This window comes from Juglans microcarpa x Juglans regia, chromosome 4S, assembly GCF_004785595.1.
Source record: "Juglans microcarpa x Juglans regia isolate MS1-56 chromosome 4S, Jm3101_v1.0, whole genome shotgun sequence".
Taxonomy (NCBI): Eukaryota; Viridiplantae; Streptophyta; class Magnoliopsida; order Fagales; family Juglandaceae; genus Juglans; species Juglans microcarpa x Juglans regia.
In genome coordinates this window covers 25,282,509-25,343,456 of record NC_054601.1, presented here as the reverse complement: position 1 = coordinate 25,343,456, position 60,948 = coordinate 25,282,509, and the positions used below count along the sequence as shown (strand labels likewise).

Below are 60,948 nucleotides of genomic sequence, written 5' to 3'. Positions count from 1 at the left end.
AATTCCTTTTTATTTTATATAAGTTTATATATATATATATACACACATACATATATACATCATATATTTTTCAAATTAAGTTCCTTTTAAGTTTCATAGAGTAACTCATGCGGTGATTTTTCTTTTTAAATCCCAATTATGGTTGCCAAAATTGATAGTATAGATTTCTATTTATTCATGTAATATCCTAATTATGGTTTTATCCGATCGAGTATAATAAGTTAGTGAATGGAATCTTACATTGATTGGAAAAGATAATTCCATAAATAAATTCGAGATGGTCTAATTGTGACATTGACTAATCATTTTAAAGTATGGGTTGGAATATAAGTTACCCTTTTTTGATTCGTCCAACCATAGTTGCCCATGGTCAAAGAAAGCACATAAGAGTATAATAGGGGCTCGTTTGGTTCATTGACTACACTCAACTCAGCTGAACTCAATTCAAATTTAGATCTCTTCTAATATCTTAACACTTTAACTCTCAAATCACTATACTCACCTCAACTCAAAACCTATTTATATATGACTTATAACTTTTTTCAACTTCTTATAAATACATCTAAACTCATCTTAACATCTAAACACAACTAAACTCATCTTAGATGAGCCACACAAAACTCATTTCACCATCTAAACTCATCTTAAGTAAACCTTACAGAAGTCATTCTACTATCTCAACTAACTACTATTTATAGAGAACTCAACTCAGCTTAATATTCAAACGCAGCCTAACTGTTGATTTGAAGAATCATCTAATTTTCAGAGTAAGCAAACGAAAATAAAAAATATTTCGAAGTTGGAAAGATGAGAGTCGGAAGAGTGAAACTGAAGTTAATACAGAGGTACATGATATGATAACAGCCTAGAAAGCGAAGCAAAAATCAGTACAAGATATACATGCACAGTACTTGTTTATAAAGTAAAGCCGCATTATTTTTTTCTTTACATTTAGGAGCTACTCATTACGATGAGAACTCCATCAAGTTTGCTGCTCCAGTCTCCACACCAGAGTTAGATGACCATATTACAGCTCCAATTTTCAAAGCCATTTGAAGATTATGCCACCATGAGTGGCAAAGAATGGAGCAAACACCAAGGATTCTACTGCCATGAGCTTGATCAGGATGTTGAGTGAAGGACCAGAGGTGTCCTTGAGAGGATCTCCAATCGTGTCGCCTATGACGGCTGCCTTGTGAGGGTCTGACCCCTTAGGACCAAGTGATTTAGCATGTTCACTAACACCGGCCTGTGAGTATTGCATTGAATTAGTGAATCAAAATCCTAAACTTTGGTGCCAAGAGATCTCATCTCCTTACAAAGATGAGTGCAGAATGAAATCTGATGATGAAGTATTATAGACTAGAAAGAAATATCAAACAAAAACTGGAAGAGCAAACAACTTACCTCTATGTATTTCTTTGCATTATCCCATGCACCACCTGTGTTGGAAGCTGAGATGGCAACCTATGAAGAAAAATATAAAATAGAAAACTCAGTTAAATACTGAGAATTCATTTGATGGTGATTGAAAATGACAACATATCCAATACATACTTGGGGATGGATTGACCATCATGACAAACTCAAATTTCAATTACCAGACAAAAAACAAAAGAGTATGTGAAGTAAACAAATTCGTGAACTTGAAAAATATGAGCAATCAGAATAGAAACTGAGATATTTCTGTGGTAGCCAAAGTAAGAGCAGTTGCAAAACTATACCTAAAGACAAACATGTATTGGTCTACAAGCGAATGCCACTCTTGTGAAGAACCAAAAAAAAAAAATGGTATACCTGCACACCAGAAACAAGAGAACCAGCAAGAACCCCAGCAAGAGTCTCCACTCCAAAGAAGGTGCCAGCAATTAGAGGCGTGAGCATCACCAAAGCGCCAGGTGGGATCATTTCCCTTAGTGAAGCATCAGTTGAGATCTTGACACAAGTTGCGTAGTCTGGTTTTGCTGTTCCTTCCATGAGGCCAGGAATAGTATTGAACTGCCGGCGGACCTCTTCAACCATTTTGAGAGCTGCACTTCCCACACTCTTCATTGTCATGGCTGAAAACCAGTATGGGAGCATGGCTCCCACAATCAACCCAATGAAGACTTTCGGAGTCAACACATCCACGGTCTTAATGCCTGCCCTGCTCACGAAGGCACCAAACAAAGCTAGGGAAACAAGAGCCGCTGATCCAATTGCAAAACCCTGAAACATAAGGCATAACATGTCAAAAATTTCAGAGGTTGACTTGCAATCTCAAAATGGAGTCAGGTCTTATGGAAACCTGGCATAGGGGCATATACCATGACGATTAACTTTATTAGTACTGGAAATACAATTTATTAGACGCTTTTCATCACCTTTTATTAAAATAAAAAAGAAAATGATAAGAGATGAACAGAGTGTCAATGTAAACTCCTTTGCTCCATGGTTATGGGAAATATTTCCAAAGACCGATGGAAAGAAACAGCGTTATTTTATTCAACAACGTTTCCATTGCCACTAAGCAGTTTAGGCCATCACTTTCCCCAGGATTAATTTTTGTGATATATCCTCTCCATTCTTTTAGTTATCATTAATTGGTTTTCAAAGTTAACAGAAAGTTAACAGAAGTTTTTCAATATAAGCTAGTTCTCGGGATAATGTGATTCAAGTTACTCTTCTTGGTTAGCAACTAGTGCCAATATTCACCACTGTAGCAAGGTAACAAAAAACAATGACCTCATACAGAGTTCAGTAACTAATTATGTATAGCAGCATCTTTAAGATTGTGCTCAAGTATAGTCATGAAATGCTACTCTTAACTAAATCAGAAAGTATAAAACCGGAAAAAGGATAAAACACCTTGCCAATTGCAGCAGTAGTATTGCCAGCAGCATCTAAAGCATCTGTTCTTTCACGTATCTCATGGCTCATACCCGCCATTTCTGCAATTCCACCAGCATTGTCACTTATGGGGCCGTAAGCATCAATTGCTAGACCAGTGGCGATTGTGCTGAGCATTCCTAAAGCAGCCACAGAAACTCCATACATTGCAGCCAAGCTAAAGCTCACATAAATGGCAATGGCAATTGAGAAGATGGGAATGATGACAGATTTGTATCCAAGAGCCAATCCAAAAATCACGTTTGTAGCAGCACCTGTCCTGCAAGAATCTGCCACATCGCGCACTGGACTGTTGAACATAGTAATAAACATCACATTCGTAAGTTGATGGATACGATGCATTCAAATATAATCAAAATCATTTATTTTGGAGATGCTATAAAGCGAATAGTGTCAAATTCCTTGGATTGAAAGAGTTCATTTGAACGTGTTAAATGCTGTATTTTGCAGAAGTAGGAATCAGAGTTATCAACATGTTATAAAATTATTTTCTAATAAAAAGTTTTTCTACAAATTTAACACTTGACATTTCATTTCGATTCTGACCCTCTATTGGTTAACCTCTAACCATGCGGAAATTCTATGGACAGCAATGACATTTTAATTAGGTCTTAAGCATAAAAATGCGTGATATCATTTCTGGAACCAAAATTTGTAAGGTTCCAAAAATTTAAAAGTCTGAAGGCTGGGCGCAAGTAGCAAATGCCATGTGTTTGCAGCAGAGGCAGGAAGACTTGATCCAATTATCACTATATGGCAATGGATTAATTTAAGATCATAACAAGCAGTGCAGAAGACCAGAAGAAACCAAGCACTAAATTATAATCTGAAGAAGATTATTCACCTGTAGGCATTGCTGGTATAATATTCTGTAATGTACCCAATAGCAAGTCCAGCCCACAAGCCAATGGCAACACAGAAGAAAAGGTGCCTGAAGTCACATATAATTTAATAAATAAAAAAATCCTTTTGAGTTACAAACCAATCATGCCAAGTACAGAAGAAGGGGTGCAGCTGGGGGAGGCATACCAGTTCTTTACAACCTTGTCAGTCCCAAAATTAAAGAGAGTAAATTCTGATGGCAAAGCAAAGAAGGTGACCGTGGCAATACCAGCAGTCATCAAGACAGTTGAGATAAGAAGTTGCCTCTTCAAGGATGGTTCAATATCACTCACATTCTTAACCTCAAATATATCAGTTGCAAAAAGTGTTGTTATTAAGCAAACCACAATCCCCATTGAGCTTATAATCAGAGGGTAAGACATGGCCGTGTAGTTATGGCTGACACCAAAAGATGATATTGAAGCAACAAAGAGTGCTGCACAAGATGATTCGGCATAAGATCCGAACAGGTCAGAACCCATTCCAGCAATGTCTCCTACATTGTCACCCACATTGTCCGCAATTACCTAAAAGAAGCAACATAACATTCATTCAAACTAACGAATATTGAGTTATTGACTGTACAGAGTAAATCTGAATTTTGAAATTGGATGGCAAACAAAAACCATGCATTTACAAATCACATGATATGTGTTCAGAAATATATGAAGAAATTCATAGAGATTTAGAATCTTGTCAATTTCAGTCAAACTAAAAGAGGAGAAAAAATAGAAAATTACAGCTGGGTTACGTGGATCATCTTCGGGGATATTCTTCTCAACTTTTCCAACAAGGTCAGCACCAACATCAGCTGCTTTTGTATATATACCTCCACCAACTCTTCCAAAAAGTGCCATTGAAGAACCTCCAAGTCCATAACCAGTGATAGATTCATAAAGTCCCTCCCAGTCATCCCCATAATACAACTTGAATAGATTGATCGAGACCCACAGCACCAAAAGGCCATTGGCAGCAAGAAGGAAACCCATCACAGCACCAGATCGAAAAGCTGTAATGAATGCCTTACCAACACCATACCTTGCTTGTAGAGTGGTTCTGGCATTGGCATAGGTAGCAATCTTCATCCCAAGGAAACCAGAAAGAACGGAGGTAATAGCCCCAAGCAAGAATGCAATGGTGCTAAAGAGGGCATTAGCCAAAGCTGGTTTACAAATATTCCCTGTGTTGTAAGTGCAAGGCTCACTTTTGGTGCTGAAACCCTTAACTGAACCAAGGAAGAGGAAAATGATGACACTGAATACGCCCGTGAAGATACTAAGATATCTGTACTCTGTAAACAGGAATGAGGTCGCCCCTGGGAACATGAAATAGATCAAATCAAGGTCAGATAATATTCGGATATGGTGACATTATCCCTGTCCAACAAAATGCAGCCAAATTTCATTCTTTTACAACAAATTGAAAATTCAAGATTTGTACCACATTCTACATTTTCGATCGAGTAATGCTCAAGTCACAAAAAGATTATACAAAAGTAATCGTACAAACTGATATGACTTCATGTGATTTGTTAGATTTACTTTACAAAAAAAGTAATTTACAATCTGATGAACCACATCAAATCACATCAGTTTGTCGGATTACTTTTATGTAATCCATTTATTTGTGGCTAGAGTATTTTCCTTTTCGATTATAATGGCATGTTGTTCAAGTGGATTAAGTCCAAACTCCAAAGTACAGTATAATGTTAGGGAGAATATAAACAACATGTCTCATATCATAAAATTACAGAACTTCCATGCGTGCGTTTATCTTTTTAGGTTTACTCAAACATACAACTATTCAGCTTGCCCATAAAGCACCCACAGATAGTAGACCATATTAAGAAGACCCATCTAGCAGCCCTGAATAAACGAGTAAAAATATCATAATATACAAGTTGAAAACACCGAATAACGGATTCAACCCAGAACAGCAGTGAGAAATGGATCATAAGCACGCTAATGGTAAAATACTACGAAAAAAAAAAACACTACGGTTGGAAGTTGTCTTCGAACTCTCTAGTTTCCAAATTTTCCTTTCTTTGCTTCTTGTCGGCTGTAATGGTGGCATGTATTTGTTTGATGAATTCACTTCTCAAAGATAAGCCGACAAAAGTCGCAAATATATATGTGATTAAAGGGATAAAAATTAGTTACTAGCTCTTGAAACTTGAATGAACAACTGAAAAATCCCAGAGGCTATAAGCTGGAAGAACACATTTTGTGTACAGACAAAAAAAAGGTAAATCTATTTATACAAAATTCAGACAGCTATCTGGAAAGGGTAAAGAAGAAGAAGAAGAAGAAGAAGGCTATGAACGGAGAGTGAAAAGATAAAATTACTCCGATCGAGTTAAAAAATAACAAATAGTGATAATTGCAATAACAACAAGAAGAAAAGTGTCTGAATATAAAATTAATATGTCAATCGCAAAGGGAAAAAATAAAAAAAGAAAAAAAAATGCAAAAAACTATATCCTGAGAACAGCCAAAAAATGAAAACAGAGATGACAAACAAGAAGAGAGAATAAAAAAAACTAGGAGTTCACAGATTTAACAATCTATGAAATCTTTCTCCTATTTTGGTCCCGGCTGACATAATGAAACTCATCATCCCAATTTAAATAACAAAATGACACCAAAAAACAAATTACAACACGAGGATATCCTTGATCCATAGAATACAGCACAAAGGATAACAAACAATAGACAACCAGAGATCTCAATCATCAGGAGCTAAACCAAAATATGACGCAAATACACCCAGAAAAAGTAAATACATACTTTAGAGAGAGAGAGAGAGAGAGAGAGCTCACCAACAGATATGGCATGCTGAATTTCAGCACACTTGATGGAAACCTCAAGAGCGTCAACACCCTCCTCAAACTCTGCTTCAATCAGCCTGTCCTTATACCCATTATGACCACCAGAGTCGCCAGAAACCTTGATCTTTGAGACCAAGTACCACTGAAGCAAAGCAAACGCAAGCCCGATCAAGGCAGCCACAGGTATCAGAACCTGTGTAAGGCCCTCACTCAGCACAGCCATGACAAAAAAATCAACCCTTTTTAGATGATTCCTGAGTTGCCTTGCAAATAGAGCAAAAACCCGTTCTGGGTTCCGAAATTCAGCCTCTAAAGCTCCAACCTACAAATCCAGAAAGTACATTATCCAAAAAACATCCGAGTGGCCTGCTTTTCTCTGAGCATATCCCGCTGTCCTTGCATGGCCTTCAGAATGTATGAACCATATGGCTTGGAATGGCTGTTGGGAATCAGGAAAGAGTCTTCCAAAGCTTGGATTTTGTAAACTGGTTGTTTTGATCAACCGGTATGGGTTCTGTCACTGCAATCTTTATCCGATGAGCATATTTATTTTGTCAAAGATGGATACAGTTGGATGGGTCAGCATCCGAGAGACGAGATAAGGACAACGCAAATAATTGCTTCTCGATTAATGATGGGACACGTTATCAGGATTTGCACTCAATTTTAAGAACGAATAAGGTACCACTTCGTGTTTTCAATGAGGGAGGTGCTACTTTTGTGATTAGGTGAAATATTAATGGCACGTCGAGTCATGAGATGCGTAATTATTATATAATTATTTTTAAAAAATTATAATTTATTATTAAAATTTTTTTTATACAAATGTTATATTTATTTATTTTTTTAAAATAATTATACTTTGTTTATATACTCACGATTTAATTATCATTAATAATTATTTTTAAAAAATTATAATTTATTATTAAAATTTTTTTTATACAAATGTTATATTTATTTATTTTTTTAAAATAATTATACCTTGCTTATATACTCACGATTTAATTATCATTACTCAAGTCTAATACTATAGTTTATACCTTTTAATCCTAACGCTCCCCATTTTAATATTTTGATAATTATTTCGAATTAACTTTTTTGAAAAAATAATCTAAAACTATAAAATATAATTTAGATCCTAAGACTCGTTATTTTTAAGACAATAGGAGACATCATTTCGGCCACCATCTTGAAAAACGGCCGGAATAATCATAAAAGAAATTAATCAAACCCAGCCATGGTTGCTTAAGTTCGATTTCTCCTGAGATCAAACTGAGAGGTTATAGCGGTGGGCTCTTCGAAGATTAGACTCCATGGATGAATACTAAGAGGTTTCTCGTCAATAATAATAATAATAATAATAATAATAATAATCAAGCTGGTATTATAAGCAATATTTTGAATACAGTACCAGACGTCGTACTAGTCAAGACACTGGAATGAAATATTTCGATACCAGTACCGTTTCGAGATAACGTTTCGGGATAGTCGATATATAAATAAATTATATATATAAATATATATAAAAATTATATTCTAAAATAATAGTCTATGTATAAATACATATATATATAAATTATAAATAGTCTAGTCTGAATTGGGAGTTAAAAAATAAGCTTGTAGTTTGAAAAAATGAAAAAAAAAAAAAAAAAAACACATAGGCCGAAATATCGGCCGGTACCGGCCGAAATATAGATCGGTACAGGCTGAAATTGAGGCCGGTTATTTTAGTCAGTACGGAACAGGTATAGTACATGTACCGACCGAACGGCCGAAATGAAAAATTTCGACCGTACCGACTGGTACGGTACGAAATTTAAAACATTGATTATGGGGGATAGTTACTAGTTAGAGCTTGTCAGAAAAACTCTGCAACAAATTCGTTTGCATCATAAACTCATATTAATTTATTATTATAATTTTTTTAAATTTTAATAAAAAATATAATAAATAATTCAATTTTTTTAAATCTTAAAATAATAATAATATTTTATTATCTTAATTCAACTCAATTTAATATTTAAATATAGTATTGTTAAATTATCATATTCGATTAGATCTTACACCTCGACAAATTTAAGCATTTCAATTATTTCTAACTAGTAAGGTGTCGAATTGGGATGGTTTGCCACCACCTTAGGGTCAAAGGTGGTGGCAATCCACCAGCCAATTTTTATTTTATTTGAATTGAATTATTTGAAATTAATAAGATTTTAATCCTATAGAAGTGAATCTATTTTAGAGAATTGATTTGAATCGACTTATTTCACTATTATTTATAAATTTTGTCTCATAAATTTTATTATTATTTATAAATTATCTCAATTCATCTTATCTTAACCGTTAAACTTACTGATGGAGGATACGAAGGACTTCATTTAAACCAAATCCTTATTTTAGATGTTCTCATTCCATTATCCTCGAGTTCATGATTAATGATTTCACATTTGAAGATTACAAAAGAGGTCGATCTCTGGCCAATTCTTACGTGGCACGTGGAAATTCGTCTTCATTGCATAAGAAATATCCTCCATCGAGTTCCAAAAGTTAATAGTTGTAATTTTAAGTACGTAAATATCATATAATTATTTAAAAATAAATAAATAAATATGAGATTTATATAAAAAAATTAATTTTTTAATAATAAATTCTATTCTTTTTTAAAGCAACTATATAACATTTACGTATTCTATGATTACATATAACATTATTCATAACTTATTTTGTATGTCTAGATTTTTTTATAAAAAATAAAAAATAAATTACGGATTAATGCTCATTTGTCATTATTAATATTTCTGCTGTAACGTATGACTCATTCACTTTTCTTGGTTTTTACTGGCACCATGGCTTCTCTATGGGAAATTAGTCTTTTTTTATTTTATTAAAAAATATCGGCCTTCAAGTTTAATGTATGTACAGTTCATACGGCATATAAAATTATAAATAATGTTAGATAAAGTCTTTAGATTTTGGAGTCTCACGCAATAGTTTTGAAAAAAAGTAGAGTCTATTATTAAGAAAAGAAATTTATGATATAAATCTTAAATTTATCTATTTTAAAAAAAAAATAAATACGTGATACTTACATACCTTAAAACTGTAAATATTATTTCTTTCAAATTATTTAAAATTAGTCACATTAAATTGTGAGAAGAAATAGAAAATCTAAGATTTATTTATTTATTTTCTTTAATAGTGTTCTTTTTGAAAAGTCCTCAAATTTATATTAAATTTATATCTTGTTCTTAGGGAAAAAATATAAGATCAAGACTTTAGAGAGAACATAATAAAAAAAATAAAATATATATGTGGGTGGAGTCAGTCAATAGTACTACACACGTTTTCATGGGATAATCCTATAAAAATGTAACTTGTTGAATTTATTTAAAGAGTAATTCTATATATAATTATAAAGTGCATAAACGTCGCGTAATTGTTTTGAAAAAGAGTGAAATTTACTATTAAAAAATTAATTTTTTTTCATGTGAATTTCATATTTTATTTATTTTTTTCAAAATAATTATGTGATAGTTGCATAATTCATAATTATAAATATTTTTTTGTTATTTAAAAGGCAACCTGTTTACAAGGTCAATTGACTCTAAAACCACCACTATTCAAGGACGATTAAGAAGGAAAAGAAGACAACTTTTCTTTTGCAAGTTATTAGGCTTGAGTGGTCCTTAGGCTTAGCTCACTTTACTTCGTCCTTAAGTTCTTACTTATATTATTCGGTTAATTGAATTCTGGCCGAGAGCTCTTTTTATAATAGAAAAAAATATTATGAGAGAAATACTTCTGTGGGTTTTTTTTTTAATGTAATCTTTTTATATTTATAACAGTTCTATTATTTATCATATTCTTGTTATTATTAATCTCGTTATCATATTCTTAATATTATTTATCATCTTCTTAATAAGTGTTATTTATTAATCTCGTTATTTCCTTAAAGGTGACATTAAAAGTAAATTGCACGACGAAAAAGCCTCTTTCCTTCTCTTCCAACCAAGAAAATAAACAAATTAGGTCAACCTGATTTTATTTTCTAATATTTTTTTTTTCCATTCTATAACAATGAGGATTTTGATTAAAAAATAAACAAAATGATTAGCTTAATTAATTAAGAGTAATGTTACATATAATCATGACATGCACAAACGATACCCAGTCATTTTGAAAAAGAGTAGAATCTACTATTAAATTTTTTTTTTCATGTGGATCATTTATTTATTTATTTTTTTTTAAAATAAATTACACGATACTTGTACACTCACAATTATAACTATTATTTCTCATTAATTAAAGGGCTTTCTTTTTTCCTCCATAGCTTCCAAGATAGTCAAGGAAACGCAAATTGGGTTAGATTGAACGAATGCATGAAGTTCTCTGAATGATTCTTGTCCACTTTGAATATCTCAACTTGCAAGAAAAATAAAATAAAAGAACAAAATGTCTTCTATTGTGTATTAATTGATACGTAAAAAAAAGTTCATTCAAATTCAATTTTCAAAACCATCACGTTAATTTACTGCATTTTATTATTCTGGTATAAGCTCATGATCATGTCAAAGTCCTTGTTTTTTAATTTTAGTATCTTTTTCTCCAATGCCAAGCATTATATATATTGAGACAAAAAAAAAAAAAAAAAAAGAAAAAGGGATATTATAAAATATGTCACCAAGATGAGCTTGCCACGGTATTCTATCTTTTCCCACCTACGCGCCTACACTTTTTCTTGGAGTAGTTCAAGTACTGCCTCCACAATATACGTCTAATAAGAAATAAAACTTGATAATATAAAGCCAATCAAGCCTTAGTTAGAATAATGTTTACATATAGTCATAAAGTGTACAACGTCGTATAGTTATTTTAAAAAAGAATGAGATTTACTATTAAAAAATTAATTAATTTTTCCTGTAAGTTCTGTATATATATATTTTTCTAAAGTGATTATGCGGTACTTGTGCACTCATGACTGTAACTATCATTTTTCTTAGTTTATATATCTACACTTTTTTTTTTTTTAATAGAATCGAATGGGTAAGTTAAACAAATTGGGATAAGCCAAAATACACATATAGATGCATCGACTCATAATTAAGCATCCCCTCCCTCCAAAAAGCCTAATATTGTAGCAAAGTCATGATCGGGGTTAAGTGTTTATTAAGCTAAACTCTCTTTGCTTGGTCGCCAATCAATTATATGTTGCACAGCCTGCTGAAAAGGTTGACATTTTAAAGTAAGCGCTCGAACCCAATCAAACACATGTTTTGACATGGCATTTTGTGCCTTCTTAGTTCAAATCCTAGATCAGTTTCAAAGGATGTCAATTCGAGTTAAAGATTTACGTCTATGTCGTGTCAATACATATATATTATATTATATGTGTCAATTCGAACACGACCCGTTAAGCTTATCGTGTCAAAATCTCAAATCCTAACACGACCCATTAATAAAACAGGTTGACACGATTCGACTTGTTTTAACCTATTTATGTAAATGAGTTAAATAGATCCGAAATTAATCCTTTTGACCTGATTCAGTTTAATATAATTTTATATACAGTTCTTCTATATATAGTCGATAGATACAATCGGCGTGCAATTATCCATGCCACATCAGATTTAAAATGAATTTTTTACTCTTTCTCTAAACGTACATGTTCTCGCTCATCATCTCTCTTTCATAAGCTCTCTCATCAACGCTCTCTCTCTCATCAACTTGATCTTTCTCTCTCATCAGCTCCATCAGCTCTGTCTCTCTCTCCTCAGCTCTCTCTCATCAGCTCGATCTCTCTCTCATCAAGTGTTTCCACGTCAGTCCCGTTTGCATGCCGTTTGCACCAGGCGCTTGCAACAAGCATTTTTCTTTTATATAAATGTTAAAATCACAATATCTATAAAAAAATATAAAACTAATAAGTCTAAAATTACAATCTAAATAATAAAAATATCGAAATTAAATTCCCAACAATTTTATTTTTAGGTATAAAGGTATAATTATAACTCTAACTTTCTTATCAGATCATAACGAGTCAAAGCGGGTTAACCCGTTATCAACCCATTAAGCAATCGTGTATTAACAGGTCAATCCATTTTGATCCAAATCCGTTAAGACTAAACTCAAACCCGCTATTATCATATCGTGTTCGTAAAAATAATTATATATGGTCATAGAATGTGTAAGTACCACACATTTTCTTTGAAAAAAAGTTAAGTCTACTATTAAAAAATAATTTTTTCACGTCGGTCTTAGATTTATCCACTTTTTTTAAAGGGCGTGTGAGAGATTTGTACACGCTAAAACTGCAAATATCATTTCTCTTTGTGATATGAGTACCACATCAGGGATTGTTGTGAAACATTTACTGAAAAATGATCAAACCTCATAAACCACTAAAGTAATTTTCCATCAAAATTGGTTCCCCATCTTCACTTTGAGTCTGCATGGAGCTGCCACAAGCAAGTTTCAACATTCAATACGCCAAAAACCCACAGTGCTAAAAGTTGTTTATAGATATCCTCAACGACGGATAAAAAAAATGGATCAGTCCCTTCCACTTTCTACATAACAGAGTGAGAAAATCTTTGCTCATCTGAGAAGATGCAACTTAAACAATTCAGCTCACCCATATCAAACTACTTCAAACAATTTTCCAACTGATCTTTCAAATGAGAAAAGTGACTTCACGACGTTGAGAATCTCATCATGAATGAAGCCATAAAACATTAGTGATTCACAACCTCTTCCAAAGCCATTATTGGGAAACTGAAGATAAAAAATGAAGATGTTTTGCATGCTTTTCTGTGATGGCTGACATGGGGGTAGTGAGGATGAGGAATCAGGATAACTGCAATCGGCTTGACAACTAGATTTTTGCAAATAGCAGCAGACCTTTTACACCGAAAACAATCTGGCACTAACCCCATAAGTACGAATTGGACATCAATGCACAGAATTTTGGGTTTACGCCTCAGAAAAGCAAAATGTCTAAAGATAGTATCATCTCACCATAATTTTGGTAGAATTTTGCAGCGCAATAGGATCATTTTGATAATCATTACTGCAATGCCTGAATGCATGTATTTTTAACGCGCTAAACTAATAATTGAAAATAGAAGTAGAAATGATATCAATCCAAGATATGGAGTGAAACACCTATATTACATGATTGTTAAAAAGGAAAACATACGTACGGTAACAATTTGAACGAAGCAGTATATAGACAAGAGGGGCAATGTCTATATATTACTTCAATGGATGATGCAGAAGCATCTGATGTACTTTCAAAAATCAAGAAAAATGCATATGCAAGAATTATTTAACATATGGTAATACAAGCTTAAATGAACTGATAAAAGAGATTCAAAGGCCACGATACATCTTGAAATTTACGTGATACAAGTAAACAGTCAGGAGAATGAATACTGACTACTCAATTAAATCCCTTAAGCCAACCCATACTCATCCCAGACAGCAACAAGAATGACTTCCACAAATCTGTGTTAGCTAACATGTCCTGATTCCTATAATTTGATACATGAATTTCTAATAAAGCTGACAAACTCTTATCATTTTTGCCTTGTAATGCATCAGCTGAGGGTACAGTGTACATAAACTTACTGATTCAATAGCCTTCAGAGATTAAGGGGCTTCTCTATGTGGAGGAGCTAACAAGAGCTTTCGACCTGCACGTATAACTATTTGATTGCCTTGGTGATAAGTGGAAGCATTCCTTGAATACATCATTGTGGTGGAGCTCAAAATGTCATCTCCAAATCCGCATGCTTTGAAAAACAATCTGACAAAACATTTAGGGAGATCAACAAGACAGGAAATACAAACTCAAGCTTTCAGCTCATCTGTCACACTGGAAAAATATCTGGCCATGGTATACAGAATATGGACATGCATGATTATGTTGCTTGTTAACTTCAAGATGGCCAATCTCCAGTGGTAATACAGGAGCGACCTACAGCCCTGACAAGGGAACTTTCCAAGTTTGGCCTGGGATGACATTCTCACAATTTTTTATGTCAAGTTCAAGTTTTTCAATTTTCTAACAACTTATCTGTATGAATCGTGTCACGACCGATTTGTTCGCATAGATAACTCCATGGTTTCAATCAATGTCAGAATATATGGATTAAGGACGGTGACCTTCAAACTCAGGTCTGTTAGTTTTTTTCCCTCCACCCTCGATGGATAGAGGGGGACAGAAGAGGGTGGAGACTAGACCCCACACAATTTTTTTTATTCAAAATTTAAGAAAGTATTGCTCAATAATGTGCTATGGTCAAGAAAATAAAATTTTGTAGTACTAAAAGAATGTTCATAAAAAAATGCCACTCCATCTTTGGTGAGAATTATTGATATCTACCTCTTCCATTTATGTATGTGTGGATAGGCTGTAGTTTGTTAGAGGTAAAGACTGGTCTGATTTAGTGAATGAAACCAGGATATTCAATCCTGGATAGTGGCAATTTTTATAAAAGAAAAGAAAGTTAGACCATAGAATTGATATTTTAAAGTTCAAGCAAATCAGTAAAAGTACCTCTCATTCTCTGAGCAAACTGCTGATATGTCATAAATGTCAATGCTTGCAAGCATTCTGAAGGAAGCCAAATGTTAGAGAGAGAGAGAGAGAGAGAGAGAGAGAGAGTGTATGAAAGGTACGGAATAATCATGTTTTAAAGATCATATGATTATATGAGTTGATTCCTCCAACAGTTGCCAGTATTCAGAGTAGCAGAAGTGGAAGAACAATATCGATGTCCAAGAACAAGTTAGATGAACTGGATAAAAGTAACTTGAGCAGAATAAAAAAGTTTAAATTTACCAATACTATAGAAAACGATAAGTACTCATGAGAGCTCAAATTACTTTTTTATAACAAAGTACCGACTTACCTTACAATTCTTTTAACAATAATCCTGCCGATTCCCATTCCCCGTAATGAAGGGATAACCTGGGAAGGCACTGGAGCATGATTACAAATATATGTAAATGTTAATATCTAGTTGAAAGTAAAAATGGATGGGCAAATTTTAATCTTGTAAACTTGTATAGAATCTGAAGTAGAAAGCAACCCTTTATTCACCTACAAGATTGGTGCAAGTAAGAATGGAATCCGACCATTTAATCATCATCATGAAAATAAAAGTAGTCAGGGCATACCATGATATCATAAATGGAAGCAGTCAATCCAAAATCAGAAACAGCACGGCCAAAGCCCACCAGCTGACCATTGGATGGTGTTACCGGCAGCACTTTTTGGAACAAATCTCCCAAACCCAATGTCTTTCTTGGTTTTATCAAATCTTCTAGAGAAGAAGATGATGATGACGACGACCACGTTTCAGTAGCACATAAAACATCAGTTGGTTTGCAGAAGACAGAGACGACAACAGAGCTGTGGGAGAGAGCTATGCTGAGCTTGTGAATGTCCATCGGTTCAACTCTGACAGTGCCCTCAGAGTCCACATAGCTGGGGAATCGGTGGCAGGAGTGATTGGAGGCACTGTAGAGGTCTTTGAGCTCCTCAGGATTTATGTGCGATGGGGTTGTGGATATATATAGTGGGACTAATGCCGGTGGTATAAATGGTTTCTTTGGCAGCAGTACTCTCTTGTCCTTGTCAATTATTCTTTTCCTTCTGCTGCTAACCCATCTTAGTTCCATGCACCTGGACGGATAAGCTTTTTGTATTTGTTGCACGCAACCTCCAAAGATAAAATCCATCTCTCTCTCTAGAGAGTCAATTACAGACCATTTGTAACAATCCAAGGAAGGTCATCTACGTACATAACAATTCAAAAATTATGGTACAGATGCTCTATTGACAAAAGCGGGCATGGAAATTATTTGGCTGATATCCACATTCACCGACAAAGACCAACAATGAACCAAATTTAGCATATAATGACATGCATATAGATTAGAGAATCAAAATATAATTGGAAAGACAAAAATGCCAACCACATCCATGGCCAAACTGGCTAAACGCATGCAACACATTCTCAAAAGATACATGCGTGACACGAAGATAGAAAGCGAGTGACCCACACTGGAAACGTTTGAACCCCAACAATGAGAGAGACGCAAATTCGCAAAACCTAGAAAGAGACTATTTTTTCAGAATCGAAAAACCAATTCGAATTTAAAGAGGGAAAAAGGAAAAGAACTCACTTACGCCATTCCCAAGTAAGGTTCTTCCTTTTTTAGTTTTTAAGTATTCCCAAGGAAAGTTTTCACATTTTAAACAGACACGAATTAATCTATGAAAAATAAACTCGAACATTGGTTTGTGGTTGATTCAGGTTCTTCAAACGGTAGGAAATTTTAAATTGGAAATTTTAGAAAAACGAAAAAAATACAATAACCCAACACTAGCTTGTTGCATTACAGTGAGAATTTCATCAAACATTTGGTGTGCTAGACTTCTCTTCAAATCCAAACAATTTTACCACACCTGTCGGCCAGATAACCACATGGACGTGTTACATAGCAGAGAGAAGCTAACCTGGACGAATGGCTGTGGTAAGGTGCTGTCAGTGTTCAGGTCATAGTCCTGAATCCACCGGAGAGATAAGGTTTTCAGGAAATCAGAGATAAACGTGTCTCTATGTCACAGTTTCGAAGTAGTTACTTCGGTGGGGGATATGATGGAGAGAGAGAGAGAGAGAGAGAGAGAGAGAATAGTTTCTGTTTTTTTAATCATCGAAAAATAAGCAGGAGTTCAATGTTTCGTAAGCAATGGAATTTTCGGACTCTTTCAATACTCATCACTCATGTACGAAAGCCACTCGCACTTCTAAAGAAATCTCCGTCTCAGGCTGCTTTTGGTCTCATCCGCTACCATTTAATATTTTATTATCATTATTTATTTATATTTTATCATTTATTTATTATTATTCATTATTATTTAATATTTTATTATTATTTTTTTAAAATCTTCTAAAATTATCTCACTGCCCAAACATAATTTAAGAGTTAGTTTGAATATTACGGTGAGATGAAATAAATTAAGATAATTTATGAATACTAATAATAATAAAATTATTAATTAAAATTAGATAAGACGACATTCTCACCTCGATATCCAAACGGACCTAAGACACATGAAAAATTGTTACCATACGTATGTGTTGGTGTAATTGACGGAAAAGAAATGATAAAAGCTTGAAATACCGTGAGATAATGGATAAGCTTAAGTTTTCTTTTTAAAACATTGTTCTTATGGATGGGAGTCAATGCTTGTAATGGACTAAATGTCCATGATTTTCTCATTTTGATTGTGTACTCACGGAGTAGTTAGCTTTGCCCTACTATAAATAAAACTTGTTTTATTACCTATATATATATATATATATATATATATATATATATATACCATAAATCCTATCCTACCTCCAACCCAACTGCCCAATTCAATTCCCACAAGATAGCCAACCTTCCCAAGTCATTGCTCTCCTAGGAAACCACCAGCACATGTGCCAAACAATGTTCCGGTGCCTCTGAAGAATCCTTCTGTCTGTCATGGTACCACCATAGTATATTGCTTCAAAAAAGTCCCATCCAGAGGAGATAATGGGGCCTATTACGCGTTTGGCTTGCCGGGTCACCAACTTTGCCGCCTTTGCAACTTCTTTCTGTGCTTGTTTGGCAGCATCTTTAGCAGACATTCCCTGCGACAATGCATCAACTAAAAGCAGCCTCAATTGCAGAATGCCTCGCCTTTTCAACATAAGCAGCTCTGATGTTGTAGAAGTACAACTTCACACTCTCCTTCACAGCACAAGCTACAGATCCAGAGCCCATGTCAAAACAGTTCAAGAATGTAAACTTTCCACTCTGAGATGACGCTTCTTCCCTAACCAGCTACCGACATTTTTCAGCTATAAAAAGTAAAAGCAACGTAAACTTTCTATATCTCTATTGGAACAAGATGTATAGAACAGGACAACCAAGTGAAGATATGTAAACATACACAATTAAAAATCACAGAAGCAATTTAAAGATAAAATCAAACAGCATTTCTATATTTTGGTATTGGTAAATATTGTTTAAACACCATTGGGTTGAAAGCTCAGTTCTCTTTTCAAGAAAAAAAAAAAAAAACAAATAGGGAGGCTCAAAAACATCAAATCTTTCTCAAAACGCCCCCAAAGGATTTTACCTTGACAAAAGTGTCACCAAAAAAAAAAAATGTAAGAGCTTATTTTAAAATTTGATCTTACCAAAATCAGAAACTAAACATTATTATCACTAATTTTTACTAAAGGGTTGACAGTATGTGAACAATAAAAAATAATAATTCAGAAACATATGCAAACCAAAACTAGTCAGACCCAAAAGTAGGTATAAAATTGCAATAGCTAATCAAAATTCAAGTCCAGAAAAGTTATAGTAGGAAGGAAGATGAGAAGGCATGGAATAGAAGCAACTCTAAAGTAGATGATCAAGAACAATCAATATAACCCACCCACCAGATTGTTCCACCAAATAAAGGACGAAAACATAAATTAGTTTAATGAATAGTGCCACAACATATCCATTTTACAGAAAAGTCGGAAAAGCACCAGAAGAGTGATGAAATGAGAAAATCAAGTGTGCAGTTATGAGGATGAATGATTAATACCATTCTGCAAACGATAACAGGTACAGGTAATGTTTAAGACCTTATGGGCAAATTGTAATTCCTATCTCAAAAACTTAGCTCCCTACAACCGTTCCATATTCATGAACATAAAATCATTCCAAGCATACCGAGTCAATGCACGGCAATAGAAGCCAGAACCAAACTAACATGAGAAATCAAGATTCAAACATTTTTAACTTCCTTTCACGTATCTTCATCGACCTATATGGCCGTATGTCACCTCTCCCATACTTACCAACAGAAAAAAAGTATTACTTTACAATATTGATTAGGCCATAATCATTGAGGAAAGCTTGAATTATTGGCACACTTTGTGACCCACCTTTGACCATTTCTTTCTGGTATTGTACATATATAAAACGGCCAACATTATTGAGCTCAACGTCCTTCACTCATAATCAACCCTTTTATGTCATTTGCCACAACTTACGACTGATGAAGATAAAACCAACGATGGGTCATAAGCAGCATTAATAACTGAAGCGCGAAGAAAGCTTCAGGAAAAAAGTATGAACCAAAGCAACTTATAAGTGTGAATCTTGGAAAAATTTTGGATTTATAATCCGGAATAGCTTATGATGTCAAATTTTAAATATTATATTAATTAATAATTTTTTTGATAAGTATAATTAATAATAGTACTGATCTCACAATTTTTGTAAAATATCCATGTAACACTAGATTCCAATTTCCTTGAAAATTCAATATGACAATTATTTTCTTTCATTTCCTGAATTTTCGCAGCAACCAAACAGTGCATAACCCGAGACTTCAATAAAACAAAGAAGCAGACACCATATGATCACATGACAGCCAGATACCATAAACCCAATTCAAATTCCATCATATACAAGGGACATATATATATATATATATATTATATTTGAGTACCTGGGATGCTGAGAGTGATGATACAGGTGATGAGGAGCAGAAGCTGACTCCGCTTCTTCTGAAAATCCATGCACTCCAAAGAAAACCCTAACACAAATTCAAAATATATTTTTCACTATACATACATGAATAGTACAGATATAATATACAGATAGATATAATTGGGGACCCTTGGCATGATCAAGATTTCTATACTGAATTTTACTTATCATCCACACTACACAGACATATCCACTAAGAATTCGAAAAAGACAATGCAAGTGAATTGGACAGGGATCACAACTTCTGAATACTTTTAACAGTGAGGAAAGATATACCTTTTAAGGAACATGAAGGATGTGTGCTTGGTCTTGAACTGCAACAATCTAAACATGGCAGCTCCGGTTAGACTTGTGTAACTTGTGAAATGAAGACCCATTCTGCATTTTCTTTTTATCTACTTGTGTCCCATGATACATCGGTGATGGTTATAATGGTTCAGTTCTCATTTCAATGGTCAAGAGCCGATAGAGACATTATACAGATGCCCTTCTATGTCTGGAATAAAACCTTTCTCCATCATTTCCTCTCTTACTATTTCATAAGTAGTCCGATTTGGGATCAAACCCCTTTCCAGCATCTCATTAAGAAGTCCATTTGCATCTTTCAACTTGCCTTTTCTACAAAATCCTTTAATTAGTACATTGTAAGTAACAACATTTGCCCGCCTTCCTTTGTTCTCCATTTGCATCCTCACATTCAGGGCTGCCTTGAGGTTACCTTCCATACAAAAGCCATCCATCAAAGTATTGTATGTCACATGACTTGGGCTCAAACCCACCTTAAACATCACATTCAACAGTTTTGCAGCCTTTCTTGACTCCCCTTCCTGGCATAATGCACCTATCAAAATATTATATGTTATATGATCAGCTCTCAGTCCCTTATCCTCCATTTCAAATATAAGCTTTCTGGCTGCTTTTATATCCCCATTTATACACAAACCTCCAATTAAGCAATTATAGGTTGAAGCGAGTGGGAAAATCCCCTTCTCTAACATGGAACTTTGCAGCACAAATGCTTCCTCCATCATCCCATTCTTGCAATAAGCATCAATCAATGTATTAAATGTTATAGCATTAGGAACCAACCCATGTCCCCTCATATCATCAAACAAGTCTCTAGCTTCCTTTATCATCTTCTTCTGACAAAACCCATTCATAAGCACATTATAAGTAACAACATTTCGGTTCAAACCCAAGCCCAGCATTTCATCCCATAACTCAATGGCCTCATCAAGCTTTCCAGCACAACACAGCCCGTTAATCAGTGAATTACATGTGACCACATTGGGTTTCAAGCCCCGTCTTTGCAATTCTTCAAACAACTTTTTTGCAGCCGATACATTCTCATCTTTACAGAATCCATCAATCAAAATATTATAGGTAACCTCGTTTGGGAAAACTTTATTTGCCACCATCTCCTTCAGAATGGCATCAGCCTTATACATTTTTCCCACCCTACCCATCTTGCAATACCCATCAATAAGAGTATTATATGTAACCACATTTGTCGGAATGCCCCATGCCTTCATGTCCTCAATCACATCCCCAGCCTTGTTCAACTTCCCAACCTTACACAATCCATTAATGACAACATTAAATGTAATCACATTAGGCTCAATCCTCCTTCTCATCATCTCCTTATACACATATTCCACATCCCCAATTGCATTATCCTTGACCAAAGCACTCAATAGCGGATTACACGAAAACATAGATAACCTAAACCCATAATCCCCAGCTCGCTTAAACGCCTCAAAACCCAAACGGGTCCTCAAGTTTCTCACATAGGCTAACACTAACATATCTGCTATTATTGAATTAGCACATAATTTGTTGCTGCAAATTGAAAGTGCATGAAAAATTGAAGAATTCGAGTGCAAGTTCTCATCTTGGACAAATTTATGTAAGAAAGCCCTGATTTTTGAGTACTTTTTGGCAGTGGCTAACGAGTGCAAGAGCCCAAAAGAGAGTTGGAGAGGGTGTGAGACTTTGAGCTCTTTTTGGGACCAGTTGTAGTACCTGAGAATGATCTCTGGATCGGCCTTTGAGCTAAGCAAATGGCAGAGAAGCGCGGTGGGATCTGTTTCTTTGAGATGGGCCTTGACCTCTGACCAGTGTTGCTTTGATATGAGGTCTTTGAGAATTGGGATGGTGAGGGAGCGTGAGGTTAGGGTTGATGTGGTGGAGTCTGAAGAACAGAAAGGTCTCGGGAAAATAATAAGTCTTCCATCAAAAATTTTTCCCCCAAAAACCTTGGAGCTCCGATGCATAAAGATATCCATAAAGATATCCAGAAGCTGTCACACAGAGAGAGAGAGAGAGAGAGAGAGAGAGAGAGAGAGAGAGAGTGAGGTAACCAGAAAACGAAAGCAAGGTTTGAAGATGTGTTTATCCAATATATAATTGGAAAGACACAAATGACAACCACATCCGTATAGATTGTATAATAACATGCATGTAGATTAGTGAATCAAAATATAATTGGAAAGACACAAATGCCAACCACATCTGTGACCAAACTGACTAAATGCATGCAACTCATCCACAAAAGATACATGCGTGAAACGAAGCTAGGCAGCAAGTGACCTAAACTGGAAACGTTTGAACCCCGATAATGAGAGAGCCGCAAATTCACAAAACCCAGAAAGAGACTATTTTTCAGAATCGAAAAACCAAATCGAATTTAAAGAGGAAAAAAGCAAAGAACAAAAACCGATTCAAATTTAAAGAGGAAAAAAGCAAATACATGTACTTCAAATTGCATCTGGTTGCATATGTTTTTCAACAAGTAATTTCGAATCAAGGATTTTTTATTATCTCCCTACTCACATGCGGTGAATGATACAAAATATGTTAAGTTTTACATAACCATGCAGTTTCGATATTTTTCTTATATAGATATAGATAAACATTGACTAGATCATGTTCTTCTCATATTTGAAAAACTGATTAAAAATATAAAGTAATTATATATATTTTTGTCAGCTTATGATGCTTAGGTTTCAGTTCATGACAACCCATCTTGGATTTGGACGTTTGGGGGTGGGGGAGAAAACAGGATTGAGATGAGTTTCAAGAGGACAGTATATGCTACCTAATTTGCAAGGAATTTGGAGTACAAATTTAGTAAGAAGGACATAAAAACAATCTTAAAATATTGGGTGACTAATAATGTCAAGTAAGGTCTGATTGGTACCAACTTTGGTGTTTCTAGTTTGCTTTTATATACACCTCGACCCTCGTAACGATAGACATAGAGAAGAACAGTTTGATATATGATCCGGCCGCCCAAAAAAGGCATAAGATTTTGATAATTTATAAGTTGCAACCACTTTTGTTACTCACCACTCAGAGGAACCATTCCTCCTCTCTTGTACATATCACTGATCTGTAATAAAGCATAAAAAGCTGATGATAAAGTGATTGAGTTCTGTAAATTATAATGTGGGTTTGAGAGTCTGAGTCAGAGTGTTTGGAGAGAGAGAGAGAGTGAGAAAGAGGGGAAGATTCAGTCACCATTTAATTGTCGGGGGAGGCATCCTAAAAATGACAACTGAGAAAGCAAAAATGTAAGAACTTTTTTGTCTCCAATCCTACAAAATTAGCATGGCTTCACTTATTAATACATCTTTTAATTTTTAGATGGCTACCGATGGCGCAAATATGGACAGAAGCCAGTGCCATAATCTTCTATGTATGACCGTGCGAAACGAGAATCATGCGTGAGAGCAGAGCAACGGTTCCTTACCTGGTTGGTGGTGGCGTCGTGATGGGTGGTGCGGAAGCAAAGCTTTGCTCTGGGGCGGATACAGATCTGTTTTGAGAGCACCCAAATGCAGTCTGCTCCGAATGAGAGCTTACTGGCCGACGGTGGTGGAGGAGATTAGTAACTTGGTGCCGGTGGACGGAGCTGCAGGGGGAACTCGACTGGCAGAGGGAAATTTGGGTGGTGCGGGCTGGGCGGAACTCGAATGCCAGAGCTTTGCTTTGGGTCGACGTCTCTTACTGGCCGACGGTGGTGGAGGAGCTGAGCAGGTCGACGCTAGTGGACTGGGCTGTAGAGAGAATTCGAATGGCAGAGAGAAATCAGGGTGGCGCGGGCTGGGCGGAAATCGAAATCGAAATTTGGGTGGCAGCAGCAAAAGGGATCGAAATTGAATCTTGAATGTCCGAAATCTTGAGCAGAGGGTTTTTGGTCATCGTGAGAGCAGAGGGGTTTTTGCCTTGGGAAAATCTGTTTGCAGTCCCCAAACATGGGCCTGCCCTTGCACTCATTATGTGGATGAAACGAGTCGTTTCATTTAAGGCCAGATGGACAAAAGCACGACATCGTTCCCTTATTCCCTTCCTCCTCAGACTGGAACGTTTCCTCTTTCTCCCTTCACTTTTTTCTCTTTTTCTGTCGATGATCGAAATACAATATCTGTGTTGGATTACGAGATTTGAGGTACTGTTTGTGGCTTTTTTTCAACAAAACGTACGTTTTGATTCAAATAAAGATCAGTGGGTATTTTTCTTTCCCATTCAAATTTTCCCTCGTGAAACCCCTCTTCCCTCGATAGCAACCTGCATCGCATCACCATCCTCTGCCCAGTGCCACCTAGCGACGTCATCTCTCCATTCAGCACCACCTAGCGATGCTCCTCCGTTTGTCCAGTGCCGTCACTTCCCGCGAGCTCATTGAACGGAAAAAAACCAAATTTGAATCCTGCGAAGACCCCCCCTCCTCCCTCGCCAAGCAACCCGTGTCGCCCTCCTTCCTCTCCCATTCAAAATCTGCAGTTCCCTATGTAACGCCCCGGTCCCGCACAGGTCGGAGAGTTACTTCCTATCACTTACTCTCACATTTCAATAATATAATTATAGACTCTAAATTCTCAATATTATAAAGAACTTTCGATTCAAACTAATTTCCTCAATATAACCAATTTTTCAAAATGTCAAGTCATCATAACACAATAAACTTTCTTAATAAAAATCACCAATACTCATCGAAAACTTTCTATACTTAATCCACTACTCTTAAATCATCTCACCCAAAGTTTCAAAATCTTGATCCCCAGCTGAAATATCCAAAATCATCTGAAAAATATTGTGGAGATAAAATGTGAGTTATCAACAACTCAGCAAACAAAGAGCATATACTAGCATGTAAACATGAGCATTTATAAAGTTTGGTATGTAGAACAAAACATTTGCTTTTAAAATGCAGAAACAACATATTTACTTTCAGAATGCATTAACAAACTTGGTACAAAATATCAGAGCGAAATTTTCAGAAAAACAAACTTGTTCCCAAAAAGAAAATCCTTTGGCATATCCAAACTGAAATATTATATTCATATCATCTCATAGCATCACATCGGGACAAATACCATGTTTCACACTCGTGGTAGGGTTATAAACCACCATTATACCCGTGGCTGGGCCATATACCATGTTTTACCTCCGTGGTAGGGTTATAAACCACCATTATACCCGTGGCTGGGCCTTAACAAAAACAGAACGGAACATCATCGGAACCAGATCACATTCAGATATAGAATCAGAACTTCATGCCAAGGCTTTCAGATGACACATCATATCAAAACAAAATACTGAATAACTTCAGATCATTTCACATGTTCGAAATAAACAGAATCAAAACATCTTTATTTATTCATAGCAAAAACTTTTAGAATTTCATATACGCTCTTTTTGCATAGTTCAAAAACAGAATGTACAAAATTAGCTCATATCTACACCAGTTATGACAGAAAATATTTTCTCTTATATAGAATTTATGCATATGCAGAATAAACATTTGAGGTCATTTTCAAAGTTCTTTTAAAAAACAAACATGCTTATTTTCAAAGTCAACCTCATTTCATTTCTTTTATGCAAAATTAGTATATGAATCCCTCTTACTTGGACTTCTTAGTCTTTCGAATATTTCCTCAACACTGCGGAACAAATATTAATTATCACCTATAAAATAATCACGTAATACTCAATCGACCATGCATTTCAATATTTAAGCCTAAGCTTCTAAAATAACATATTTTAATTCTTCAAAACTTAAAATTCTCATAATCCCAAAATATATCATTACTTTCTAAAATCATCAATGTCCATTTAATAACTTCGACTAAAATACTAAAAAGCTAACTTATTTACTATTGAAGTGTAACTATAAAATCTGTTACTAGATAATAAAATTAGACCAAAATATTTTAAATTATACATCAACAATATAATAAACTAAATCATAATAAAAATACAACGTTATCAATTATTCTTTCAAAAGAAAATAACAAATTTAAAACACTTTAGAAACATTTTTTACTAATATAAAATAAGACGAAACTCTCATAACATTAACATAAAAAAATTATATGAAATCATACTGAAACCCGTCGTAAAATCAACCCAATGAAAAATATGAACTCAAACCGCTTTATGATTTGGCTTGCACTTAAAGGGCAAACTTGTAATATCATAAAACTAAGTCAGGGGAAATAAACCTACACCAGATCGTTTACTTTTTAAAGAAATCTTTACTTTAAAAACAATTTAAATCACTGTAAACATAAATAAAATAGAGTCCTTTATTACATGTTAAAAGTTTAAAAATAGATTAATATAGTGGTAACTCAAAGGGTAACCAAGTAATTTAGTTACATAAATATATGATCCATGAATAAGTTACGCTAAGCTTCTGTAGAATTCTGTTATAAGAAAACATAATTGTGAAACAACAGCTCGCGAGGTGGAGGCTCACCGAGAGATGGAGAGCATGACGAGTGGCGAGTTGGGAGGTGGACGGTAGCTGTGAGGGCGTTGGCGGGGCACTGAGTGGGAGAGAAAATAATGAGAGAGAGTTAATGTAAAAGAGAGAGAGCACGGCGTGAGGGAGGAGGAACGGAGAAAATAACAGTGGATTATCGTAAGGAAACAAAAATGGAGGAAAGTCAGTGGGCTCACTGATCTGCACGGGGTGACGGGGTGTCACGGCCAGCGATTTCTGTTACTTTTACTGTGGTTTTCGGCGAGAAAAATGGTGGTTTGTGGCACTCGATAGGGATAGAAATTCCTCTATTTTGAGGAGTAAAAACAAGGGTCTTCAGTTGAAGGTGATGTTTTACGGTTGAGGAACAGAGGGGCATACGGGTTTAAGTGTATGGAGACTCTCCTTGATTCTCGGTTTGCGAGGTGGCACGGGGTGGAAGAGACATGGCTTGCCGATGGCTCACAGTGGTGCAAAGGCTGGACTGGATACCCGGTGCTGTGGTGGCTGAGTAGTGGCTAATGTTGCTCTGTTTTTGGGGGCTAACACAGGGGTCTACGTGCGATGGGTGTGGGGATGTCGTGGGTATGGGGGAAAGGTGGTTGGTCGCGGCGCTGGGTTCACTGTGCTGTGGTTGGTGGCACCTAACGTAATAGGTCCTGCTCTTTGTGGACGTGCCATGATGGCTCGCGCTGATTGCTTTCTGGACGGCAAGGGCTTCGTTACACGGTTTGCATGGGAGGAAAAACAATTCTGTTTTTCATGGCAGTGAGACCAACCGAGAAGGGCTTGAGCAGTGATTGGATCGTGGGGTGGCGAGAACTTACGGAGAAAAGAGGAGCGAGAGAGAAAGTCTGGAGGATGATTGATCATTTGATAGTGAATCGAACGAGTGGCGCCGTGGGTGAGTGAGAGTCTAAGTATGTGATGGAAAAGAAAAGGAAAAGAAAAGCAAACTGTAGAGACGTAGGAAAAAAAATGGATTTGAGGTGGAGGAATTTTTGGAAGTGAAGAAACGGTCTGGCAAGAAAACTGCAGTCTGGGAAGTACCAAAACGACATCGTCATGGGCTTGGCCTCCTTCTGGTTTGGGCTTGAGTTTCACGGTGGAACTGGGTGTTACACCCTAGGTTTCATCTCCCCATTCGAAATGTGCTATACAACCTCCTCACCAACCTCTTCGTACGGCTTCGTTGCATAGCCTGTGGTGTTGCTTCTCACCTCTCGACTCCCGAACGGCCCTGTCTGTGGCCACCGACAGTGGTCTATTTCAAAAGAAGGGTTTATGTTTTTCTCTCCATTTTGTTTCCATTTCCTAGCATCCCGTATCTAATATTTTTTGTGTTTTCGTTTCTGTATCCCGTATCTTTAGCTGCTGTAAACTGCTTTCATTAATTTGCTTATCTGGAGGGGGGGCAACGATATTCCAAAAGAGAGAGAGTGCGGCAGAAGATGAATAGGGTGTGGAATTTGCAGTAGCAATATTGCACTTAGCAGAATAGGATGGAGACGGACGGGCCAGGGGCAATGGGTTTATTCCTTGAGACACTTGGGGCAAATCTCAGTTCTAAATCGAACCCTTAATAGATTTGTAAACAGCAGAAGCATTATTTTCAATTCTTGATATTTTTTTGCTTTTTTGCTCAATGAAAGTGATAATTTTTCTTACTGGTCAGGTGTGGGACTGGTTCCCTTAATTCCAAAATCGGCCGATATCTGCCTGGTTCTAGTTCTATGCTTTTTAGGATTAGACTCTTTCGCTATTTTATATATTTTACATTAATTTTTTTAAAATATTATATAATATTTTTTATATTATATATAAGATAATGTTATTATTAATTTATAACATTTTAATTTTAAACATGAAAACTTATTTGATTATATGTTTTAAACATGAAATGTATATATTAATAACATTTTATGGCCTAATAAATTCTTAACATATTTTTTTCCATAAATACATAATACATTAGTAATACTAATATATATTAGTATACTAATTACATCTCGCTTTAATTAATTAGTATACATTAGTATACTAATGTATATTAATATATTAATTACATTTTATGCCCTAATACTAATATTATTATATAGTTATACTAAATTAAAATCACTATAACTAAGTCATTATAATTATATATAGTATTAATATCACTATTAGTATAGTATATAGTATTAATAATAATTTAGTATCAATTTATTATTATATAATATATAATATATATTCTATAATGTATAACATATAGTATTAGTACCACTATATCACTATAAAATATATATATATATATATATATATATATATATACACACACACACACACACACATACACACTATATGTAATAGTAATACTATAATAGTATAATATATAGTATTAGTATATATTAATATATTATAAGAGTTATCGCATAATATATGTATAATAGTATAGTTAACTTAATATGTTAGTATTAATATCACTTTTAGTATAGTATATAGTATTAGTATTTTAGTATTACTATTAGTATTGGTATGGTCTATAGTTATTTAGTATTATAATATTATTAATTTTGATAAATACATTTCTATTAGATAATTTTTTGTAAAATACCTAATACAATTATTTATTAATTATATACAAAATGTAAAAACGAAAAAGCTTAATATATTGACAATTATCATAATACATTGACATACTCTAAGTTAGTAACAAATTAGCAATTAACATTATAAATATAATTATAATTAATTATTTTTTTAATGAGTTAATTAAATAATCCACATTAAACAGTTTACTTAATTTTAATTTTACTAATTTAAATAATTTTTTATTAATTTATGTGCTAAAAAGATAAATTCAAACTAAGTTGAAAAAATACCTCATTTAAGAATCAAGAAACGACACCATTTAGTATAAAATTGGATCTAAACGGTGCCATTTAAGTTCATTGGGGGAGCAAAATTGAAACTGAATTGTGTAAAACGGCGTCGTTTCACGCAACTCAATTTTTATTTTTTTTAAAAATAAACCGTCTGTTGAAACGACGTGGTTTGGGTCCAATTTCAATCCCAAACGGTGCCGTTTCAATATTACTTTTCATTCTCCTCCCTCCCCCGGATCTTCGATCCCCAATTTCATTCCCCCTCCCTTGAATCTCTGAAAACTCTAGTGGCTAGCCCTCCGTCGCATCCCCCCCTCTCCAGCCCCTCCGTCGCTCCTTCATATCCCTTTCCCTCTCTAGCCCCTCCGTCGCACATTCTATCTCTAGTTCTCTCTCACCCTTGCATTGATTGGTAAGCCATTTGTACTCAGAGGAATTGCGTGTGATCATGGTTTATAGCAAGAAGTGTTCGTCTTTTGCTTTATTTTTTCTCGATTTTATTAGATCTGCAGTCAATGTGAAGAATTTTGATGTTTGTGTCATTGTGAATCACTGAATATATATAAAACCATGTTTGTCCTTTTTCCCGTAACTCAGCTATCAAAATACCTTCATAAAATAACAACCCAATGCACCATTTGAATGATGGATGGTTATATATAGAACGATTTCCATTTCAGGACCTCGAACCTCATTAAGGCAGGATCTTCAGATCCACCCTCAAATCTTGAATACACAAACCTGCCTGCTAGAATCGTATATTAAATGATGCACATAGACAACATTAAGTTTCGTTTGATAACTAAACTCCTCTCAATTAATTATTACAATTTTTTCAAATTCTAACACAAAATATAATAAACAATTCAATTTTTTCAAATCTCAAAATAATAATAACATTAAAAAGTAATATTCTAACAATATTTTATTATCTTAACTTAACTCAGTTCAACATCCAAACGCAGCATAAATACAGTAGGATCCATATACTGTGTCTACCAGTCTTCGAATTATAAAATGTGTTAAAGAGCTGAAAAGTGTAAGAAATCTCAATAAATCCACATATTGTACCAAGTTGTTTGAGTTAACATCTCATCCCAAGAATAATTTATATAATTTTTTAAATGCAGAGATATTTCTAGAATTGTTACAGATGAGTAGTTTTGTTCATTTCCTGTTAGTAGTTTTGGCTAATCCACTAACTCGTTGGTTTCTTTCACATTGTCAACCTATATTAGACAGGTTAAGTTCATCTAACCTCTTAGAATTTGAAGTTTTTTTTTTTTACACGCGAATCTTGTCGTTGAAAAATAACTTGTGTTATCCGAGGATTTTGCAATTAGGTTCTCAAGAATTCCCCTAACAAAGTTATAAAACAAAGTATGGATGCTCTACACATTCTAGATTGGATGAATTTCCATTTTATTGCAGATTTTTTGTTTTGAATTGTTGTAGCAGTTATATTTATAGGCTTATAGCAGATTTATGCTTTCAGTTTTTGTTTTATAGCAATTTTTTATAGCAGATTTTTTTTTTTTTTTTTTTTTTTTTTTTTACATAACAGGTTTTTTTTTTATAAAGCAAATTTTTGTAAATAGTAACAAATTTTTAATAAAACAGATTTTTTTGAAGCATTTTTTTTATAAACAGATTTGTTTATGAAAATTTTGTATTTTATTAAAACTGAAAAATCAGACCAAACCGGATCGAAACTGGTAAAACCAGAGGTACTAGTTTAGAAGAGTAACCGGTGCATAATTAGTTTTTAAAAATACAAAATTGGTGCATACCGGTTCAGTCCTAAATTTTTTTCAAAACCAGATCGGACCGGACTAGTTACACCCCTAATTACATAGCAGAGAAAAGCTAATCTGGAAGAATGACTTTGTTAAGGTGTTGTTAGTGTGATCCTCGATGATCCGCTACTTCTAAAATATCGAATGACGTTTAGGTCAAAGCCCTGAATCCACCAAAGAGCTTAGAGGGTTTTAGGAAGAGAGATTAATGTGTCTCTCTCATAGTTTCAAAGTACAATACTTTGGTGGAGGATATGATAGAGAGAGAGAGAGAGAGATAATAGTAAATTACATCTCTTTGTTTTTTAATTCTTCAATTATGGGGTAACTGGTCTAGCTCGATCCAATTTTGAACATTTTATAGAACCGAATCGGTATCTACCGATTTTGAAAATTTAAAAACCGATACCGAACTGATGAACCACCAAAACCGAAACTTCCGATTTTTCCAGTTTTGGTTTGGTCTAGTCCAGTTTTTCCAGCTTTACGGATAGAAAAAATCATACTCCAACAAAACTTTAATAAATGATTGACCCATATCACTTATTTCATAATTTTTGACTAAAAATTTCTAAAATTAAAATTTATATATTAATATCAAAATATATTAAAAATTTAAGATTAATTTATGTTATATCATAAATCAAATATTATATTAAAACTTTTAATGTTAATTTTATATTATATCAAATGTTATATTAATTTTATGTTATAAGATTAATAAACATGAATAATAAGATTACTACTTTATGTTATATTAATTAGCAATTTAGCATATAATATATTTCAAAAAAATTGAACAAAGAATTACAAATATTACAAACTCAAACAAAACCATAAAATAAACTTATAGATCAAACCAAACAAACTTACAAATTAGAAAAATCTAACAACTCGAACAAAAATTGAAATCGAACAACAGATATTCGGGCCACAACTGCAGCCATGGGCTATATAGATCTTTCAAAATCTTTGGGCAAATCTATATGTCCGATGGTCTCCATGGTCGCAGTTGTGGATCATTAAACTCAAAGACCCATGACAGTGTCACCCACGGTTACAACTGCTTGTTGTTACCCACGACAACGAGGTTACGAAGAGAAGTTCTCTCATTTTTGCCGGCTTAGAAGATGAGGAAGAGAAGAATAAGACAAGAGGGAGAAGAATAGAAACGAAGAGAAGTCGAGGATGGTGGACCATGGCCACTGGCACTGAGGCGTAAAAGCCTAATGGATGGGGGAAAAAACTCAAAAGAGAAGAGGAGAGGGAAGGGAGGCGGCTAGGAAATTTGGAATGAGTGGAATGAGAGGAGAGAGAAAATGTGATAATATGTAGGTTTTTGTAACCCTATAATGAAATGATGCGGATATCCTAAACCCTGGCCCCGTCCCCACATGGCTTCACCATGCGGGTGGATGCTCCGAAACTTACAGTTGACGGTTGGGGCCCCTTGCTCCAGCTAGGTGGGGGTCGGACCAAAGGGGGTCTGTCCATAATAATAAAACATTTGTTTTTTGATGTAGATACTAAACTTATCAAATTAGTTTCATTTTTATTTTCATTGTTTTCAAAAATAACCATCCATACATCAAATTACATCCAAAAATTCAGAGAGCATAAAATACATCAAATTAAATAAAATCAACATCCTTGAATTGCATCAAAACACAAATTACATTGTATAAAAATATATCAAATTACATAAAATGAAAAGTAGTAAAACATTATTTTCATCCTATCAACAGCATACACATCAAAATATATCCAAAAAAGGATTCATTTTCGCGACTTTTAGCTACTTATACATCAAATTACCTAAAACTTGCCAATCACAATAACTTAACAAACACACCAGCTACAATATAGAGCAGCAGCTTTAAAAAAAAGATAACCATGCAATAATTCTATACAAAGTTGTTGAACAACTGTAGTCCATATATAGCCAGTATGACTTACCAATGCCTAATCCAATGTAACTGCATTTTCTCTCATATTAGTTATTTTTTTGGCTTGCACTGGCATATAGCTAACATGATGGCAGCTTGATATATGAGAATTTTTTTTCATAATAATTATTATACTTAAATTTAAAAAATAGAAACAAATAGAATCAAGGTCGAGTATGGACACCACCTTTTTAAATAAATAATCACAATTTCTTTTTTATTTGTTCTAAATAAAATTTCATGTGTTTGTAAGTAGCATTGTATTATGATAGTTAATACATAATGAGCTATATTAAACTTTTTACATTTTTTATATGAATCATAAATAATTGAATTATGCATAGGTCCCCATCCATACATGCTTTTATATTTACTTGCAACTTAAGTATTTTACAAAAAATTTATCTAATAACTTTAATTAGATCATAGATGTAGATGTTAATAATTAGTTAATGGTGAATTGGTGATAGGTTAATTGATAATATACGTTAGTTAATTAATAAAATATTAATTTTTAATTATATATTTAAAATTATATATTGTTAATGGTGATAGGTTAGATGAAAATTACATAATTAATTATACAATTATCATATAAAATAATATATATAAAATATATTTAAAAATTAAAAATATATATTTTCCTATTCGGTTGGTCCGGTTTGGAAAAATCTCACTTGGGACCAGTTCGAAATTGAAAAAAATGAAATTTCTTGGACCGAGACCGATCGGTCCCAACTTTGGGCCAATTCCGACCAACCGGCTTACAACCCTATGTTGGTGTAATTGTAAAAATTTAAAAACTAGAAGAGTTAATTACTAAGATTAAAAAATTCAGAGAGCATTTTACAATCGCATGCCAATGGGTTAAGAGAAATGTTTGCTCTACCAAAAAAAAAAAAAAGTCTTATAAAAATATACTTAACAAATTAAATTAATGTGACTAGATGTGCTATGTTAAATTGTAAATCTCCTACATATTATTGTAAAATAGATTTGAAATTTCACATCAAATCAGATCAATTTATAAATTTATTTTTATATGATCATTTTGTATTTACAATACTTTTCATGGATCAATGAGTTAATCATAAAAGGAGTTATGCCAATTCTTGTAAGTGTAGAGTTCTTATATAGATGCATGCATGTATAATACATGTACAATGAGTTAATCAGAATGGGATTGTGTTCAAGTTACATATAGTATAACTTTTTTTTTAGTTTCTTTCCTCCAAATTAATTTCTTAATTTCTATATGAAATGATATATTTGGCGAACCCACGATTAGATTGAGTATTAATTAATCCTCTTTAAGCTAATCAAGCATGCCAAATTTCAGAAAAATTTTGATTTTGTTTACAATAATCCATTAATTAATTGACTAATTTGTTCCGTATATTTCAAGAGTTTGTTTGTAAAAAAAATTAATTTTGATTTCTAAAATATAGTCTGAATACCTTATAAATAATATAATTTGATGAAAAGATGCACACGCAAAAGAGACAGAGATCGATGGCCAAAGTTTAATTGGAGGAATAGACTATATATCAAGGTGGTAGCCCAGTTGATACGAGCTGATATTTTATGGCTTCGAAATCAGGAGTTTGAGTCAAGATATAAGTTAAAATCACTTATGATAATAAAGCCTGATCTTTAGGACATGAGATTAGCTTTGAACTAGTTGGATACTTTGGGAGTACTATGATGACGAGCTCGCCCTTGTGGCAATAGCTATGGTTCAAATCGGACATCTTGCAACAGAAAATGGCTCATATGGTCACGTCTAAAGAGGATTGTTACGTTAACGGCCTCGTCTCCCCTTTTATTTTTTTTAAAAAAAATGGACGAATAGGATCATGAAAGGTACGGTACACCGTACAAGCTAGCTAGCTATCACGGTTTCCATTAAAATCCCCAGCAGTCATCAGCAACTCATGAAAAATAGATATTTCTAAATAAATTGCAACTCAATCTAAATACAAAAAGCGTCCCCTACAATCCATGCAAAGCATGCAAGCCGATCGAAGCTATACATACTTAAGTTGAAGATGTAAAACCTGATCGATCATGCCAACACGACAGCCAAACCAAGATTGCTGGAAGACAATGTTGGGGATTAATGTTCTTCTGCAGCTTGTAGTGAGACTTTGGAGGCAGCTTGCATGCACGCGGCCTTGTTGGGGATTAATGTTGTTGACGTATCAATCTCTCATATTATTCTTTATTAATTATGTTAAAATCTGCAAAATCATCGTCAGTTTCATGCATCCTTTTTCCAGAAAAAGGACTTCTCTAATATGTACCTGTTCTGATCATGATCATCATTGCATTGAAGAAGTTCGACGTCACTCGGATTCAGATCGTATATTTGAGATTCTGAACAAAACCTCCCCACTTCCTCAGCATAATTAGGAGCCCATCCACTGTAGTTTTGATTATAGTTTTGAAAAGGTATGGTTGGCTTCATTTGGATTTCCAAAGGAATATTTCTGTACGGATCTTGAATGATCTGATCTCTCAAATGATCATCTGATGATGTAGCTAATATTGAAAATGGTTCTTGAATCTGATCTCTTCCTAGGATATTTGCCGAATGGATCATTCCTTGACCCCAGATCATTCCCATCATTGGATTTTCTGCTCCTTGGTTTCCAATAATCTCATCTAAATGCGGAGGGAAATTCAAAACCATCCCTTCACAAAACATTTGTAAAAGAAAGTTAAAAGAGCAGTACTATTTTTGGGTGACAAAACCTTGACATGCATAGTTCTGAAAAGGAAGAAAATTACTGCAATTCAATACCTGTTGGATCATTGATATTAAAGCATGGCTGGTAATTGGTTTGTTGATAAGCTTGAACTTGTTGCATGTCAACCATTGATGGAGTAGGGACAATATTCGAGAAAGGCGACTGTAAATAATTACTGGAGCTGATGTTTGGCCTATCTCTATTGAAATCCAAAGAAAATTCTCTTGTTGCATTGTAGAAATGATCTTGATCTGAGTGGAAGAAAGGAGAACTCAGACTTGGGAATGGTCTCATGCTCAACATTAACATCCGGCTGTCGCATTGAAGGAGCTTCTCATAGTGTTTGTCAAGGGCACCTGGTCGAAATTCAAGATAGTGCCTCCTATATATATATATATATATATATATATATATATATATATATATATATAGATAGATAGATAGATAGATAGATAGATAGCGTGTCAGTGAGAAATTAACATTCAATATAAGAGTTGGATGTAAATAACAAATGAATCAAGGAAATTATGTGTATATATAAGCATATTCTTTATTGGAAACGAATAAACCTGTGAATTCGAGCTTCACCATCAGTGAAATCTGAACTATTTTTCCAAAGAGTATGTTTCCTCGGCCTTGGATTAGCTTCTATATAGAATGCAGGTGGACTACTGAGCTGCAAAAAGTTACAACAGTACTATGAATTGAGACTTGAGCAAGGAAAAAAAAAAAAATTATATCAATTTAAGGATATATATAAAGAGAATGACCTCAATTTCCAGAATTCCTGGCTGACCTTCCACCATTGAAGCTCTAATTGCTAGAACTTGAGACCACTGTATTTCAATCTTGCTCTTCAAACTATCCTTCAAAATTTCCCACATCATCTTTTTCTTTGCATAGTAACACTTCGCCACCAAAGTATCTTCACGTTTAGCAACAACCTGCTCATTTTTCAACCAGATATTCTTATTTATTTTATTTTATTTTATTTTATTAATTACAGGTTTAAAATTCCGGGCATCACCTTCCACGAGCCGATTTTAATAAATGTTGCGCAGAAGTTTGAAGCCTTCATCTTCTTATTATCAGTACAGGCCTTTTCTTGAACCCCAGAATGGCCTGAGCTATGACTACTAGTCCCAGCAACAGCATCAGTGCATTTAGTAGTGTTTTCTGCATGGGAAACGCCCAGTTCATCCAAGCCCAAGAAAGGGGCCATGTTCGAGAGTGTCAAACCAATAGGACGCAAGCACAGAAGAGCTTCAATCAACTTAGCCTACAAATTATGTTTAAAGTGGCAACAAAAAATAAATAAATAAAATAAAATAAAATATATATATATATATATATATATATATAAAAGAGGGGGAAGAAATTTAGAACTTAAGCGTGTAATTCATGAATGATATAGAAACCAACCTTATCAATTTATATCAATGCATGCGCAAAGAACAGAAATCTACATTGTTCTCTTCCAAAATTGGCGAAAAGAATAAAAAGATCAAATCGTCTGAACAGAAACCAAACTTGAGTAGCACAGATGCTACGTTCATATATACATACACTATATATAAGCCCCTGCAATGAGTAGCACAGATGCTACGTTCAGATACCAAAACCCCCCATACAGATACACAAAACCTTTCCAAAACCTCAAACCAGAAACAACACCCGAGGCAACCACAGACATGACTGTTTGAACCCCATGCATAAACCCGCGGATAAACAGCCATATACTCATAAAGAAAAAGATCAAGAAAACCAGACGTTAGTAAAAAAAAAGAAAAAGAATCTTGGTCGACATACAATGGGAGAAAGAAAGGGAGAAAGAAAGGGAGATAGAAAAGAGTGCTTCAAGACACCTTTTCCTCAGTATCTGCTGGTGTTTGCATCTGCCTCTGATTTGCTGCTTCTTGGATTTGAAGCGCACAAGCAGAGCTTCTATTGTTATTGCTAGACTCAAACGGCGGGTTATTTAACTGTTCATGAGACTGAAAGAACTCACAATGCTTCTGATTCAACGAGAGAAACTTCCCACCATGAATCATGTCTTCGCTTTTACTCTTCTTTTAACCGAACTATTTGAGATCAGAATAACCCACACCCACTTTCAAATGAATTCAGAAAGAGATCATTCAGTTGGAGGATATAATATATATCTTTATATGTAAAGAGAGAGAGAGAGAGAGAGAGAGAGAGAGAGCGCCAATAAGAACAGATGGCGCCCGTAGTTAGGTAGGAATCGAAGAAATAGGGGAAAGCAGAATGTTAATGATGAGTTGGATGGGAGAGAAGTCTTTGTGATATGTGAAAATGAAACGGATTTTTTTGTTTAGAACAGAAAATGAGACTCTGGTCATCAAAATTTAAAATATAAAAAAATTGGCTCCAAAAATTTTCTTTGAATTTTCGCTGAATGTGATAGTTATGTTACGGTAATTTGATTTGTGATAGTTTCTTATAAAAATATTTTCTAATTTATTTTTATGTCCTTTGGATATAGTCATAGAAATTAAATCTGTTTTCAAATCTCACAATCTCCAATTGGAAGCAAACGTCTAACAACTAAAGTGTCCAAAGGCTCCACCACAGCATCATGCACGCTTATGGTCGGATATAACCTCTCACTTCAATTTTGATATGGATTCCACTTATCAAATTCATCCCAAATTCTCTTCAAAAGGAGGGAGGGAGGGAGGGAGGGAATAATCTTATAACTTTAGATATTAATTAAGGTTTATATATATATATATATTTTTTAATTTATAAATATTAATATACCTAATTATACTTAAATTATTAGAAAAATATTTCGCACTCTTCGTTAAGATATGATTGTCAAAATTATTTATTATTTTATTTATCTGTCTTAATAGTTGAAATTAAAAGTATAAAATTATGATGGTATAAAAAGTGAAAAGTATAATTTTTTTTAACCAATCTTTCAAATTCGAGACTTCTTTTTTATACATATAATACTCTTTTAGTCTAACAATTAGATCAAATAGAAATGATATTTATAGTTTTAAGGCGTGTAAGGTTTGTACACTCACTTTAAAAAAAGTGATTAAATATGGAGCCTACATGACAAAATTACTTTTTCTCTTTTTTTGATAAGAAGAAACATAATATTAATGATAAACATTACAGACAACTATCAAGCTAAATTGTTCGAGAGATGAAGTTTGGAAAACCATCACACCACATCTCAACAGACTCGACAGACCAAGCATGTCCGACTAGACCAGAAGCAGCCTCATTTCCCAACCTACTCACATGTTGAATCTGATATTCCTCAAAAATAGCCAATCACTTTTTTGTTTGTTGCAATAAAATCCCCAGTATTGAAGAAGACTATGTTGTAACTTTTTTCTTTTTTTTTTCCTAGACTATGTTTTATCTTGAATCCCTCTTACCATCAATAGACAATCACTCTCTATGATCTACTTTTTAATACCTTTAAGAGCACATAACTGCAAGCCTTGAAATACAGCAAGCAACTCTATATCCTCAAGAGAAGCAACCTCAACTCCAGCTTTGTTAGCAGCCATAACAATTTTACCAATAGCATCTTTGAGTATAACTCCAAGATATTTGGATGTTAAAAAACTACTATATATCATGAATGCCTTAAAAAGCTTCCAATTATAAACAGTCCCTTTGATAGTTTGCCCTAATAAAAATTGAAGTGCACGTACACAATGCAAATTTAAGTCGCAATTGACTTGTCACTTAACAAGTAACTTACTGGCCAGTTTACCATCCGTACGTATACATATTATCTATTCTACTCTGAAATGAATTTTATAAAAAAATAAAAAAATGCTTTACAACAATTAGTGGGCTGTCTTATATTGTTGCAAATTTATCGATATATTTGCTTAAAAGAACCCAAAAAAAAAAAAAAAAAAACATTATCACAAGCTAGCTCATGTCCTACACACATTCTATACTCCTGATATGACAGGATTTTATTTATATGAAAAATTCACAAATTTAATTGCAAATCAAATTATGACACATCATCAATAATGCATTCTCATATATACAAGCTTATGTATAGAATGACTAAAAAATATAGTTTTTTTTTTCCTATCGCGGTTCTAAACCCTAGATTGTGGTAAGCATAATTAATTTAGAGTTAATGCTTATCTAGTTAGAAAGTGAATAGACGACATCTACTTATTTATTTGATTGGCTTTGTTCTCGCTTTAAAGAATGATGGTGTGGATTTTATTGAGACCTTTAATCCTGTGATCAAATCTGTCATAGTGAGAGTTGTTTTAGCACTACCTGTTTTCTTTGACTGGCCCATTTTGTAGTATGATGTTTCAAACGTTTTCTTACATGGAAGGCTTGAGGAGGAAGTGTTCATCGAGCAACCACGTGGCTTTGCTCATCCCCAGTTCCCTAAACATGTATGTCGCCTTAAAAAGGCCTGAGCCCTTTATGGCCTTAAACATACACCTTGAGCGTGGTTCCTTCATCTATCAACTAGTTTGCTCGATTATGGCTTCACGGGTTCATCTGTTGATACTTCATTGTTTACATTTCATCATGGTCATGTACACATTTTTGTGCTAATATATGTTGACAATCTCCTCGTTACTGGCTCATGTCCTACCTCCATACAGAATCTTGTTGCTCAACTTAAACAAGAATTTGCTTTGAAAGCTCTCGGTGAGCTTGGCTACTTCTTGGGAATTGAAGCCTTTAGGGATGCTCAGGGACTTCATTTGTGCCAAAGCAAATATATACTCGACATCCTTCATCGCTTCCGAATGGTTGATGCACCCAACTCTATCTGTCTCTAGAGGAAAAATATCTGCAGCTAACAATCAACCAGTCGAAGACATCACTGGTTACATGCAATTAGTTGGTGCACTTCAATATTGTACACTAACTAGACCTGAGATTGCATATTCTGTAAATCAGTTATGCCAACATCTACATTCTCCCAATGCTCTTCATTGGAAGTCAGCCAAACAAGTTTTGCGTTATCTCAAGGGCATGGTAGACCATGGACTATATTTTGGCAAACGTTCTCTAAATCTTTATGCCTATTGCAATTCGGATTTGGTGGGAGATCCTCATGATAGGCGATCAACTTTTGGCTATAGAGTGTTTTTGGATCCATGTTTGATATCGTGGTGTGCAAAGAAGCAAGGTGTGGTTTCTCGCTCTAGTACAGAAGCCGAATATCGAGCTTTGGCAATACTTGTTGCTAAATTATATTCGCTACAGATGCTCCTTAAGGATCTTCATGTGCCTCTCCTTTCGCCACCTATGATTTGGTGTGAGAATCAAAGTGTAATTGCTCTTGCAACCAATCCAGTTTATCATGCTCGCACTAAACACATTGAAGTGGATTTTTATTTTAATTGAGAAAAGATTTTGAACAAGGACATCTGTACTTGCTACATCTCTACTACATATCAGTTCGCAGATATTTTCACAAAAGGCCTTACATCCTCTCAGTTCCAACTTTTGAAAGACAAACTCGTGGTTTATGACCTTCCATTTGTTTGAGAGGGGGGGGGGTATTAAGCAAGACAAATCAGATCCCCTTAAATCTACAGATCACTTTATCTGTGCGATGACACCACAAGCCAGGATAGGAATGACAGTATCATTCCATAGATATTTGATTGATTTCATATTTTTCTTCTTTCTATGTATAGCGTAGGTTCTATATTTGGTATACAAATTTGTATAGCTGTAAGTTACCAAGTATACATGTAACACAATTTATATATAATACACAATATACAATAGGTTTGGTGACTAAACACTTTCTCTTGCAAATCTATCATCAATAAGGCATTGAAGTTAGTATAAAAAGATTCTAATTTTTTTAAAAAAATATTTATTGTGATTTGGAGATAAATCCATCAAATGTCCCGTGTAAGATTTGAGAATGCATGGTTTGGCTGCAAAAAGCTGTTGAAGTGAAAAATGGACGTAGTGAGGCGCCTACTATTTCAGAAAGCTATGCATATTGCTATTTAGGGGTGTAAATTTAAACCGAAAAATTGAAAAATCGGTCCAGACCGGACCGAATCAGACCAATTGGTCTGGTTTTGAATCGGTCCGGTCTAGGACCGATTCCTATATTATGAAAACCAGCCGGATTCGATCCAGTTTCGATTTTGTAGTTTCCGAAACCGGACCAAACCGAACCGGACCGGTTGGAAAATATATATATATATATATGTAAATTAATTTTATATATTATACAAAATATTTATATATATATAAGTTTTATACATAATATATAATTATATATTAAATTTTTATATATAATATATATAGTTATATATCATATATGAAATAATTTCATATTATAATTTATAAATTATAACATAAAATGTTAATCTTAAATATGAACATTTGTAATTTGTTTGATCATATGTTATTAATATAATTATATATAAGATAATGTTATTATAATTTATAAAATAAAAGTTTAATCTTAAAGATAAAAATTTAATTGATCATATATTTTAAACATAATATATATTAAATTATTACTAACATTTTATCATAAGAAGTAATATTTCATTATATGTTTTTTACATTTTAAAAAACCGAAAAACCGGACCGGACTGGAAACCTGTAAAACCAGAGGTACCGGTTTAGGTGGGTAACTGGGGCGTAATCGATTTTGAAAAATGTAAAACAGGTACATACTAGTTCGGTCCTAGATTTTGTCCAAAACCGGACCGGTTACACTCTTATTACTATTCTAAATTCAACCACACTTTCCATTCATCTAATAGGAGGGAAAATAAATTTAAAAAATAAAATAAAATAAATATCAGGATCCTCAAATTTCATCAAAACATAAATTACACTGCATAAAAGTATATTAAATTACATAAAATGCAAAGTAGAAAAATACTATTTTCATCCTATCAACAACATACACATCAAAATATATCCAAAAACTGATTCATTTTCATGACTTTCAGCAACTTATAGATCAAATGAAATTTCTCTCATTAGTCACTATTCACCATCTCACACTCCAAAACACCTAGTCCCCAACTCTCTATCCCAGCCCTAGCGTAGGGCGGGGGCAGGACCAAGGTGGCCCCTCAGCCTGCATCCATACTCTACAAAATGCATCCCTAACAATCCATGCAAAGCATGCAATCCGATCGAAGCTATACATACTTAAGTTGAAGATGTAAAACCTGATCGATCATGCCAACACGACAGCCAAACGTACCAAGACTGCTGGAAGACAATGTTGGGGATTAATGTCCTTCTGCAGCTTGTAGTGAGACTTTGGAGGCAGCTTGCATGCATGCGGTCTTGTTGGGGATTAATGTTGTTGACGCATCAATCTCTCGTATTATTCTTTATTAATTATGATGAAATCTGCAAAATCATCGTCAGTTTCTTGCATCCTTTTTTCTAGAAAAAGGACTTCTCTACTATGTACCTGTTCTGATCATGATCATCATTGCATTGAAGAAGTTCGACGTCACTCGGATTCAGTTGGTTTAAAACCCCATTCAGATCGTATCTATGAGATTCTGAACTAAACCTCCCCACTTGCTTAGCATAATTAGGAGCCCATCCACTGTAGTTTTGATTATAGTTTTGAAAAGGTATGGTTGGATTCATTTGGATTTCCAAAGGAATATTTATGTACAGATCTTGAATGATCTGATCTCTCAAATGATCATCTGATGATGTAGCTAATATTGAAAATGGTTCTTGAATCTGATCTCTTCCCAGGATATTTGCAGAATGGATCATTCCCATCATTGGATTTTCTGCTCCTTGGTTTCTAATATTCTCATCTAAATGCGGAGGGAAATTCATAACCATCCCTTCACAAAACATTTGTAAAAGAAAGTTAAAAGAGCAGTACTATTTTTGGGTGTCAAAACCTTGACATGCATAGTTCTGAAAAAGAAGAAAATTACTGCAATTCAATACCTGTTGGATCATTGATATTAAAGAATGGCTGGTAATTGGTTTGTTGATAAGCTTGAACTCGTTGCATGTCAACCATTAATGGAGTAGGGACAATAGTCGAGAAAGGTGACTGCAAATTACTGGAGCTGATCATGTTTGGCCTATCTCTATTGAAATCCAAAGAAAATTCTCTTGCCGCATTGTAGAAATGATCTTGATCTGAGTGGAAGAAAGGAGAACTCAGACTTGGGAATGGTCTCATGCTCAACATTAACATCCGGCTGTCGGATTGAGGGAGCTTCTCATAGTGTTTGTCAAGGGCACCTGGTGGAAATTCAAGATGGTGCCTCCTATATATAAAGAGCGTGTCAGTGAGAAATTAAAATAACAAAGAGAACTGTTACGGATATAAAAAGATTATACAAAAGTAAATCCACAAATTGACACGGGTTACGTGATCCGTTAAAGTATTTCTCAATGACAAATGAATCAAGGAAATTATGTGTATATATAAATAAGCATATTGTTTATTGAAAACGAATAAACCTGTGAATTAGAGCTTCACCATCAATGAAATCTGAACTATTTTTCCAAAGAGTGTGTTTCCTCGGCCTCGGATTAGCTTCTATATAGAATGCAGGTGGACTACTGAGCTGAAAAAAGTAACAACACTATGATGAATTGAGACTTGAACAACGAAGAAAAAAAACTATATCAATTTAAGGATATATACTAAAGAGAATGAATGACCTCAATTTCCAGAATTCCAGGCTGACCTTCCACCATTGAAGCTCTAATTGCTAGAACTTGAGACCACTGTATTTCAATCTTACTCTGCAAGGTATCCTTCAAAATTTCCCACACCATCTTTTTCTTTGCATAGTAACACTTTGCCACCAAAGTATATTCACGTTTAGCAACAACCTGCTCATCTTCAGCCAAATAATCTTATTTTATTAATTACAGATTTAAAATTCCGGGTATCACCTTCCACGAGCCGAGTCTAATAAATGATGCACAGAATTTGTTAAGAACCTGCTTGTGGTATGCTGTTGTAATAGAGAAGGATGAAGAAAACGTAGAAGATGGTTGTTGCAAGAAGAAGAACAGAGTGCACGGAAGATGTTTGATAAAAAGACTAGCAGAAATTGTATTGTCACGGGAGTGCTTCGAGGGCTCCCAAACCACCTTACAGAATTCTCTTACAATAATATTCTCAATGATATTTTTCGTTTCCTCTGACTTCCCCTCTTATTCTTACATTTCTCTCACCTGTAACTAACTCTTACAATTGATAAACTGACCATGACTGACTTTCAATTAAAATGACAAACTCAATACTTGAAGTAACAGACTCTCTGTTGCCAACGGGTCTCAGCCCCAGTAATTTCCCAACGCACCGTTTGAAGTCTTTAAACTCAAACGGTGCGTTTAATAGTTTTTAAACGCCTAAAAACTTAATGTAAAACGCACGCACACCGACTCTGCCTTCAGGACTCGCAACGCGCCCCCGCAACGCGCCGTTTACCCTTCTCCCCTTACGTCGTCGTTCTGAGTTCCACTTAAACACTTACACTTCAAGCCACTTCACTTCACACTTCAAACTCGATACTCAGAATCTCTCCTTTTCTTCTCTTCGTTTCTCTGCTCTAGGGTTCATGCCCTTGTTCGAATGGCCTGCGCTATGACTACTAGTCCCAGCAACAGCATCAGTACATTTCGTAGTGTTTTCTGCATGGGAAAGGCCCAGTTCATCCAAGCCCAAGAAAGGGGCCTTGTTCGAGAGTGTCAAACCAATTGGACGCAAGGACAGAAGAGCTTCAGTCAACTTCGCCTACAAATTATGTTTAAAGTGGCAACAAAAAATAAATAAATAAATAAATAAATAAAGAGAGAGAGAGAGAGAGAGAAGAAGAAGTTTAGAACTTAAGCGTGTAATTCATGAATGATATCAGAACAACAGAACCAACCTTATTAATTTATATCAATGCATGCGCAAAGAACAGAAATCTACATTGTTCATTTCCAAAAATGGCGAAAAGAATAAAAAGATCAAATCTTTTGAACAGAAACCAAACTTGAGACGGATAGAGTTTAATATAATATATATAAATATCCATATATACATACACTATATATAAGCCCCAGCAATGAGTAGTATAGATGCTGCATGCAGATACCAAAACTCTCCATGCAGATACACAAAACCTTTCCAAAACCTCAAACCAGAAACAATACCCCTGAGGCAACCACAGATTTGACTGTTTGAACCCCATGGATAAACAGCCATAAACTCATCAAGAAAAAGATCAAGAAAACCAGACGTTAATTAAAAAAAAAAATGAACCTTGGTTGACATATAATGGGAGAAAGAAAAGGGAGAAAGAAAAGAGTGCTTCAAGACACCTCTTCCTCAGTGTCTGCTGGTGTTTGCATCAGCCTCTGATTTGCTGCTTCTTGGATCTGAAGCGCACAAGCAGAGCTTCTATTGTTATTGCCAGACTCAAACGGCGGGTTCTTTAACTGTTCATGAGACTCAAATAACTCACAATGCTTCTGATTCAACGAGAGAAACTTCCCACCAGGAACCATGTCTTCGCTTTTCCTCATCTTTTAAGCAAACTATTTGAGATCAGAATAACCCACACACACTTTCAAATGAATCCGGAAATCCTTCAGTTGGACGATATAATATATATCTAGAGATAGAGAGAGAGAGGGCGCCAATAAGAACAGATGCCGCGCGTAGTTTGGTAGGAATCGTTGAAACAGGGGACAGCAGAGTATGGGAAAGAAGTCTTTGTGATATTTGAAAATAAAACGGATTTTTTAGTTTAGAACAGACAATGAGACTCTGGTCACCAAAATTTAAAATATAAAAAAATTGGCTCCAAAAATATTTTTTTTTCCATTTGGATTCGTTATATACATATATATATATATATATATATATACACTATGTGAAAGCAACGTGCAATGCACGTTTGCTTAGTTTATAGTTAATTTTTTTTTGTTAAGAACTAATTTTTCTTTAATAAGGACGTAATATTTTTTGGTTAATTAAATAAAAATGTAATATTTATGTAATTTATAAAAAATTACATGCTGTGATATATTATAAAAGAAAAGCATTAATAGAAACTATAGTATAGTCTTATAAATAAATAATACCATCCATAGTTTTTATGAAACTTGAAATGTACTTAAATAGTAGATAGATAGTAATAATGTAGTAACCCTATCACTACCCTTTTACATATCATGCAGCAACTATCATGGCTAGTATGGGAATTTGAATAAAACCTACAAAGACACAGTCAGAAATCTTAGGCTGAACTGACACAGTTGGAGTGAAATGGTGCCTGTAAGTATATCCTTGACGTCCTTCCGAGCAAGCTTTTGCTGCTTTAGTAGTAATTCAATTCTGGCTTTCATTTAACAGATGAAAATAAAAAACAGGAATAGTATCTAAAACTTGGACACAAATGCTTGTTTGGCTGCAAAAAGCTGTTGAAGTGGATAATGGAGGTAGTTAGGCGCCTACTATTTCATAAAGCTATGCATATTACTATTCTAAATTCAACCACACTTTCCATTCATCTTATAGGAGGGAAAAAAAATTTTAAAAATAAAATAAAATTAAAATAAGCATCCTCGAATTGCATCAAAACACAAATTACACTGCATAAAAATATCTTAAGTAAAATGCAAGGTAGTAAAACACTATTTTCATCCTATCAACAACATACACATCAAAATATATCCAAAAAATGATTCATTTTTATGACTTTCAGCAACTTATACATCAAATGAAATTCCTATTATCAGCCAGTATTCATCATCTCACACTCCACATTTTACGAAAAATATCTAAATACCTTATGAAAAATATCCACACACCCTATGAAAAACTATAAGTGTAGGGTGTGTGATGTGAACAGTAATTAATTTATGGCAAAACTCTAGATTAAATTACCTAAAACTTGCCCATCACAATAACTTAACAAACAGAGCATCTACCACACAAAAAGAGATAAATGTGCAATAATTCCATACAAAGTTGTTGAACAACTGTAGACCAGAGCCAATATGACTTACCAATGCCTCATTCAATGTAACCACATTTTCTCTCATATTAGCTATTTTTTTGGCTTGCAGTGTCATTTAGCTAAGATGATGGTAGTTTGAAATATGAGAACTTTTTTTTTCATAATAATTATTATACTTAAATTTAAAAAATAGAAAAAAATGGATCAAGGTCGAGTATGGACACCAGTTTGTTAAATAAATAATCGCAATTCCTTTTTTATTTGTTCTAAATAAAATTTCATGAGTCAGTAAGTGGTATTGTCAAAGTGTTTTCCATTCGTTAGGATTGACGAATTTCCTAAAAAAGTGATCAGATCCAAAACCCGTCGCAACATAGGATATTATTCATAAAAACCATACTAGAGGTGGATTTCAACTTGTGAAAATAGACAGTTAATGACTAAAATTTCAAGAGTTATTCCATTCTCAAGTCGGCCACCCAGCCCCATCTCTCTCTCTCTCTCTCTCTCTCTCTCTCTCTCTCTCTCTCTCTCTCTCTCTGCATGTGTATGCGCAAATTTTAGATTTTTATTGTTTTCACCCTCGAGGGCGGGGCAGGCAGACCTAGCCCCTAACTCCCTATCCCTTGCCCATCGTGGGGCAAGGGTGGGACCAGGGTGGCCCCTTGTCCTGCACCCATACTCTACACAGTAGCTTGATAATAGAATTTTTCAAACTTTAAACAATGTTTTCATTTTTAAAAGAAATGTTTTCATTTTTAAAAGATGATGGACCAAAATTTTCAATCCATCATTTTTCCTGGACCCGTAGCTATCTATCTATTCGGTTCGGCCCAATTATTATTATTTTCTTTATTTTTTTTTTCAAATAAGATAATAAAAAAAATTTTGTAAGTTGCTAAATTAAAATTAAGTGAATTATTAATGTTAATTTTGTAACTAACTTATTAAAAAAACAATTAATTATAATTATATTGATGATATTAATTGCTAATTTATTACTAACTTAGAGTGTGTCAATGTATTATTATAATTAATGCATAATGAGCTATATTAAACTTTTTACATTTTGTATATTAATCATAAATAATTGAATTATGCATAGGTTCCTATCCATACATGCTTTTATATTTACTTGCAACTTAGGTATTTTACAAAAAGTTTATCTAATAATTTTAATTAGATCATAGATGTAGACGTTAGTAATTAGTTAATGATGAATTGCTGATGAGTTAGTTAATTGATACCATACATTAGTTAATTATAATTTACAATAATATTTGTAATTGCTTTATGTTTACTTACAACTTAGTTATTTTATAAAAAATTTATTTAATAACTTTAATTAGATCATAGATGTGGATGTTAGTAATTAGTTAATGGTGAATGGTGATATGCTAGTTAATTGATATCATATATTAGTTAATTATAATTTACAATAATATTTGTAATTGCTTTATGTTTACTTACAACATAGGCATTTAACAAAAAAATTATCTAATAACTTTAATTAGGTCATAGATGTAGATTCTAGTAATTTGTTAATGTTGAATTGGTGATAGGTTAATTAATAATATACATTAGTTAATAAATAGAATATTAATTTGTAATTACATATTTAAAATTTTATATTGTTAATGGTGATATATTAGATAAAAATTACATAATTAATTATACAATTATCATATAAAATAATATATATATATAATATATTTAAAAGTAAAAATATATATTTTACTATTCGGTTGGTCTAATTCGGGAAAATTTCATCCCGAGACCGGACCGAACCGAAAACCGAAAAAGTGAAATTTCTTGAACCGAGACCGACCGGCCCTAACTTCGGAAGTGGTCCAAACTAACTGGCTTACAACCCTATATAGGACATGGCGTTAATTTATCAGGAGTTAGATTTTGATTGGTGTAATTGTAAAAATTTTAAAACTTGAAGAGTTAAGTACTAAGATTAAAAAATTCAGAAAGCATTTTACAATCGTTTGCCAACGATGTGGCGCCCTCGACCCCCATGTGTTATTTTTGTGAAGTTCGTGACATAGAGATGATGACCACACGGATCATGCACCCCAACGACCAGTGCTCAAAGTGTGTACAACATACAATAAATATACAGTATAATATTCACAGCGGAGAAAAATAAAAGGGTCTTTCTTTATTAAGTACCAGAATTGTACAAAAAGCAGTAAAATAACTTTATAAGAATTTTACAGTCTTCCGACAGATAATTTAAAGAAAACAAATAACATAAGGGAAACAAGTCCCAAAACGCTGAACAACATAATATCGACTTAAGCTTCTGGCAGAGTCGGTCCTTTAGGTTCATACTCGGGCTCTGCGTCAAACTCTACGGCACCGTAAAACGGAACCGTAGGGTAAACACCACTATGAGATTATGACATCTCAGCAAGTAATTAACCAAACAACATCCAAGAGATTTAAAACACATTTATACAAACACGTGTTCCCATATGGACAGAATAACAACCCACATTCATTTTTCCAAAAATATTATTTTTATACTTACACCAAAAATTCCATTTTTGGTCCCAATCATATTTATTATGAAATTACGTATGCACCACGGTCTCTCCTATGGGCCGTCCGCACACCCTGGCTCTCTTCGTCACATCACGGGTAACGTCCGTGCATGAGACTTCGTAACGAGCGATGTCCAGTTCTGCGCCCAGCGCGTACATGACCAAGCATCCTCTAACCTCGCCAGCCAAAAGGTTACGGAATCGGTACGAGAGCGTTACCGTCTCGTCCGTTCTCGTCGTCACCCTGCGACAACTCAGAGGACGTCACGTTAGTCTGTTACACTCCTGAGTGACCAGAGGAACTCTACCGAGATAATGCCCCATCTTGACTTGGGGTCGTGATACACACGCACCCACGCCATTAATAACAATAGTCTCAATTTCAACAGACAACGGGACATCACAGCACAATTTATTATAAATGATAAATATGCATTGCAACAGTTTATTGGAATTTAAATATTTCATTTACAATAAAATAAACCTCTATTTACAATTATACAATTTCACAAATACACGCGAAATCCCGTCCTCCAATCTGGCCCAAGGCTCAAATCCAACAACTCCAATTTAACAAACCCAACACTTCAACGGCTCAAGGCCCAATTTTCAACAAAACCAACAGTTCAATAATTTACAAATGAACAACAGTTAAAATGTTAATTTAAATCACTTGATTTACGATGGAAAATTACATACACACGATGATGGATATTTCTGAAAAATCACTCGAAGGGAGTTGCTCAAGGCGGCGGCTCAACGAAACAGTGCCCAAAAATTGGGTTTTATCACACGGCAACAACAACCCAACCGATCAATTTTTTTCTCCCCAATTAAAACAAAACCAAGCACAACAAAATCTAAGCTCTCGTATTCAATCACTCAAAACTCACAAATTTCAGAATTGAAGCTCTCGGATTCAATCACCCAAAACTCACAAATTCAGAATCGAAGCACTCGGCAAAACCACACAAACACTCAGGTTCATCCAAAAAATTCACAGATTAAAACTCCAATTAAGAGGGACAAGATTGAGGAACTTCCAAAAATTATTTGTAGAAGTTGTGGCCTATTTATAGGCCAAGCACGGCCGTGGCAGGTGCCCGTGTGTCACACGGGTAGAAGAAGAGAAAACGGCCTCAAGCCGTGGAGGAGTGAGATGTCTTCGTACGGACTTGTAGTGCGGCGGCAAAGACAGCACATTCGGAGCCCATGCCCAACGCCATCGAGATGCTTACGGAAGAATGAGGTGGTGGCGTGGGGAACGGCAGCTCGACAACAAGCTTCGGAGTCACTACCGAAAGACACGGAGAGGAAGAGGCAAGGTGGAGGTGGCAGCTTGCGGCTGATTTGCGGAACGAAGTCTCGATTGGCGTCGGCAGCAGCTGCGTGGAAGAGTAAGTTGCAAGAAGAAGAAACTTGCAGAAGAAAGGAGAAGGAGAAGTCGCACGGTGCAAGGGAGGAAGAGATGAAACCCTAAGCCATCCTCCAAAACGACGCCGTTTCTGATAAGTGAGGGCTGAATCTCACGGGCCGCACGGGCTGGGCCGCGCTTCGCACACGAATTGGGCCCTCCTTCACACGGGCTGGGTTAGTCTAGCCTCACCAAACTCACACACCCACGGCCCACAATAAAAAACACACATACACACACAGCTCACAATAAATAATCACTACAATAAAATTACACAAAAATTACTATCACATTTATAAAATAATTAATTAAAATCTCAACATACCAAAATAATTAACAATAAAATAATACAATTAAATAAAATAACACAATAATATAATTAAGTAAATAATTTAAAACCCATAAAAATAAGGATCTCACAAACGAGTTAAGAGAAACATTTGCTCTACAAAGAAAGAAAAAAAAAATCTTATAAAAATATACTAACAAATTAATGTGACTAGATGTGCTAAATTGTAATTCTCCTATTATTGTAAAATAGATTTCAAATTTCATACCAAATCAGATCAATGAGTTAATCATAAAAGCAGTTGGGCGGCTAGCATGCATGCATAATACAGGTACAATGAGTTAATCATAACGGGATTATGTTCCGGTTACATGCATATGTTATAACTTATTTTTTTCGTTTCTTTTCTCCAAATTAATTTCATAATTTCTATATAAAATGATATATTTGTTGTGTCGAACCCATCGTTAGATTGAGTATTTATTAATCCTCTTTAACCTATATACAAGCACGCCAAATTTCAGAAAAATTTTGATTTCGTTTACAATCATCCATTAATTAATTGACTAATTTGTTCTGTATATTTCAAGAGTTTGTTTTAAAAAAAATTAATTTTGATTTTTAAAATATAGTTTGAATACTTTATAAATAATATAGTTTGATGAAAAGATGCACACACAAAAGAGACAAAGATTGATGACCAAAGTTTAATTGAAGGAATAGACTACCAATGTGGTAGCCCAGTTGTTATGAGCTGGTATTTTATAACTTCGAGATCAGGAGTTCAAGTTAAGATACAAGTTAGAAATTAATCACTTATGATAGTAAAGTCAGACCTTTAAGCTGTGTAATGGGTTTTGGACCAACTGAATAATTTAGAAGTATTGTGGTGACAGGCTCGCTATTAGGACAATAGCTATGATTCAAACTGAACCATATGGTCAAGCTCAGGAAGGATTGCTACATTGGTCGCCTCATCTCCTCTTTTATTTATTAAAAAAAAATGGAGGAATAGGATCACGAGAGGTACGATACACCGTACAAGCTAGCTAGCTATCACGGGTTCCATTAGAATCCCCAGCAGCAGCCATCAGCAACTCATGAAAAATTGATATTTCTAAATAAATTGCAACTCAATCTAAAATACAAAATGCGTCCCTAACAATCCATGCAAAGCATGCAATCCGATCGAAGCTATACATACTTAAGCAGAAGATGTAAAACCTGATCGATCATGCCAACACGACGGCCAAACCAAGATTGCTGTAAGACAATGTTGGGGATTAATGTCCTTCTGCAGCTTGTACTGAGACTTTGGAGGCAGCTTGCATGCATGCATGAAGATGTATCAATCTCTCATATTATTCTTTATTAATTATGATGAAATCTGCAAAATCATCGTCAGTTTCATGCATCCTTTTTCCAGAAAAAGGACTTCTCAACTATGTACCTGTTCTGATCGACGTCAGTCGGATTCAGTTGGTTTAAAACTCCATTGAGATCGTATATTTGAGATTCTGAACTAGACCTCCCCACTTGCTCAGCATAATTAGGAGCCCATCCACTGTAGTTTTGATTATAGTTTTGTAAAGGTATGGTAGGATTCATTTGGATTTCTGAAGGAATATTTCTGTACGGATCTTGAATGATCTGATCTCTCAAATGATCATCTGATGATGTAGCTAATATTGAAAATGGCTCTTGAATCTGATCTCTTCGCTGGATATTTGCAGAATGGATCATTCCTTGACCCCCGATCATTCCCATCATTGGATTTTCTGCTCCTTGGTTTCTAATAGTCTCATCTAAATGCGGAGGGAAATTCATAACCATCCCACAAAACATTTGTAAAAGAAAGTTAAAAGAGCATTACTATTTTTGGGTGACAAAACCTTGACATGCATAGTTCTGAAAAGGAAGAAAATTACTGCAATTCAATACCTGTTGGATCATTGATATTAAAGCATGGCTGGTAATTGGTTTGTTGATAAGCTTGAACTTGTTGCATGTCAACCATTAATGGAGTAGGGACACTACTCGAGAAAGGCGACTGTAAATAATTACTGGAGCTGATGTTTGGCCTATCTCTATTGAAATCCAAAGAAAATTCTCTTGTTGCATTGTAGAAATGATCTTGATCTGAGTGGAAGAAAGGAGAACTCAGACTTGGGAATGGTCTGATGCTCAACATTAACATTCGGCTGTCGCATTGAAGGAGCTTCTCGTAGTGTTTGTCAAGGGCACCTGGTGGAAATTCAAGATAGTGCCTCCTATATATAGATAGCGTGTCAGTGAGAAATTAAAATAACAAAGAGAACTATTATATATATAAAAAGATTATACAAAAGTAAACCCACAAACTGACGTGGATTGCGTAATCCGTTAAATCTACTTTACAATAAAAGTAAGTGTACAATTTGACATACTGCATCAAGTTATGTCAATTTAGAGATTTACTTTTGTGTAATCTCTTAATAACAAATGAATCAAGGAAATTATGTGTATATATAAATAAGCATATTGTTTATTGAAAACGAATAAACCTGTGAATTAGAGCTTCACCATCAGTGAAATCTGAACTATTTTTCCAAAGACTGTGTTTCCTCGGCCTCGGATTAGCTTCTATATAGAATGCAGGTGGACTTCTGAGCTGAAAAAAGTAACAACACTATGATGAATTGAGACTTGAACAAGGAAAAAAAAAAACTATATCAATTTAAGGATATATAATAAAGAGAATGACCTCAATTTCCAGAATTCCAGGCTGACCTTCCACCATTGAAGCTCTAATTGCTAGAACTTGAGACCACTGTATTTCAATCTTGCTCTTCAAACTATCCTTCGAAATTTCCCACACCATCTTTTTCTTTGCATAGTAACACTTTGCCACCAAAGTATATTCACGTTTAGCAACAACCTGCTCATTTTTCAGCCAGATAATCACGTTTAGTAACACTTTGCCACCAAAGTATATTCACTTTATTTTATTTTATTTTATTAATTCCAGATTTAAAATTCCGGGTATCACCTTCCACGAGCCGATTCTAATAAATGATGCGCAGAAGTTTGAAGCTTTCATCATCTTATTATCAGTACAGGCCCTTTCTTGAACCCCAGAATGACCTGCGCTATGACTACTAGTCCCAGCAACAGCATCAGTACATTTAGTAGTGTTTTCTGCATGGGAAACCCCCAGTTCATCCAAGCCCAAGAAAGGGGCCATGTTCGAGAGTGTCAAACCAATAGGACGCAAGCACAGAAGAGCTTCAATCAACTTAGCCTACAAATTATGTTTAAAGTGGCAAAATAAATAAAAAGAGAGAGAGAGAGAGAGAGAGAGAGAGAGAGAGAAGAAGTTTAGAACTTAAGCGTGTAATTCATGAATGATATCAGAACAACAGAACCAACCTTATTAATTTATATCAATGCATGCGCAAAGAACAGGAATCTACATTGTTCACTTCCAAAAATGGCGAAAAGAATAAAAAGATCAAATCTTTTGAACAGAAACCAAACTTGAGAGGGATAGAGTTTAATATAATATATATAAATATCCATATATACATACACTATATATAAGCCCCAGCAATGAGTAGTATAGATGCTGCATGGAGATACCAAAACTCTCCATGCAGATACACAAAACCTTTCCAAAACCTCAAACCAGAAACAATACCCCTGAGGCAACCACAGATTTGACTGTTTGAACCCCATGCATAAACCCGCAGATAAACAGCCATAAACTCATCAAGAAAAAGATCAAGAAAACCAGACGTTAATTAAGAAACAATGAATCTTGTTCGACATACAATGGGAGAAAGAAAGGGAGATAGAAAAGAGTGCTTCAAGACACCTTTTCCTCAGTGTCTGCTGGTGTTTGCATCAGCCTCTGATTTGCTGCTTCTTGGATCTGAAGCGCACAAGCAGAGCTTCTATTGTTATTGCTAGACTCAAACGGCGGGTTCTTTAACTGTTCATGAGACTCAAATAACTCACAATGCTTCTGATTCAACGAGAGAAACTTCCCACCAGGAACCATGTCTTCGCTTTCACTCTTCTTTTAAGCAAACTATTTGAGATCAGAATAACCCACACACACTTTCAAATGAATCCGGAAATCCTTCAGTTGGACGATATAATATATATCTATATATGTAGAGAGAGAGAGAGAGAGAGAGAGGGCACCAATAAGAACAGACGCCGCGCGTAGTTTGGTAGGAATCGTTGAAACAGGGGAAAGCAGGGTATGGGAAAGGAGTCTTTGTGATATTTGAAAATAAAACGGATTTTTAGTTTAGAAAGACTGGTCATCAAAATTTAAAATATAAAAAAATTGGCTCCAAAAATATTTCTTGGAATTTTTTCCATTTGGATTCGTTATATGTGTGTGTGTGTATATATATATATATATATATTTAAAAATTATAAAACGAAAATCAAGAAATTAATATGACTTAATATGGTGATTTTTATTATTAATAAACGTTATTAAATAGGACACCATTGGCTGAATATGATAGTTATTTTACCGTAATTTTATTTGTAATATTTTCTTATAAAAATATTTTCTAATTTATTTTTATGTCCTTTGGATAGTCACACAATGTCTGTTTCCAAAGCTAACAATGTACATGTCTCTCTGCAATTGAAAGTAGACCTCTATTGTGTATTATATAACAACTAAAAGGATTCCACTAGGGCTGTACAAAAAACCGGCCAACCGATTGGGACTGACTCAAACTGGCCGCCGGAGCTCAGAACTGGCCGAAACCGACAAGGAACTGGTTGGCCGTTGGTGGTAAATTATCAAAACCGGCGTCGGCCGGTTTGATCCCAGTTTGAACCAGCTAAAAACTGATAAATCGACTGACATCATATACATTTATTATTTTAAAATATATTCCTTCATTAAACGATGACATTTCACTTAAATAAGTGAAACAACGTCGTTTGCATATTAAATTTAGAAAAAAAAAAAAGGGAACGGTGCCGTGCTGTTCCTACTAGGGCATATTATCCCCAGCCTAGATTCCCCCTCCCTCTTCTTAGACTTCTCTTCTCCTTCGATTTCAAGCCCCCTCAGTCCTCACTCAGCGCCACCCACTCCAGTGACCTGTCCAGGCTGTCCAGCGACTTCAACCACTCACCAACGCCTAGCGGTCCACCGTCCAGCAGCGACGCAGCTTCCACAGCTCCACGTTGGCACGTTCCTCCAGCAAATGGCGCAGCCTCCAGTATATTTTTTAGGTATGATTTTGTGAGATTTATGAAGATGAAAATTTTGAAATTTTGTTTTAAATTTGGTGATGACTATCGATTGATGATTCTGATTATAGTGATTAGTGATTTTCTTGAAATTTATTTTTGATTGTGCCTTGTGGTATTTGGGTCTAGGGTTAGAGATTGTGTTTTCTGGTTTAAGATGGTGAAATAGTGAATTGGTGATGAACATTGATGATTGAACACCATGTTGTGACTGTGCAGTGTGCATTCACGGATTGAAGATGTTTTATAGATTTTGCACAATGAACAATCGGTGGTTTTTGTCATTTTAAAGATGTGATTTGATAAATGTTCATAACTTTATTGACAAATTACAATTGTGTTATAAATTTATTGACAGTTTTGTTGATTGACAGTTTTGTTGAAAGTAAAATAATTTGTGATGTTTATTGAAAGTAAAATTTATGATGTGTTATAAATAATTTATGATGTTTATTGACAATAAATGTTCATAATTTATTGAAAGTAAAATAATTTGTGAGATTTATAAGCGATCTAAAATGTAGATTAGAATCTTAGATTTGTGATGTTTGCCACGTTGCAAACTAGCTGCTGTGTAATTGACAATTATGTTGATTTTTTTGTTCTTTCTTGGTTTTACATGTTAGATCGATTTTTCGTTAAGTTTAATTGATCTTGATTCGAACTCCCAAATACCAAAACCCCAAGCTTCAAGTGCCCCTAATAGTAGTAATTGTCCACTTCCTAAGAAACGGAAGAGAAATGATTCGTCAATTTTTTGGGACCATTTTACAAAAGTTGAGGGTTGTTTCGTAGATGATCCTAAGGCCAAGTATAATTATTGTGGCAACATATACGCCTGCCACTCGAAGTGGAACGGAACTTCAACCATGCAAAATCATCTACCTTCATGTCCCAAAAATCCTCATAAACGTGGGCCTTTAGATAAATACCAAACAACATTGACAGGTGAGGTATCCTCAGAGGGGTTTGGAGAGAATGATAATTCTTTAAGAAATCTTGTAACCCATAAATATAGTGAGGAGGCTGTGAGGATGGCGCTTGCGGAGATGATAATCCTTGATGAATTACCATTTAGACTTGTTGAAGGGTAATGATTTAAGAAGATGATTTGGTTGCTTGAACCTAGATTTAAAGTGCCATGTCGAGTGGCGGTTGCAAGAGGTTGTATGAAACTATTTGTATCTGAAAAAGCCAAACTTAAAAAGTTATTTAAAGATGGGGGATTGAGGATTTCATTAACTACCAATACATGGGCATCGGTACAAAATCTTAATTATTTGTGCCTAACTGTCCATTTCATCGATAGTGATTGGAAATTGCAAAAGAAAATCATTAATTGTTGTGTAATCTCTAATCATCGAGGGGATACTATTGAAAAATATGTTGAATCGTGCCTCCTTCATTGGAGCATTGATAAGATATTTACTATTACTATTGATAATGCTAGCTCAAATGATACTGCAATTGCATATTTAAGACATTTTTTTAGAGAGAATATATTGGAGGGAAAGTATATGCACATGAGATGTTGTGCTCATATTCTGAAACTTGTCATGAATGAAGGTCTTAAGGAGTGTGATGATGCCATTACAATGGTTAGAAATGCAGTCAGATATGCGCGCTTCTCCCCTGCAAGATTAGACAAGTTTAAAAGATGTGCGGAAAGGAGAAAATTGATTGTAAAAAAATGTTGTGCCTTGATGTGCAAATCCGATGGAATTCAACTTACATGATGTTGGAGGCTGCTAAGAAATTTGAGAATGTTTTTAGATGAATGGAGAGTGATGACTACAATTTTCTTTCTTACTTTAAGGATGGAAACATTGGGCCTCCTAGAGCTGACGAGTGGGAGACAGTGCGGGTTTTTGTGAAATTTTTGAAGATGTTTTATGATGCCACTTGTCGATTTTCTGATTCTTTACATGTCACGGCAAACATAAGTTTTTTGGAGATTTGTATGCTCCAAAAAGATTTGGTTAGACTGTGTGAGAGTGGGAATACTTGCTTGATGAGCATGGCCATAAGCATGAGCATGAAATTTGATAAGTATTGGGGTTCATTGGATAAGATGAATTTGTTGTTGTTGATTGCAGTTGTCCTTGATCCAAGTAGTAAGTTAAGGCTTTTTACTTTTCATTTGAAAAAAATTTATGATTAGAATTGGGTTGAAGATTTGTTGTTGAGGGTGAGACAATTATTATCAGACATGTATGCAGAGTATAATGCTACATTCGGTTCTTCCTCGAGTAGCAGAGAACATGTTTCCCCTCCGGCATCTTCACTTCCAAATGATACTGAAGACAATCATGAGTCACAACTTTTTTATGAGTGGTTGCTAGCATCGACTGCCTCTAGATATACAGTTATCAAAACAGAGATTGACCGGTATTTATCAGATGGTTGTGAGGCATTCAGCCAATCTTTTTGACTTGTTGAATTGGTGGAAAGCGAATGAGCCTAACTATCCTATACTTGCGAGGATTGCACGAGACGTGTTATCTATGTCTGTTTCCACGGTTGCATCAGAGTCAGCATTTTGTACGGGAGGTCGTGTACTTGATCATTTTTGGAATTCCTTAGCTCCAAGAACTGTTGAGGTACTTATTTGTACTCAGAATTGGTTGCGACATCTGTCAACGCCAATTGATATTCGAGACTCCATGGATAATGTTGAGAGGTTTGTAGTAGAATTTGGTAATGTGTTTGTCTCATTCAATTCCCATATTGATTTATTTTTATAATTTAATTTAATTTTTTTTTCATTATCCCAATTTATTAATATTGATTATTTGGTATTTTTCTTATAGAGTTAGGAGCATCATACATCACAACTATTGATGATTGAAGAGTAGAAGACGACAGTTGAATAATGAAGATTTTCTGGGTTTTATTCAAGAACAATTGTTATTTGTTGCTTACTTGCTTCAGACAATTTAGTTTTGTTTGTAATGTGTATTAAACATCTAGCGGAGTTTTTATTTATTTATTTATTTATTTATCTAGTAATTAGTAATTTAGTATATAAGATAATAAGACTATAAAATACAAATAGTATATATGTAGTAGTTATTAGTTACTAATAATATATACATGACATGATTAAAATTAAAAAGAAATTGAATAAA

General features: G+C 34.6%; 4 protein-coding genes and 1 pseudogene across 16 annotated transcripts; all 5 read right to left on the bottom strand.

The window, feature by feature from the left end:
- Positions 1–768: 768 nt before the first annotated feature.
- On the bottom strand, positions 769–7,124 carry LOC121261937 (pyrophosphate-energized vacuolar membrane proton pump 1-like). The gene is made up of 8 exons (XM_041164360.1): positions 6,590–7,124; positions 4,512–5,086; positions 3,919–4,298; positions 3,734–3,820; positions 2,848–3,178; positions 1,798–2,208; positions 1,408–1,467; positions 769–1,249 (listed from the first exon to the last, which is right to left on the bottom strand). The coding sequence occupies exons 1-8, from the start codon at positions 6,819–6,821 to the stop codon at positions 1,043–1,045; spliced, it is 2,283 nt and encodes a 760-aa protein (XP_041020294.1). The 5' UTR covers positions 6,822–7,124; the 3' UTR covers positions 769–1,042.
- Positions 7,125–13,882: 6,758 nt separating this feature from the next.
- On the bottom strand, positions 13,883–31,880 carry LOC121261950. Of its 9 annotated transcripts, none has more exons than XM_041164387.1 (6): positions 31,734–31,880; positions 17,124–17,158; positions 15,779–16,397; positions 15,511–15,569; positions 15,156–15,212; positions 13,883–14,402 (listed from the first exon to the last, which is right to left on the bottom strand). In XM_041164387.1, exons 3-6 carry the CDS (start codon positions 16,340–16,342, stop codon positions 14,246–14,248), a joined length of 837 nt encoding a protein of 278 aa, XP_041020321.1. In that variant the 5' UTR covers positions 16,343–16,397; positions 17,124–17,158; positions 31,734–31,880; the 3' UTR covers positions 13,883–14,245. The 9 variants fall into 9 exon arrangements, 8 of the variants coding, with proteins under 8 accessions (XP_041020321.1, XP_041020325.1, XP_041020324.1 ...); XM_041164391.1 differs by having other exon boundaries at positions 15,779–16,286; XM_041164390.1 differs by lacking the exon at positions 31,734–31,880 and having other exon boundaries at positions 13,883–14,127; positions 14,225–14,402; positions 15,779–16,286; positions 17,124–17,296.
- LOC121261954 lies at positions 17,904–20,223 on the bottom strand (annotated as a pseudogene).
- On the bottom strand, positions 17,927–24,427 carry LOC121261939 (pentatricopeptide repeat-containing protein At1g09820). 5 transcript variants are annotated; one of them, XM_041164366.1, is made up of 4 exons: positions 23,946–24,427; positions 20,471–22,494; positions 20,154–20,240; positions 17,927–18,498 (listed from the first exon to the last, which is right to left on the bottom strand). In XM_041164366.1, the coding sequence occupies exon 2, from the start codon at positions 22,477–22,479 to the stop codon at positions 20,650–20,652; it is 1,830 nt and encodes a 609-aa protein (XP_041020300.1). In that variant the 5' UTR covers positions 22,480–22,494; positions 23,946–24,427; the 3' UTR covers positions 17,927–18,498; positions 20,154–20,240; positions 20,471–20,649. The 5 variants fall into 5 exon arrangements, with proteins under 5 accessions (XP_041020300.1, XP_041020301.1, XP_041020302.1 ...); XM_041164367.1 differs by having other exon boundaries at positions 17,927–18,481; XM_041164368.1 differs by having other exon boundaries at positions 17,927–18,473.
- A 5,439-nt stretch (positions 31,881–37,319) lies between the features above and the next one.
- On the bottom strand, positions 37,320–46,856 carry LOC121262207. Its single transcript, XM_041164605.1, has 2 exons — positions 46,658–46,856; positions 37,320–37,598 (listed from the first exon to the last, which is right to left on the bottom strand). The coding sequence occupies exons 1-2, from the start codon at positions 46,841–46,843 to the stop codon at positions 37,320–37,322; spliced, it is 465 nt and encodes a 154-aa protein (XP_041020539.1). The 5' UTR covers positions 46,844–46,856.
- Positions 46,857–60,948: the final 14,092 nt, after the last annotated feature.

What these genes read in the sequence shown, in the direction of transcription:
- LOC121261937 (XM_041164360.1), bottom strand. Translation starts at nt 6,821, where the DNA reads ATGGCTGTGCTGAGTGAGGGCCTTACACAGGTTCTGATACCTGTGGCT. An exon ending in ATGATCCACGTAACCCAGCT is followed by an intron (nt 4,299 to 4,511) that starts GTAATTTTCTAT and finishes TGCTTCTTTTAG; the next exon opens with GTAATTGCGGACAATGTGGG. An exon ending in CTACTGCTGCAATTGGCAAG is followed by an intron (nt 2,209 to 2,847) that starts GTGTTTTATCCT and finishes CTTATGTTTCAG; the next exon opens with GGTTTTGCAATTGGATCAGC.
- LOC121261950 (XM_041164387.1), bottom strand. Translation starts at nt 16,342, where the DNA reads ATGGATTTTATCTTTGGAGGTTGCGTGCAACAAATACAAAAAGCTTAT. An exon ending in CTTCCATTTATGATATCATG is followed by an intron (nt 15,570 to 15,778) that starts GTATGCCCTGAC and finishes GTGCCTTCCCAG; the next exon opens with GTTATCCCTTCATTACGGGG. An exon ending in ATTGTTAAAAGAATTGTAAG is followed by an intron (nt 15,213 to 15,510) that starts GTAAGTCGGTAC and finishes GGCTTCCTTCAG; the next exon opens with AATGCTTGCAAGCATTGACA.
- LOC121261939 (XM_041164366.1), bottom strand. Translation starts at nt 22,479, where the DNA reads ATGGATATCTTTATGCATCGGAGCTCCAAGGTTTTTGGGGGAAAAATT.
- LOC121262207 (XM_041164605.1), bottom strand. Translation starts at nt 46,843, where the DNA reads ATGGTTCCTGGTGGGAAGTTTCTCTCGTTGAATCAGAAGCATTGTGAG. An exon ending in CAGCAGACACTGAGGAAGAG is followed by an intron (nt 37,599 to 46,657) that starts GTGTCTTGAAGC and finishes CATAATTTGTAG; the next exon opens with GCTAAGTTGATTGAAGCTCT.